The sequence below is a fragment of the Sparus aurata genome, chromosome 22 (genome assembly GCF_900880675.1).
Source record: "Sparus aurata chromosome 22, fSpaAur1.1, whole genome shotgun sequence".
NCBI lineage: Eukaryota > Metazoa > Chordata > Actinopteri > Spariformes > Sparidae > Sparus > Sparus aurata.
In genome coordinates, this window is record NC_044208.1 from 29,384,198 (window position 1) to 29,456,286 (window position 72,089).

General features: G+C 42.5%; 1 protein-coding gene, 2 long non-coding RNA genes and 1 pseudogene across 3 annotated transcripts in view; 2 read left to right on the forward strand and 2 right to left on the reverse strand.

The window, feature by feature from the left end:
* The first annotated feature begins 1,556 nt into the window (after window positions 1-1,556).
* LOC115573888 (NACHT, LRR and PYD domains-containing protein 12-like) lies at window positions 1,557-47,109 on the forward strand (annotated as a pseudogene).
* Window positions 19,371-25,150, forward strand: LOC115573889 (uncharacterized). The gene is made up of 3 exons (XR_003982369.1): window positions 19,371-19,984; window positions 24,624-24,770; window positions 25,093-25,150. It is a non-coding gene; the product is annotated as an uncharacterized LOC115573889 (long non-coding RNA).
* Window positions 47,110-55,410: 8,301 nt separating the features above from the next.
* LOC115574095 (NACHT, LRR and PYD domains-containing protein 12-like) lies at window positions 55,411-71,837 on the reverse strand. The gene is made up of 8 exons (XM_030405338.1): window positions 71,649-71,837; window positions 68,449-70,255; window positions 65,153-65,329; window positions 63,237-63,410; window positions 60,437-60,610; window positions 57,345-57,518; window positions 56,730-56,903; window positions 55,411-55,567 (listed from the first exon to the last, which is right to left on the reverse strand). Coding segments are annotated over exons 1-8 (2,691 nt in total). The 5' UTR covers window positions 71,650-71,837; the 3' UTR covers window positions 55,411-55,557.
* A 22-nt stretch (window positions 71,838-71,859) lies between these two features.
* The window catches only part of LOC115574124 (uncharacterized), a 1,234-nt gene continuing 1,004 nt past the window's right edge, over window positions 71,860-72,089 (reverse strand). Inside the window, exons 3-4 of the long non-coding RNA XR_003982417.1 lie at window positions 72,051-72,089; window positions 71,860-71,908 (exon numbers count right to left, since the gene is read on the reverse strand). The exon at window positions 72,051-72,089 is cut by the window's right edge and continues 81 nt beyond it. This is a non-coding gene — a long non-coding RNA (uncharacterized LOC115574124). The remainder of the gene's footprint in view (window positions 71,909-72,050) is intronic.

The window sequence follows — 72,089 nt, forward strand, 5'->3', positions numbered from 1 at the left end:
GCCGAGGATTTGACACAGCAGCTTCGAAGAGACATCGCAGACTGCGAGTGTTACATTACATTACTACATTACATTACATTACTCTCTCAGTATCAGTTATGCATTGTGTTATATAAAGTATACTCAGTGTATGTATACAAAAATAGATGTTTATGTTTTGTTATGCATTTCTGGATTTATTTATATATATATATCGGCTGATATATCGGAATATCAGATTTTTAAATCACCAAATATTTGTATCGGTATCGGCCTTAAACATCCTTTATCGGTCGGCTCTAGTTAAAGTTTGGTGGAGGGGGATAATGGTGTGGGGTTGTTTTTCAGGAGCTGGGCTTGGCCCCCTAGTTCCAGAGAAAGGAACTCTGAATGCTTCAGCATACCAAGAGATGTTGGGTTGGGGTTATGGTTACAATTCCATGCTCCCAACTCTGACTGTGCACCAGGGCACAAAGCAGGTCCATAAAGACATGGAGAAGAGAGTTTGGTGTGGACGAAATTGACTGTCCTGCTCAGAGTCCTGCCCTCAATCCGAGAGAACACCTTTGGGATGAAATAGAGCGCAGACTGAGAGCCAGGCCTTCCTGTCTAACATCAGTGTGTGACCTCACAAATGCACTTCTGAAAGAATGGTCAGAAATTCCCATAAACACCTTGTGGAAATCCTTCCCAGGAGAGTTGAAGCTGTTGTAGCTGCAAAGGGACCAACGTCATATTAAACCCTATGGGTTAAGAATGGGATGTCATTAAGTTCATATGCGAGTCAAAGCAGGTGAGCCAATACTTTTGGCAATATAGTGTATTATGTTAGTCAGTCAAAAGATATTTTTCGATTTGTAGTTTTGTTTTAAAGCGCTCAGTGAACTACATCGTCTCACTCAACACATGTCACCAACGACACTGTTGGCTGTGTAGTCTTTATAATGACGTATTTTCACAGTCTGATATTTCATTAGTTTGATGACAATCTGAGACTTTCTCAAGTTGAAACATCATCTTTTAAATCAAAAAACATCAAATGTGTAATTCATGGTGCAACCCAAGCAGGTCAAATAATGATTCATTCCTTCTCTAGTGTCCAAACTGTGTAGTTACCACGTCATGTGATGCACCGCAGCCCTAAAAGACTTCTTCCCATAAGCTTATGTTGTGAAAGAAGCAGATGTAAAATGGTGGAAACATGTTTCAGCTTTTCATTAGAATTAACGGGGCTCCACCTCCAAAACTGTTCCTGGTTTTAACATGAAGTCCTTGATGAACCCGCACTTCAGAGGAGAGGGGAGTGTAACATGATAACAGAAAGAGATATTTCATAGAATTTAGGGAATCTTTTGTTTGTGTGTTCATTTTATTTACTTTATTTACTCCATGATGTAAAGTATTTTCATCCATCTCTATGCTACGTACTCCGGTACAGTAGGTGGCGGTATGAACCTTAAAAGTCGTGGTTGCAACCCACAACCATAACACGAAGAAGAGCATGAGAACAGGGAGGAGCCAAGGACGTCATAAAACACACACACAGACACACACACACACACACAGACAGACACACACACACACAGACACAGGGAGGAACCCTGGAAGTGAAAGTGTTCAGTCAGACTCTATTTTGAGAGGACGGAGCAGAAGGAGAACAGCTGCAGTCTGAGACAGGGTGAGTGTTAAAAACACATTGTGATTATTTACTGTGACTTTACTTACTGTGAGTCAGTTTTCTCCCTGTGGACTGTGGAGGAAAGAAATGTTGGAGTGAAGTCAACAGTTTGATTCATCTGTGGACACAAAGTCCTGATTGGCTGAATAATACTCTTTAAACCTCCAGTAACCCAAGAAAACAAGCACAGGTGTGAAGAAACCTGAGCAGGTGGACTTCTGGCTGCTTTTATTATACTGTATAATGTGTGTGTGAAGGGGAGAGAGAGTGTGTGTTACTTGCTCTCTCCGTCTTGTGTGACCCTTGAACAAACTTGTTTCCTGATTCTTGTTAATGTTTAACTTCTCAGACTGACTTCAGCGCAGAAGATGAGTGATTGTGTGAAGGAGGAGGAGGACAGAGCAGAGTCTCCAGTATCCAGCTGTCTGTCTATGAACACTGACCAGTCCAAAGATCCTCCTCCAGCCTCTAGTGCTGAACCTGGACCATCAGACTGTGGACACTGGTTCTGCAGACAGTGCATCACATCATACTGGGACCAGTCTGCTTCACCAGGACACTCCTCCTGTCCCCAGTGTGGGAAAAGATCCAGAACAAGAGCTGGACTGCAGACAGCCAGTCTGACCAGCACTGTACAAAGTAAGACTATATATCTCTCTGCTGATGTCTTCATGTCTGAACACACTACTTGTTGTTTTAATACATTTGTTATGTCTCACATTAACCAATCAGAAAGCAGTTTGTTCTCTGTATAGATTGAACAAGAGACCAAACAAACATCCAGTGAGGAAAAGTGCACTGCATCTATTTTCAGGCTACAGCAGAAGCTAATTAGCTGCTCAGTTTCAGCACATTAAACAGCTTCAAAATCAGAATCAGAATCAGAAATCCTTTAATGTCCCACAGATGGGTAAATTTGTTTGTCATAGCAGCGACAGAAAATAAAATGAAAAATAAAATGTAGCCAAAGCAGTTCAGTTCAAGAAACAGTGCTGTGCATCGAGGTGAGCCCAACTAAATCTAGTTGGTACTGCCCCACCTCCAGCACCAGCACCTGTTCCTTCCCCCATGAGAGGAGACATTCCCTGTCCTGAAGACCAGTCTGATGTAATCAGTTCACCTTCCTTCTTTTGCATGAAACTGGCACACACCCGACCCCAACGCCTGTCCCTGCTGGTAGTCAGCCCACAGGGTGGCGTCTCCATGTAGTCAAAGACCAGCCACCAGATATTCACCAGAGACCTCCACTCCCAGGTTTAGCTCCAGAAAGGTGCCCTGATTTCTCTTTCCTGGTTCAGGTGCTGGAGCACCTTTGTGGCTGATTCATAGAGGTTCTTTGAATCCCTCTCAGTCTGGCCCCTCCTCTGGGGCTAATTAGCTTTGTGAGACCCTGCCAGGGGCTAATGCCCCCGACAACAGAGCTCCGAGGATCACAGGGACACACAAACCTCTCCACCACGTTAAGGTGGAAAGAACAGCAAAAATATTCTTATACTGATGGTTTTTAATGTGTACTGAAAAGACCATTGACTGCTGATTGTCAAATTGTATTTTTTGTCTCCCACTTTTTTCTCTTCTTTCAGTGAATGTTGGTCTGCAGGAGGTTTTCCATGAACATAAGATCAGTCTGAGGAGGAGATGTGAACATGTGACTGAAGGAAGTGATGTAACAGGAAGTGGAACCCTCCTTAACAAGATCTACACTGAGCTCTACATCACAGAGGGACAGAGTGGAGATGTTAATACCCAACATGAGATGAGGTATTTTGAGACAGATTCAGAGAAGAAGACCTTAAGTGAAACTCCAATCAGGTGCTGCGACATCTTTAAAGCCTCACCTGACCAACAGAGACGCATCAGAGTCGTTCTGACCAACGGCGTCGCTGGAGTTGGAAAAACCTTCTCGGTGCTGAAGTTCACTCTGGACTGGGCAGAGGGCTCCAAAAACCAAGATGTCAGTCTGCTGGTTCTGCTGTCGTTCAGGGAGCTGAACCTGATCAGAGATGAGCAGTACAGTCTTCTCAGGCTGCTCCATGTTTTCCATCCAACATTACAGAAGGTGACAGCAGAGAAGCTCGCTGTCTGTAAACTTCTCTTCATCTTTAACGGCCTGGATGAAAGCAGACTTTCACTGGATTTCAACAACCATGAGGTCGTGTCTGATGTCACACAGAAGTCATCAGTCAGCGTGCTGCTGACAAACCTCATCCAGGGGAAGCTGCTTCCCTCGGCTCTCGTCTGGATAACTTCCCGACCTGCGGCGGCCAATCAGATCCCTCCTTTATGTGTCGACAGGGTAACAGAAGTGCGAGGCTTCACTGACGTCCAGAAGGAGGAGTACTTCAGGAGGAGGTTCAGTGATGAAGATCTGTCCAGCAGAATCATCTCACACATCAAGACCTCCAGGAGCCTCCACATCATGTGTCTGATCCCAGTCTTCTGCTGGATCACTGCTACAGTTCTGGACCTATATGTTGACTACAGACCAGAGAGGAGAGCTGCCCAAGACCCTGACTGACATGTACTCACACTTCCTGCTGGTTCAGACAAACAGGAAGAAGCAGAAGTACGATGATGAATGTGAGACGAGTCCACAGGAGCTGACGGAGGCTGACAGGGAAGTTCTTCTGAAGCTGGGGAGGCTGTCGTTTGAACATCTGGAGACAGGAAACATCATGTTCTACCAAGAAGACCTGGAGCGCTGTGGTCTTAATGTCACAGAGGCCTCGGTGTTCTCAGGAGTTTGTACAGAGATCTTCAGAAGAGAGAGTGTGATCTTCCAGAAAACAGTCTACTGCTTTGTTCATCTGAGCGTTCAGGAGTTTCTGGCTGCAGTCTACATGTTCCACTGTTACACCAACAGGAACACAGAGGTAGTGAAGAACTTCCTCGGAGGATCGAGTCCCTCATCCCTGGATGAGTTCCTGAGGAGCGCCATGGAGGAATCCCTCAAAAGTAAAAATGGCCACCTGGACCTGTTTGTTCGCTTCCTTCATGGCCTCTCTCTGACATTCAACCAGAGACTCTTAGCAGGCCTGCTGGGTCAGACAGACAACAGTCCAGAATTCATCCAGAGAGCCATCAACAGCCTGAAGGAGATGAACAGTGATGAGATCTCTCCTGACAGAAGCATCAACATCTTCCACTGTCTGATGGAGATGAACGACCACTCAGTCCATCAGGAGATCCAAGAGTTCCTGAAGTCAGAGAACAGATCAGAGAAGAAACTCTCTGAGATCCACTGCTCAGCTCTGGCCTACATGCTGCAGATGTCAGAGGAGGTTCTGGATGAGTTGGACACAGAGAAATACAAGACATCATGGCAGGGAAAACGGAGACTGATTCCAGCTGTGAGGAACTGTAGAAAGGCTCGGTAAGTCCAGATGTGATTAACATTAAAGATCCTGGTAAAGCTGAAGCCTTCAGTGTTTAAGACAAACACTTTACACACATGCATTCTATAAAACCTCAACACCATACATGTTTTCCTGAACAAGTATGAAACCTGATTATTGGATCAATTCTCATCACCAAGCTCAGAGATTAAATGACATGTAGTCGTTTACTTTCCAACACATTTACTTCAGCCAGGTGAACTCCACCTGAGACACATTATTACCCATCAAATGATAATAACTCAATCTTTAGTACTAATCATACTATTGATGCAGTAGAAGACGTTGACTAAATTTAATTGGAGGTGAAAAACAGATGGAGTGACAGAATAAGATGCATCAAAGAACAAAATGCACACAAACACATAACTGAGGTAAACACATACGAGTGCAGTCACAACCTACAGTGAATTTACATAAAGCTCCATGAATATAAATCAACTCAAATCTGACACGTTTACGTTACAGTCACCTGGACACTTTAGTCCTGAACATCAATGTGCAGTTCATGTTGCTCAAGCCTAACCCTAACCCTCGGGGAGGTTCATTTATTTATTGATTTTCTTGATATAAGACTTTTAAAAGCAGTTACAAAGTGCTGTACACACATTAAACAGCAAAACAATGAAAGAGTCTCGAGAAAAAGCAAGTTTTACCCCAACAGTTACAAATATAAATATAAAGACGACAGAATGAATAAAACAAACCAAAATCAAACATGAAGATACAAACATCCACATCAGGGTTAAAAGCAGCTTTATTCAAGTGTGTTTTGGGGGCTGATATAAAATGGGGCCCTGATTCAGCCCCTCTGATCTCCTCAGGCAGGGAAAGTCTGGGGCCTCGTGGACAGAAGGAGCTCAAGTTTCAAACTACAAACCCTTTGATCAATGACTGACCAGCTCAGGCTGACCAGCTGACCATCTGAGCTTTGTGATGCAAAATGTATGAATCTGTTTTCACAATAAAGTGTCACATTTTATTGTTTTAATGTTCTATTATCTGTCAACACAGATTTATTGACTGTGGACTCTCAGAGAGGCACTGTGAAGTCGTGGCCTCAGCTCTGAAGTCCAACCCCTCCCATCTGACAGAGCTGGACCTGATAGACAACGAGCTGCAGGATTCAGGAGTGAAGCTTCTCTGTGCTGGACTGGAGAGTCCAAACTGCCGACTGAAGACTCTGAGGTCAGTTCATGTGTTTCTGTGTATCTATAAAATCCAGAACAGAAGTTTTAAGTTTCCTTCAGTTCACTTGTTTTCTGAATTTGTCTGAGCTCAAATCACAACAACTTTTTTAAAAGTTTGACAGTCTGAACAGTTTGTCTCCTAATTATATATCACACACACACACACACACACACACACACACACCTGAGAGATCAAAGACCTGAGACTTACCCATGTTTTGACGTTTGTTTCGGAGATGTGCTTGTATTGACACTTCGGGTTTAAGTGAATGAATAAACGTGAGTTTTGTTCATGTCGTAGTATGTTATTGCCTCGTTAATCTGTAAAACGTGTCGGCAGTGATGTGTGTTTCCCACTGTCAGGTCTGTTATCCTCACCTTGTTAAAGATACAGTGTTATTTCCTGCAGCTGTAGAGTTGTTTATGCTTAGCTGTTTGCTATTTGTGAATGTTGCTCTAGTCCTTAATTGCTCACTGAGAGCCGACATGTGCACCGTCTATGAGCTCCTGTTTCTGTATCCCTCGCTTAGCCAGCAAAGGGCAGATTCTTATCCCAGCTGCTTCACACTCGGCTCAAAACTGCCCCAGGATATGCTGGAGGCCCTGGCTCGAAGGAGCCAACAAGACAACATCATTTGCTAAAAGCAGAGATGAGATCCAGTGGCTCCCGAACCAGACCCCCTCCAGCCCGTGGCTGCACCTAGAAATTCTATCTAGAAAAAATAATGAACAGAACGGGTGACAAAGGGCAGCCCTGCTGGAGTCCAACATGCACCAGGAACAGGTCTGACTTACTGCTGGCAATGCGAGCCAAGCTCCTGCTCCGGTCGTACAGGGACCATACAGAAACTGAGCAAAGGGCCTCTGACCCCATACTCCTGAATGCGATGAGGGACACAGTAAAAAGCCTTCTCCAAGTCCACAAACCACATGTGGACTGGTTGGGTAAACTCCCATGAACCCTTGAGCACCCTGCGGAGGGTAGCGCTTGTCCAGTGTTCCACTGCCAGGACAAAAACCTGGACGAAAAACATTGTTCCTCCTGAATCCGAACTTTGACTATCGGCCGAATTCTCCTCTCCAGTGCCCTGGAATAGTCTTTCCCAGGGAGGCTGAGTAGTATGATTGCCCAATAGTTGGAACACACCCTCCGGTCCCCCTTTTCAAATAGAGGGACCACGACCCTGGTCTGCCAGTCCAGAGGCACTGTCCCCGACTGCCACGCGATGCTGTCAGCCAAGACAGCCCCACAACATCCAGAGACTTGAGATACTCAGGGCGGATCTCATCCATCCCCGGAGCTTTGCCACTGAGAAGCTTCCAAACTACCTCAGTGACTTTGGATTGAGTGATAAGGAATTAACCTTTGAGTCCCCAGCCTCTGCTTCCTCTATGGAAGGCGTGTCAGTGGGATTGAGGAGATCCTCGAAGTATTTCTTCCCCCACCCGACAATGTCCCCAGTCGAGATCAACAGCTCCCCACTGCTTCCCCTGGAGAACTGCTTCCCTTTCCTGAGGCGCCGGATGGTTTGCCAGAATTTCTTCGAGGTCGACCGGTAGTCCTCCTCCATGGCCTCCCCCAACTTTTCCCAGACCCGTGTTTTTGCTTCTGCGACTGCCGCCCGTGCTGCCAGGAGTCGCCCGAGCTAACCAGGCTCAATAGGACTCTTTCTTTAGCTTGACAGAACGGGCACCAGGGACCTTACAGCCACAGCTTCAAACAGTCGCGTCAACAATGGAAGTGGAGAACATGGTCCAGTCGGACTCAATGTCCCCAGCCTCCCTTGGGATCTGGTCAAAGCTCTCCCGGAGGTGGGAGTTGAAGACCTCCCCGACAGAGGGTTACATCAGATGTTCCCAGCATACCCTCACGATGCGTTTGGGTCTGCCAAGTCTGTCCAGCTTCCCTCTCTGCCAGCGGATCGGACTCACCACCAGGTGGTGATCAGTTGACAGCTCAGCCCTTCTCTTTACCTGAATGTGCAAGACATACAGTCGGAGGTCAGATGACATAACGACAAAGTTATAGGGTGTCCTCATGCCACGTGCACTGATGGACACCCTTATGCTTGAACATGGTGTTTGTTATGGACAAACTGTGACTAGCACAGAAATCCAGCAACAGAACACCACTCGGGTTCAGATCGGGGAGGCCATTCCGCCCAATCACCCCCCTCCAGGTAAAGCTGTCGTTGCCCGCATGAGCATTGAAGTCCCCCAGTAGAACAACTGGGACTCGGCCACCAGGCACTCGCCTGCGAGCCCCAACCCCAGGCCTGGCTCTGGGGTGAGGCCCCGGTGACACCATTCCGGGCAACGTGCACTTCCTGGTTCTCAACTCTTTCATAAGGGGCTTTGGAACTGCTCTTAGTCTGACCCATTACCTAAGACCTGTTTGCCTTGGGAGAACCTACCAAGAGCATTAAGCCCCAGACAGCATAGTTCCTACGATCATTCAGTTGATCAAACCCCTTCACCACGGTAAGGTGGCGGTTCAATGAGAGGTTCAAGCAGCATGTTGTCATTAATATTAATGAGAGCTCTGTTTCATTTTCTGTATTTGACAGTGTTGAACCTGAACAAAATATTAAACACTGATTGATTTCAAGCAGGAACATTCCCTTTTAAACTTCCATAAAAAATTTTCTTTATTCAGATTGATCGAATGTAGTTTGTCAGAGATCAGCTGTGCTTCTCTGGCATCAGCTCTGAAGTCAAACCCCTCCCATCTGACAGAGCTGGAACTGACTCACAACGAGCTGCAGGATTCAGGAGTGAAGCTTCTCTGTGCTGGACTGGAGAGTCCAAACTGTCGACTGGAGACTCTGAGGTCAGTTCATGTGTTTCTGTGTCGATCTATGAAATTTAAATCCATAACAGAAGTTCACAACAACTCAGTTTAAAGTTTGACAGTCTGAACAATTTGACCCCTAATTATATATTTATATCAGACACACACACCTGAGAGATCAAAGATCTGAGACTTACCTGTGTTTGACGTGTGTTTCGGAGGTGTGCTTGTATTGACACTCCGGGTTTAAGCGAATGAAGAAACGTGAGTTTATCGTTCATGTCGTAGTATGTTATTGCCTCGTTAACCTGTTAAAACGTGTCGGCAGTGATGTGTGTGTTTCTTGCTGTTGTGTCTGTTATCCTCACCTTGTTAAAGATACAGTGTGATTTCCTGCAGCTGTAAAGTTGTCTATGCGTAGCTATGTGCTATTTGTGAATGTTGCTCTAATCTCGATTGCTCTTTGAGCTCCTGTTTCTGTATCCATCACTTAGCCAGCAAAGGGCAGTGTAAGCCCATTCACCTCATGTTTATCTTAATATTCATGCATTTGGTCATTTGGGGATCAATTTGGATGTATACACAACAGATAATGGTGTATACATTTATGTTTATTGTTCAGTGGAAATAATATTGCTTGTTGTTCTTATTTCAGAACTGTGTACACCTGTGTGTGTGTGTGACCCTCTGAGTTTCTAAATAAAGCCCCACCACCTGAAATAGATGCCGGTTTTCTTTCCCTCTTGTGTCCTGACTGACACACCATCTTGGATGCTATTATCACATTAAAGAATCAGCCTTAGTTCAATACCTCCCTTACAGTCCCAATGAATTAACTTCAAATTATTATGGCCATAAAACATAAATGTAACCATCCACAGTAAACCCAACTCAAAATGTGGTTTTCTACTGGCCTTGTTCAAAACGAAACTTTAACAAGTCAAAACAATGAATTCAGTGCAATGTTCATTTAACCTTGTTTTGTTATTATTTACTGTCAATTTACTTTTGTTATAACACAAAAATGTAAATCCTTGGAGCTGAAGGGGTAGCGGGTGAGTTAATGGCCGACTGCAGAGAATTGCAGAAGAGGAAGAATCATCTGGAACGAGACTCGACATTCAACTATGTTAATAACATATACATTTAAATTGTCTAATCCAATGTTCAATCAGTTTCTGTGGGTTTTTATTTGGCTGCACAACATGAGTTTGTATAGATGGAGCCTCTGGTGGAGCTGCAGAGTTTAAGAGGTGACATCACTACGTTATTGAATCAGCAGCATGTTGTCATTAATATTAATGAGAGCTCTGTTTCACTTTGTGTATTTGTACATTTGTGTGTTTCTACATTCTAAACCTTCTTCAGCTCTGAACAGATTATTAAACACTGAATTATTTCAAGCAGCAACATTGTCTTTTAAACTTACATCATTTATTCTTTATTCAGACTCTGGGACTGCAGTTTGTCAGATATCAGCTGTGCTTCTCTGGCCTCAGCTCTGAAGTCCAACCCCTCCCATCTGAGAGAGCTTGAGCTGAGTCACAACAAGCTGCAGGATTCAGGAGTGAAGCTTCTCACTGCTGGACTGGAGAGTCCAAACTGTCGACTGGAGACTCTGAGGTCAGTTCATGTGTTTCTGTGTATCTACAACATTTTATTAATATACATTTTTCACTCTCTCTCTTGCTCGACCACACATTCTCTACACACAGCACACAAATGTGGTTGTTCATCACAACAAAGAAACTAGCTTTACCTGAGAAAGGCTGCAGGCAGCGAGACAGAAGACTGCTGATAAGGTAGAAAGTGAAATGTTACTTCAGAGCGTGGAGGACGAGATGACTCTGGCTGTTCCCACTGACCAATCAGTGGTCTGCAGTGTGTTAACTCCACCTTTTATTCCCTATAGACGTCTTCATCATCTATTTGCACTTTTCCTTCTAGCTTCTGAAAATAAAAACACAAATATTGTGTTTTCTTCTCTGTCAGGCAACAACAAACGTGTGTTTGTTCCAAACCTTATAAGCCAAAAAACACTTTCTGCGATTATAGCACCACCTAGTGTTAGAAATTCCCAACCACAATAGATTATAAAATGTTTTGCCAGGTGTGACCTATATTCCAAATTTGCTGAGTTTTGGGATATGTTTAGGCAGTGAAAAATGTGATAATTTGAAAAATGGGACATATGCTCAGGCCCTAATTACACTGCTGATCAGTGTTGGGAACAACGGCGTTAGAATAAATGGTGTTACTAACGGCGTTACTTTTTTCAGTAACAGGTATACTAACTAATTACTATTTCCACTGTTACAATGCAGTTACCGTTACCGACTATTAAATGTGTCGCTTTACAAACTAAGGCTGATCATTGAAGCTGTTGTCATCCGACTCAGCTCTCAGCCATCGGAGCGGCAAAGCTGTTTTTTTCCTCCGGTGAGGGCGGAGGGAGGGGCGAGACAACCGCATAAGTGATGATGATTGTCTCTCCAACTGTGAGTGAGAGTTCTAAATCCAATCAGTGGCAGTGTTCAGTTTACACACAAGCCACACATGCACACAGCAGCCACACACACACAAACTAGCAGAGGTTAACTGCAGCAATGGCGAGTTAGGAGATAAAGTTAACGTTTTCAAAGTGGAAGTACAGACACTACTTTAATCTCCTTTGTCCACGTCCATTGTAAGCAACTCTGATCTAATGAAGCATCTCTCAATGGCACACGCTTCTACAAAACTAACACTGGCCAAAAACTCTGTTGCTGATGCTGTTGATGATGATAGCAGGCCAGGTGTGGCTAACGTGAGCTCCGCTTACAGCTTCACAAGAACTTGTGACACAGACTGAACTGAATGCAATGATAGACAGGTATGTTGTTGAGAACTTGCTCCCGTTATCAACAGTTGACTCAGACTCCTTCAGAGCCTCACTGGCAAGATATCGGGGAGAGCAGGTGCTGGTCTGCCATGCAGAAAGACATTTTCTAAATACATATGTAGATGCCGAGTACGCTAAAATGCCCAGCTCAAAAGGGGGAAGAAATAAAAGTAGCGCAATAGTTACTTTTCCTGGTAACTAATTACTTCCATATTGGAGTAATTCCGTTACTAACTCAGTTACTTTTTGGGAGAAGTAACTAGTAACTATAACTAACTACTTTTTAAAAGTACCGTGCCCAGCACTGCTGCTTATGAATTGCAAGTGTGACACAATTATTTCACACACACTGTTGTTGTTCTCTCATGTTTAAATCCATTTGAATATTTATTGTAAAGCGTGGTTAATACTTTGAAAACATTATTCCAAACTGCTTAAATGTTAGTGTTCATGTCATCGTTTCTGAAGGGGATTTGACCACATAGATTCTGTCCTGATTCTTACTGAGCATCTTGTTCTTCCTCATATTTAAAACATATCTAATATAACATAAAAACTTCAAAACTGTTTTATTCTCTGTCAACATTTTCATCAGTGATTTGCATTTTTCCTTCTTGCTTCTGAAAATAAAAATTTGACAGTGTTGAACCTGCATCCTGTTGGGTTCAGGTGTTTGGAGTTTCATTTTCTTAACGTCTACATTCTAAACCTTCTTCAGCTCTCAACAGATTATTAAACACTGAATGGTTTCAAGCAGGAACATTGTCTTCTAAACTTACATAATTTATTCTTTATTCAGATTGTTTAGCTGTAGTTTGTCAGAGATCAGCTGTGCTTCTCTGGCCTCAGCTCTGAAGTCCAACTCGTCCCATATGAGAGACCTGGAGCTGAGTTACAACGACCAGCTGAAGGATTCAGGAGTGAAGCTGCTGTGTTCTCGACTGGAGAGTCCAAACTGTCGACTGGAGACTCTGAGGTCAGACATAATTGTTTCCTTCTGTGCTCAGATTAATAATATGTGAAAGTTGTGTGGACACTAAACTGCAGACATGAGGCTGATATTTTACTGATCCACACTAATCATAAAGTCTGTTTTCTTCTTCTTTGGTTTTGTCCATTTACTGTGGCAGAGCAATGTGGAGCTGCACATGTAAAACCTTCATATAACAATATGAATAATTCACTCTAAACATCCTCAACTGTTGATCTTCATCTAAGATTCCAAATCATGTTCTTTTAAAATTATTTTTTAAAGTAATAAGAAAGATACATACTACAATGAAACGTTAAATAATCTTTATTTTAACTATCAGACAATAACAAGTATATTCAGAATTGTATTTATGCAACATTTTAATGAAGCTTTGTGATGTTTATACTGACTGCATATTTACATTGTGAAGTTACAACATTTATTCTTTCTCCAGATTGGAGAGCTGCAGTTTGTCAGAGATCAGCTGTGCTTCTCTTGCCACAGCTCTGAAGTCCAACCCCTCCCATCTGAGAGAGCTGAACCTGAGTGTCAACAAGCTGCAGGATTCAGGAGTGAAGCTTCTCTGTGCTGGACTGGAGAATCCAAACTGTCGACTGGAGACTCTGAGGTCAGTTCATGTGTTTCTGTGTTGATCTATAAAATGTAATTAACTTACATTTATTGCTCTCTCTCTTGCCCGACCACAAATTCTCTACACACAGCAAACCTATTGGTTGTTCATCACAACAAGGAAACTAGCTTTACTTGAGAAAGGCTGCAGGCAAGCGAGACAGAAGACTGCTGAAAAGGTAGAAAGTGAAATGTTACTTCAAACCGTGGAGGACGAGACGACTCTGGCTGTTCCCACTGACCAATCAGTGGTCTGCAGTGTGTTAACTCCATCTTTTAGCATGGGATCAGTGTGCATCAGTGAAGCTAAAAGTGTTCATAGCTGTTTCAGACAGCCAAAGGTGGAGCGAAGAGCTGCTGGAGGCTCAACAATGGTTTAAATATGGAGGTAATTTCTCACATGTTCTCTCCTGGAAGACATTGGAAGTGTTTCACTCAGTTCATATTTTAAAGTGACAGAAATAGTTGTGTAACAAATGAAAAAAGAGCTGAGAGAGAAGTTGAAACCTGGGCTCTATCTTACCTCCACTCTGCTCACCAAACACAGAGTGAGGAAAGTGTTAATGTTTGTGTGTCAGGTTTGTAAAGTGACGCAAATTGTTGGACACAGACCCCCTAATGTGACATCAGAAAGGTGTGGCCCCCTGCAAAGATTGAAATCTCTGAGAAGAAAGTGTTGAATCTTTGGAAAAATTAGGTTGGATGATGTTTAGGTCACGTTGGACAAAAAACACATGAGTGTAATGTAATCTCTGATTGAACACACTGCACGTGTTGAATGTGTGAAACTCTGAAGACAAACTTTGATAACAATGAAAATATTACACTGCTGATGAATTATAAGTGTGACACAATTATTTCACACATACTTTTGTTGTTCTCACAAATTTAAATCCACTTCAATATTTATTTAAAACCATGCTTAACACTTTGAAAACATTATTCCAAACTGTTTAACTCTTAGTGTTCATGTCATCAGTTCTGAAGGGGATTTGACCACATAGATTCTGTCCTGATTGACACTGAGCATCTTGTTCTGCTTCATATTTAAAACATATATAAGGTCAAAACTTCAGCACTGTTTTATTCTCTATCAACCTCTTCATCACTGATTTGCACTTTTCTTTCTTGCTTCTAAAAATAAAAACACAAACGCTGTGTTTGTTCCAAACCTTTATGATGATATGTGACGTCTGTACTGAGTTAAAAAATGCAATTCAGGATGGCCCTTATGTGAAAGCTGTTGGTGAGAGAGTTGATTTTTGAGTATCTTCAAATTCTGATGCTTTGGGATGGAGGCCGACCCGACCTACAATCTCAAATTCAAATTCAACTATGTTAATAACAGGAGCTTTAAATAGTAGAATCAAATATTAAATCAGTTTCTGTGGGTTTTTATTTTGCTGCACAACATGAGTTTGTATAGACTGAGCCTCTGGTGGAGCTGCAGAGTTTAAGAGGTGACATCACTACACCGTTATTGAAGCAGCAGCACGTTGTCATTAATATTAATGAGAGCTCTGTTTCACTTTGTGTATTTGACAGTGTTGAACCTGCATCCTGTTGGGTTCTGGTGTTTGGAGTTTCATTTTCTAAACGTCTACATTCTAAACCTTCTTCAGCTCTGAACAGATTATTAAACATTGAATGATTTCAAGCAGAAACATTGTCTTTTAAACTTACATCATTTCTTCTTTATTCAGACTGATCGATTGCAGTTTGTCAGATATCAGCTGTGCTTCTCTGGCCTCAGCTCTGAAGTCCAACTGCTCCCATCTGAGAGAGCTGGACCTGAGTTACAATGATCTGCTGGATTCAGGAGTGACTCTTCTCTCTGCGGGACTGGAGAGTCCAAATTGCCGACTCGAGACTCTGGGGTCAGTTCATATGTTTCAGTGTATCTATAAAATGAAATACATTTTTAAATTAATTTAAATGTTTCGCTCTCTCTTTTGCTCGACCACACATTCTCTACACACATAACACACATGTGGTTGTTCATCAAAACAAGGAAACCGACTTTACTTAAGAAATACGGTTGTTCATCTCTTGTGTTAGGTCGACACAATACAAATCTGGACACACTGTCAACGATCCGATGCATTACAGATGCAGCAACTTCCAATGTGATATGATACGATTCACACCTCAATCATGATGCAGTGTGATTCAACACAAAGCGAGTTGATGTGACACGATGGGATTGGACAATGCAAATGAATGATGCCACGCAAGTCAATGAGTTTGATCATTCATTAATCAACTAAAATTCAGACCTTTTACAAACTGGCCTTTTTTTCACAGATCCTGTAAAGTGTTCTCTGTTTCAAGTTAACAGTACAGTGCACTTTGAATATACTCGGCTCACTGAATTAAGGATTCATTCTGTGATAAAGAATCTTAAGTTCATCAGGACCAGTTAAGTGCAAAATGGAAAACTAGAACACTTTTAAAGCAACCTGTAGGCTAACTCACCAGTAAGTATCACAAACCAATTTTTATATCATGATCAATAACAAGGAATTAAACTTTCACAAAGAGGTCTTTGTAACTGTGCACACATAGAAAATGAACTAGTATTAGCGTTCACATGCTGCTGTAAACGAACATCAGCCTCACTGTCACGATAACTGTCAGGACAGTAAGAACTATTTAAGGCTGGATATATTTACAAATAAAAAACTCTGTAGCCTCGGTTACTTGGTCGTTGAACGAGTGGAGCTGTTAGCCAGCGGGGCATGGAAAATACTTGCTATACTTTGTCCACCGCTCTTGGGGGTGGAAACGCTGGCTGTTGATGAATCTGAAGCGGGATGGGGAATGCCAGTTCACTGAAAAACATCGAACAGATTATTAAACACTGAATGATCTCAAGCAGGAGCATTGTCTTTTAAACTTCCATCATTTATTCTTTATTCAGATTGTTGAGCTGCAGGTTGTCAGAGATCAGCTGTGCTTCTCTGGCCTCAGCTCTGAAGTCCAACCCCTCCCATCTGAGAGAGCTGAACCTGACTCTCAACAAGCTGCTGGATTCAGGAGTGAAGCTTCTCTGTACTGGACTGAAGAGTCAAAACTGTCGACTGGAGACTCTGAGGTCAGACATCATTTTTTCCTTCTGTGCTCAGATTATTATGATGTGAAAGTTGTGTTGACACTAAACTGCAGACATCAGGCTGATATTATACTGATCCACACTGAGCATGTTAATGCTAAAATCTGTTTTCATCTTCTGTGGTTTAGTCCATTGCCTGTGGCAGAGCAATGTGGAGCAGCATTATAATGAAGTTTTGTGACTTTTATACTAACTGAATATTTAAATTGTGAAGTTACAACATTTATTCTTTATCCAGATTGGGGAGCTGCAGTTTGTCAGAGATCAGCTGTGCTTCTCTGGCCTCAGCTTTGAAGTCCAACCCCTCCTATCTGAGAGAGCTGGAGCTGAGCGGGAACGACCTGCAGGATTCAGGAGTGAAGCTGCTGTCTGAACGTGTGGAGAGTCCAAACTGTCGACTGGAGACTCTGAGGTCAGTTCATGTGTTTCTGTGTCTCTATAAAATGTATTTAATTTACAGTTACAGTTACAGTGCTCGACCACACATTCTCTACACACAGCACAAAGTGGTTGTTCATCACAACAAGGAATCTAGCTTTACTTGAGAAAGTCTGCAGGCAGCAAGACAGAAGATGCTGAAAAGGTAGAAAGTGAAATGTTACTTCAAAGCGTGGAGGAGAGAGAACTTGTGGAGAGTCTAAACTGTAGACTCCTCACTGTGAGGTCAGTAGAGAGTTGGAATCAGTCCGTGCTGGTTTCAGCAGTACTGTAATAAACAGTCATTATCAAAGTAAAGATCCAGCATTTCCTGCTTTCCTCAGTGAAGCTCTGAGAGGAGAACGGTGACAGGCTTGTTGTTCTGTTGGACAGAAAGAGATAGAGGGGAACAGTCCGCCAATCAGACAAGCCAGAAGCTTGTTTTGATCCTTTGTTTGAGTTGAAGTGAAGATGACTGTTGTTGTTGTGTTCATGTCTACAGGAAGTAAAGCTTGATCACAGCTGACAGCATCACAGGATGTGTAGAGACAGCGGTCCTCATCCATCAAACTGTTGTAGTATCAAATCTTTTTTCTCTCATTTCAGCACTGAACAACTGATCAGTCCGTCTGTGTCACAGCTCTCAGGTCTACGGTGGCCCTATAGGTCAAAACACAACAACATTCCACAAAACATAAAACTGTCACCAGAGACGTGGGTTCTGTCCAATAAAAAACAAGAACGCCGACCCACCTTTTCCATAATCTTAAGTGTGGTTGTGTTTCGACCTTCAGGGCCACCGTACAGATCAGCCTGGCAAACCACTGACTCTTATTTCAAGAACCATAGTTACATTTAGTAACCATCTGGTTTTCTCACAGACCAGAACCTCTGCTGAAGTCCAGTAACCACAGCTGATGATGACTGTTCAGTCTTTGTATGAACATGTAGGAGCTTTAACATCAAATATTTATCTGTCTTTTGTTTTATACACACAATTTTTAAACAGACTCTATATTTACATATTAGTAATATTTAAAAGTAGATGAAATATTCAGGTGTGACTGAGACTCTGGTTTTTAACAACAGTAAATCATCATTAAAGTGTTTCTGCAGTCATGATGCGTTCAGGGACTCTGAGCAGTTTATTTCACTGTGTACTTCAGTGAAACTTGCAAAGTAAACACACGTGATTTTTCTGCAGGTCTGTGAGCTTCACTCCAACACATTAACATGAAGCTGTAAGGAAGCTGGCTACACTACACAGCCGCTCCACTTGTGGTCTGAACAGGACTGAAGTCCTGCTGGTCTTTATATCACTGACTGACAGCTGATGGAGGGAGTCTCTGTAAACACTCATGTATCACTTCTGCTCTCTCTGATTCTCTCATCAGCTGGTGGTGGTGATCTCTGTCAGTGTGAGTGTTGAGAAAGGTGGAGGTGTTGAGAGGATCAGCTGTGTCCCGATGATCCAGAGAGGTTGAAGCAGCACCATCAGCTGGTGGGTGGAGAGGCTCTGACTGGGTGGAGAGGAGAGCTTCATCCAGCAGTGACTGACAGACCAATCACAACACGTGGAGATGACTGTCAGTGCTGCAGTGTGAACTGCTCTGAGATCAGCTCCACTGTCCAGTCCAGCATCATCCCTGTGTTCCTCTGGATGTGACAGATTGTCATCAGTGTATCTGGACTGCTCTGCTGCATCTGCCAATGAGCCGTCACGTTAGGAGCAGACAAAATAATGACTTAATTACACGTTAAGAGAGACTTGATGTTCTGTGCAGTTAGCTGGGAAAATATGTGCAGATATCAGCGTCGCCTAAAAGGCAAAAATCCAATATTGTTAATCCGTTGTGTAAATCTACAGTCATTTAAAGTGTCCACAGGTTAAACTAGTGTGAACTTGTGTAAAGTCTGTGCTCGTCTCTGTTTTCTGGGACTTTATTTTCCTCTGAGGACCAAAAGTTTGTATTATGACCTCATTAATATTGTAAATATTAAAATTCTTCTATAAAACTACTCAGTGCTCCTTTAAATTGTGTTGTTGATCTGTACAGACAAACAGTATTACATCATATTAATACTAACAGAGAATAGATGTTATAATGACATTAAAATGTCTTTATTTTTACATTAAACCCAATCATAATGATGTTCATCACTTTGTCATTGTAAAGTCAAACTAACAAAAAGTTTTTCAGTATCCAGATTTGTTCACTCTGCTCAAAGATTTTTTTGCAAACAGTTACGACACAAAACTTTCCAGAGCAGCAACATGAGAGTTATAGTTCACCTGACACAAACACCAGTGTGTCACATGATCCTCGTCTGACTGCAGATTAGTGTCTTTGTTGCGCAGTTATACACATTCACAGGAAGAGCAGCTCTCCCTTTTCCTGTTTACAACGTCCTCCGTAACAACCAGCAACTTTGATACAGCGACTGAGGGTCAGACATGTTTAATCAAACAGGAGCCCGAACACGTATCAGGTATGTTTTGCAGAGACCTGAAACCTGAACAAAGAGGCAGATCAGAGGACAGCTACGTCTTCTCTTCCCGTTTTCAACATCTGTTGTAGCTATGGCGACCACAGACGCCTTCAACTCACGGTCGCCAGTTAACATGGACCCGTGTTAATCCCAAACACCGGAAATATTCAGCACACTCCTCTGCAGAAATACAGAGTTGCAGGAGAAGACGTTCATTTGGTTACAATGGCAGAGAAAATGCAGCCAGCGTTACTTGTAACAGCTCACCCCGCTAAAAAGGCAAAGAAAAGAAAGCCTGAGGCAGGAAAGGCTGCGACGAAAAAGGCTCTGGATAAAGAAAGAAGTCGGGCCGAGTCAACATCTGTGCGGAGTTTGAGCGGTGGAGACAACTGGGGCATGTGAAGGGCTTGAACAGTGATGCAGAGGTCGCTCTCTTTCTGTTGGACAGGTAATTATTTGTTTTGTTTCAGGGAGATGTGTTATTTTCATGAAATATGTGAGGTTTGCCAACTTGGCTACGTTTGTAGCTCGTATTAGCCAAATGTTAACGTTAACGTTGTGTGTTGTTTTTAGCCATGAGAATGGCTAATGAGTCGGCCCAGTTTCCACTGGATACGGTCCGCTGCGTTGTGGCTCCGATCCGGTTTTGCTCCGCCTTCCCGCAATCCCCACCGGTTGCGGTTTGAGTCCGCAACGGCGCAGTACGGTAGACAGCTGGCCTCACGGTGTGTGCTGGTGTCAACACTGAGTGTTTTATTTTGAGAAGTAACCGGATGTAATTTGTTATTTTGTCGCTTGACTTCCTGTCTGCTCCGTGCTAAATTCAGCTGAATTGCTGCGTCATAGCTCTCCAGTATTGTAGACCCTAGCTTTAATAAGGAAGGACTAAAGGACTGGACAAATGCAAGCCACTAGGTGAAGGTTCATGAGCCAGGAGCACAATACCCACATGGCAACAAGGAAGGAGCTGAAGATCGTTTTGCAAAGCGGCTGACAATAGATAAGAGAGAGGCGGCACTCTGAGGCTGAGAGATAATGTTTGCACAATGCCTTATTTATGTTGTGTTTTTATCACTTGTTTCTTTCTTTGGTTTTTATTTGGTGTGATATTTTTGACTTAAAAGAAATAAAATCTTGAATACATACATGCAGTTTCTGTGTGAGTGTATGATTGTGAAATTGACGGCTAAGATCTTGCCTAGGGCACCAAATTACTCAGGGTGAAGCTGCCAGCTCAGGTGAAGCATCACAGGTAAAGTCAATAACGTATATATCCAATATTTATTTCATAAAATTGTATCATTTCAAATAATATACAGTTCATAGACTTACAGACTTACTGCTTTAGCTTGAAAGCTGACATAAATCTGTTCATTGTAGCCTATATGTCAGGTTTCTGTTCCTCTATAACCCTCCTCTCGGTCATGTGCATTTGTCTACAAAGAAGCCAGCCAGAAATCAATCAGTGGATCGATGATTATCATACACACATTATGACGTGTATATTGTGTAGTCTTATTTGTCATAAACAACAGATTACGGGTTACGGGGCGCATTTGTGTCGCGGTGCTGCAGAGACAAGAGCTGGGACACCGGGTCGGAGGCTCCATTCTCCATGTAACAAGTTACAAGTCGTTAATTTAACCAGCACTATTACTCTGAAGCTGTTTAATTAACACAAAAATGAACCATAAGGCAAATGTCCCGCATAGTTTATTTTTAGCCTCTTTCCATCTGTGCTCCTCTGATCAGAGCAGCGTCTATAGCAACTGTCTGTTTTATAGAAATTTACACAATTTATCATCAAAATCGTATTTTGATCAACATTATGTCTCAAATTAATTATTTGATATTTTGCAGGTCAGTAACTAGCACAAGCCAACTTGTAATGCTAGTAATAGTAGCACTAACTTCGCGTTACCGACATGTTGTTAGCTTGCAAGCTAAAGCAGTAAGTCTGTAAGTCCATGAACTGCATATTATTTTAAATAGTACAATTTTATGAATAAATACTGGACACTAGGGCTGGGCGATATATCGATATAAAACTTATATCGATATATTTTTGAAATGTGATATGGAATTAGACCATATCGCATACATCGATATAGTTCAAATTTGCGCTGTGGTCCTTGCTCCGGGCAAACCGCTGACCCGGAGCTCTCTGCACTGCTCCCCCGCCCCTCCTCCTTCATGCACAGAGAGGGGAGGGGCTGGAACAGACACTCCGGCACTCTTCAACAAACACTTTGGTGGCCGCCGTTGCCCTGCACTTTGGCCTTGATACCCCGTGAAAAAATATCATTGCACGGCCACCGGTCAGCGTAGCGAGCTTGCCTTTAATTACAGCCACCTGAGTGCACAGTAGTCACTCACAGTAACTTCAGTGAGTTCACAGTTCGCGCAGGTGGAGTCTCATCATCACGATGATCTCACGTGAAAGCCTCTCAAACAGCAGCAGCGTCTCAAAACAGAAGAACGAAGAGTCCTGCACGGGTCTTATTTTGCAAACCCGCACCTGGCTGTATCCGCCATACTTAAAACCGGATCCGGCCCGTTTTCCGACAGTATCAGAAATTACATTCCGCACCCGAGCCGACCCGCTATAAATTGATACCGACGCCCAAACCACACCCAAAGCAAAATTAGACAGACGCAATTTTTAAAAGTGTGAAAGTGTGTATGAGTGTGCGCGCGCCACATACAGCAAGGGGGGGGGGCAGAGCAGACTGACCGGGAGTGAGAGATGCTTTGCTCAGCAGCAGCATGTCACTCAAATATACAGGACATATTCTCTACCTCTCAAGCGACTTTGAAGGGATTGGAAATTCGCACAGGCCTCCAGACGTTAGTCTGGGGTGGTGGTGGTAGTAATCTCACCAAGGGCACCAAATGGGCTAGAGGCGGCCCTGGTTGTACGGTTCAGGACAAATGGTTATTAAACCATTTGTCCTGGACCGTACAATGCGTAAACTGCTGTAATCGTCAGATTCGACACGTCTCGTTTCTTATCTTCCCTCCAATTTTCTGAGGCCCCCCTAGTGCCCCCTGGCGGCGCTCACTTTGAAAACCACTGGCATAGACAGTGGCCAAACTGTGTAATTAAAACGTCTCAGAACATGAGCTTCTTACTGTTACTCATTTAAATTACATTTTACAATCTTTGCAGTTACATCTGTGTTCATCTGTGAAGATTATCTTCATGAACAAAACCTGTAATATCATAAATTTGTGTTTGACAAAGATTATTTGTTGGCAATATTTTAAAATCCAATTCACAAATCCCACAAGATGTTGATGAGGGAACCGGGACGATCCTAACTTCCGGCTTAGCCTACAAAAATACGTCATGGCTACACTGCTCTATAGAGAGTTGAAGCCCACTCCTTCCAGTTTCCATCATGGGACCTTATTTTGGAAAAAACGTTGTATTGAAGTGAATTAGAGCTGTCCCAAATGATTATTTTTCAAACGATTAATCTAGCGATTATTTTTTCGATTAGTCGACTAATCTAACGATTAATTTAACGTTACATGACCAAACAAAAGTAACGTAGTAACTGTAACTGTCGTTGGTAACTTATATGAGAAAAAAAAATACAGCAGTTGTAGGCGGAGCAGCGTCTGTCCTCCCGCCTGTCCTACCAACTCTTCGTCACATTTCTGCCCGAAAAACAGCGTCTGTCACCGGCAAAAACCTTTAACTGACTCAAGTGGTTGTGTTGATAGAAATCACTGCGATGGTCAGCCTTTCCAACCAAGACTTCAGTGAACTTTCCCCCAGAAAACAGCCTCCGTCTCCGCAAGTGACAGAGTCACGCAGCGACCTGTTTACTGATTGCGATTATGTAATAATGTAATTTAGCGCGAAAAACGTAACTTTTTCACCTTCCAGGATGTTAAGGGGGCTGGGTTCTCAATCACTACACATTATAAACGGTCTGCGGGTTTAGATTGACAGGGGGGACACCTGGGAAACACCCGGACGTCATCATCATGACGGCAGCGCAGCTTTCTGTGTGAATTACATGGCGGTTCGTCTTTATTCCAGCGGAATTTATGACATCGATTACATCGATTACATCGACTACGTCGGCGCATCGTCCCAGCCCTAAAGTGAATCGAGAAAGACGAGTCATTTTTGGATCCAGCTTGATTTGTACCATGAATCACACATATGATGTTAGTCAGTCAAAAGATGCTTTTTCAATTTGTAGTTTTGTTTTTGTTTTGTAAGTTACAGGTTTCGGTGAGCGTTTAATGAGACGACGTCACTAACGACACTGTTGACTGTGAAGTCTCTATAATGACGTATTTTCACAGTCTGATATTTCATTAGTTTGATGACAATCTGAGACTTTCACAGTTTGTAAAATCATCTTTTAAATCAACAGACGTCATATGTGTCATCAGCTTTTCATTAGAATTAACGGAGCTCCACCTCCAAAAATGTTCCAGGTTTTAACATGAAGTCCTTGATGAACCTGCACTTCAGAGGAGAGGGGAGTGTAACATGATAACAGAGAAAGAGATATTGCATAGAATTTAGGAATCTTTTGCTCGTGTGTTCATTTTATTTAATTTGTTTACTCCATGATGTAAAGTATTTTCGTCCATCTCCATTCTACATACAGTACAGTAGGTAGTGGTAGGAACCTTAAAAGTCATGGTTGCAACCCGCCAAAAAATCAGAAGAAGAACATGAGAACAGGGAGGAAGCCTTAAAGTGAAAGTATTCAGACAGACTCCATTTTAAGAGGACGGAGCAGAAGGAGAACAGCGTTTGAGTCAGTTTTCTCCCTGTGGACTGTGGAGGAAAGAAATGTTGGAGTGAAGTCAACAGTTTGATTCATCTGTGGACACAAAGTCCTGATTGGCTGAATAATACTCTTTAAACCTCCAGTAACCCAAGAAAACAAGCACAGGTGTGAAGAAACCTGAGCAGGTGGACTTCTGGCTGCTTTTATTATACTGTATAATGTGTGTGTGAAGGGGAGAGAGAGTGTGTGTTACTTCCTGCTCTCTCCTTCTTGTGTGACTCTTGAACAAACTTGTTTCCTGATTCTTGTTACTGTTTCACCTCTCAGACTGACTTCAGAGCAGAAGATGAGTGATTGTGTGAAGGAGGAGGAGGACAGAGCAGAGTCTCCAGTATCCAGCTGTCTGTCTATGAACAGTGACCGGTCCAAAGATCCTCCAGACTTCAGTACTGAACCTGGACCATCAGACTCAAAGTAAGACAACTGATACTAACTCATTTATGTTTTCTGTTCCCTCTCTCACTCTCATGCTTTGTTTTGTTAGTTCTGTATTTTTATATTCAAAATTCATCTCAAATGTATTTTCTACCTAAATCTAACAGACTTTTCACGGCTCATGTTCCTCTTAATATCTGTGTATTAATATCTGTCAGTCTCCTAAAAAACAAAACTTTGAAAGCTCCTTTTTATCAACAGTAGCAGTAGTTTGTGTGTTTAGAGCTTCTTCAATTACTTTTCCATCAGAGACTTTCTCAAAATTGATGTGATATAAATACAAACATGTTGGTGTTTGCAGAGTTCAGTCCAACAGACAGAGAGCAGAGTCTCCAGTATCCAGCTGTCTGTCTATGAAGAGTGACTGGTCCAAACAACCTCCTCTAAACTTCAGTACTGAACCTGGACCATCAGACTCAAAGTAAGACAACTGATACTAACTCATTTATGTTTTCTGTTCCCTCTCTCACTGCCATGCTTTGTTTTGTTGATTCTGTATTTTTGTATTCAAAATTAATCTCAAATGTATTTTCTTCCTAAATCTAACAGACTTTTCACGGCTCATGTTCCTCTTAATATCTGTGGCAGCTGTCAGTCTCCTAAAAAGCTGTAATCTGATCTAAGAGGACAAAGAGAAACTTTGAAAGCTCCTTTTTATCAACAGTAGCAGTAGTTTGTGTGTTTAGAGCTTCTTAAATTACTTTTTCATCAGAGAATTTCTCAAAGATTCATGTGATATAAATACAAACATGTTGGTGTTTGCAGAGTTCAGTCCAACAGACAGAGAGCAGAGTCTCCAGTATCCAGCTGTCTGTCTATGAAGAGTGACTGGTCCAAACAACCTCCTCTAAACTTCAGTACTGAACCTGGACCATCAGACTCAAAGTAAGAGACTGTTCTTACTGTAAACTGACCTGATGATGATGATGCTTTCAGGATGAAGATAAAATGTTCTCTTAAAGAACTATTCCTGCAGATCCTGTTTCAAACTGAGATGATCTTAATCTGGTTTAATAGCCACAAACTGCAGAGCAGGTCGAGCTGCAGGAGGGATAGAGCGACGGGAGATCACCCACTTGTTAAACCATTACGACTGCTGTTGTTCTCTCACACTTACAAAATGCTAAAATGGTTCATCAGATAAACTTTAGTGGTCGTTAATATACCTTGAAAGCCCGCTCAAGTAAAGTCTATGTGTGGGAAACACTGTCATGTGTACGTGAGTGAGAGAGTGGCAGCCTTTTGATATCGTGTCGGTCCACCACAAATACATGAACGTGTGGGAAACTTCATTGATATGCACCTGTTGTGCATATTGATGAGCTAGTTTGTAGATCAACTTTATTGATTGTATTTATGAAGAAAACAGCAACAAAAAAATGAATCATGAAATTCAAAACCAAATTACCACCAGACGAACCAACATCAGAATAGTTTGTTTGTTTTTCTTTGTGGAAGTTTTGAAATACATGTATGTCTTCATTTAACAGTTAAGTGATGTCATAGTCAAAAAGTGATGTCATAGTCAAAAAGTGATGCCATAGTTAAATAGTGATGACATAGTGGTCGACCACAGTTATTGAGAACACTTTTAACTCCAGGTTCAAACTGCCTAAACAGAAGAGTTGTAATAACACAAACAGACATTTTCATTCCAGACTGAATGCTGAATTCAGTCAGAAAAGTAACAACAGTTTTACTGTCCTCTGTCAGCTGATCTGAGCTTCTCAACTGTGTCGACCAAATCTGGATATTTTTAGAAACAATCTACAAATGGTTTTAATTCTAAAGAAATGTTTTCACAGAGAGAAGAAGAGGAGGCATGTTTCTGTGGAGGAGCAGCCGTCCCGCTGTTCTTTGTGTCAGGACGTCCTGAAGGATCCAGTCTCTACCAGCTGTGGACACTGGTTCTGCAGACAGTGCATCACATCATACTGGGACCAGTCTGCTTCACCAGGACACTCCTCCTGTCCCCAGTGTGGGAAAAGATCCAGAACAAGCACTGGACTGCAGACAGCCAGTCTGAGCAGCACTGTACAAAGTAAGACTATATATCTGTCTGCTGATGTCTTCATGTCTGAACACACTACTTGTTGTTTTAATACATTTGTTATGTCTCACATTAACCAATCAGAAAGCAGTTTGTTCTCTGTATGCATAGATGGAGATGGAGAAGTGTCAGACAGCAGCTTGAGACAAAACAGCACTTTAAACAACAGTCCACATTAGCTTTCCTGCTAACATCTCCTCCTCCTTAACTTACAAACACACACCTCGTCCTGCAGATCCACTTGTTGAACAAGAGACCAAACAAACATCCAGTGAGGAAAAGTGCACTGCTAACATCTATTTTCAGGCTACAGCAGAAGCTAATTAGCTGCTCAGTTTCAGCACGTTAAACAGCTTAAAAATGTAGCCTGCTTCATTACAATACGTCCATTTAGCTGACGTTTGTATCCAAAGTGACTGAAAATAACTGATGGAACCATGTGGATACAAAATGAGTAGATCAAATGTATCAATTATGTTAAAATGGTTCAAGTGCTACAATTAGAAGCAATAAGAGATCCAGAGACAGATTGTTTTTATGGATCAAGGTGCCGTCTGAACGGGAGAGTTTTCAGTCTGAACAGGAGAGTTTTCAGTCTGAACAGAGTTTTCAGTCTGAAGTTGTGTCGAGTTTCTTCTGTTCTGATGTCACTGGGGGTTTGTGTCACTATTGTGGATCCAGGACTTCAACCAGTCTGGATTTGGTTGAGCAGTAGCTGGTCCTCCCTTGTAGTGAGGGAATAACAAGCAGTTAGCAGCAGCAGAGTGTAGTGGACGGGCTGAGGTGCAGGTGCTGGTCATTTACAGGGGCCAACCTGAGATGTCGTCCCTCAAGCAAAGCAGTTCAGTTCAAGAAACAGTGCTGTGCATCGAAGTGAGCCCAACTAAATCTAGTTGGTACTGCCCCACCTCCAGCACCAGCACCTGTTCCTTCCCCCATGAGAGGAGACATTCCCTGTCCTGAGGACCAGTCTGATGCCAGGAATCAGTTCACCTTCCTTCTTTTGCATGAAACTGGCACACACCCGACCCCAACGCCTGTCCCTGCTGGTAGTCAGCCCACAGGGTGGCGTCTCCATGTAGTCAAAGACCAGCCACCAGATATTTACCAGTAGGGCTGTAACGATACTCGTATCGAAGCTGAAATTGCAACACTCAGATCCATGAACCTGTCTCGCGCTGTGAGAAGGCAGAATCTCGACACAACTTCCAGTCCAGTTCCAGCCCTATGAGCTGTAACCACCTTAACACCGCAGCGGTTGTTCGCCAATTCTCCGCCATTGTTCGTTCACACAGAGCAAAACATCGCTGTAAAGACGAACTGCTGCGTAATTCACACAAAGCCAGCACTGCGGCTCCTAAAGAGACGTGAAGGTACACGTCATGATGATGACGCGTGTGTGTTTCCAAGGGGTTTCCCGGTGTCTCCCCTGTCAATCAAAACCCGACGGAGGCTGTCTTCCGGGGTAAAGTTCACTGAAGTCTCGGTCCGGAGGGCTGACCGTCGCGGAGATTTTTTTTCATCATAAACGTTTATGTTTTTTTTTCCGGTGACAGATGCCTTTTATCGGGCAGAAATGTGACGAGTCGGTAGGAAGGGCGGGAGGAAGGACGCTTCTCCACGTACAGCTGCGGTATTTTTCCTTGTTGCCAAAGACAGTTACAGTTACTACGTTACCTTAGTTTGGTTCTGTAACGTTGTTTTGTGGGACATTTCTCTGTATTAAGTTGAGTGAGGGATCTGTGCAGTTAACAGACCATCAGATAGACACGCCCTCCACAATACTGCACCTCTGATACTATCAGACAAGTATAAGTTATTGATATGTTACATCAAGGTTTGTATCAAACCGTGGGTCAAAAATCGTGATACAAACCGAATCATGAGTTTGGTGTATCGTTACAGCCCTATTCACCAGCAACCTCCACTCCCAGGTTTAGCTCCAGAAAGGTGCCCTGATTTCTCTTTCCTGGTTCAGGTGCTGCAGCACCTTTGTGGCTGATTCATAGAGGTTCTTTGAATCCCTCTCAGTCTGGCCCCTCCTCTGGGGCTAATTAGCTTTGTGAGACCCTGCCAGGGGCTAATGCCCCCGACAACAGAGCTCCAAGGATCACAGGGACACACAAACCTCTCCACAACGTTAAGGTGGAAAGACAGAAAAAGGAAACAACAAACAACTTCTTATACTGATGGTTTTTAATTTGTAATAAAAAGATCATTGACTGCTAATTGTCAAATTGTATTTTCTCCCAGTTTTTTCTCTTCTTTCAGTGAATGTTGGTCTGCAGGAGGTTTTAGATGAACATAAGATCAGTCTGAGGAGGAGATGTGAACGTGTGACTGAAGGAAGTGATGAAACAGGAAGTGATGAAACAGGAAGTGGTACCCTCCTTAACAGGATCTACACTGAGGTCTACATCACAGAGGGACAGAGTGATGAGGTTAATACCCAACATGAGGTGAGGCAGCTTGAGACAGTTTCCAAGAAGAAGACCTTCAGTGAAACTCCAATCAGGTGCTGCGACATCTTTAAAGCCTCACCTGACCAACAGAGACGCATCAGAGTCGTTCTGACCAACGGCGTCGCTGGAGTTGGAAAAACCTTCTCGGTGCAGAAGTTCACTCTGGACTGGGCAGAGGGCTCCGAAAACCAAGATGTCAGTCTGCTGGTTCTGCTGTCGTTCAGGGAGCTGAACCTGATCAGAGATGAGCAGTACAGTCTTCTCAGGCTGCTCCATGTTTTCCATCCAACATTACAGAAGGTGACAGCAGAGAAGCTCGCTGTCTGTAAACTTCTCTTCATCTTTGACGGCCTGGATGAAAGCAGACTTTCACTGGATTTCAACAACCATGAGGTCGTGTCTGATGTCACACAGAAGTCATCAGTCAGCGTGCTGATGACAAACCTCATCCAGGGGAAGCTGCTTCCCTCGGCTCTCGTCTGGATAACTTCCAGACCTGCAGCAGCCAATCAGATCCCTGCTTTGTGTTTTGACAGGGTAACAGAAATGCGAGGCTTCACTGACGTCCAGAAGGAGGAGTACTTCAGGAGGAGGTTCAGTGATGAAGATCTGTCCAGCAGAATCATCTCACACATCAAGACCTCCAGGAGCCTCCACATCATGTGTCTGATCCCAGTCTTCTGCTGGATCACTGCTACAGTTCTGGACCACATGTTGACTACAGACCAGAGAGGAGAGCTGCCCAAGACCCTGACTGACATGTACTCACACTTTCTGCTGGTTCAAACAAAGAGGAAGAAGCAGAAGTACGATGAGGGACGTGAGACGAGTCCACAGGAGCTGACGGAGGCTGACAGGGAAGTTCTTCTGAAGCTGGGGAGGCTGTCGTTTGAACATCTGGAGACAGGAAACATCATGTTCTACCAAGAAGACCTGGAGCGCTGTGGTCTTAATGTCACAGAGGCCTCGGTGTACTCAGGAGTTTGTACAGAGATCTTCAGAAGAGAGAGTGTGATCTTCCAGAAAACAGTCTACTGCTTTGTTCATCTGAGCGTTCAGGAGTTTCTGGCTGCAGTCTACATGTTCCACTGTTTCACCAACAAGAACACAGAGGTGGTGAAGGACTTATTTGGGGACAAATATGTTGATTCAACCCTGGATAAGTTCCTGAGGAGCGCCATGGAGAAATCCCTCAAAAGTGAAACTGGTCACCTGGACCTGTTTGTTCGCTTCCTTCATGGCCTCTCTCTGCAGTCCAACCAGAGACTCTTAGCAGGCCTGCTGGGTCAGACAGACAACAGTCCAGATATCATCCAGAGAGCCATCAACAACCTGAAGAAGATGAACAGTGATGAGATCTCTCCTGACAGAAGCATCAACATCTTCCACTGTCTGACGGAGATGAACGACCACTCAGTCCATCAGGACATCCAAGAGTTCCTGAAGTCAGAGAACAGATCAAAGACGGAACTCTCTGTGATCCACTGCTCAGCTCTGGCCTACATGCTGCAGATGTCAGAGGAGGTTCTGGATGAGTTAGACCCACAGAAATACAAGACATCATGGCAGGGAAAACAGAGACTGATTCCAGCTGTGAGGAACTGTAGAAAGGCTCGGTAAGTTCAGATGTGATTAACATTAAAGATCCTGGTAAAGCTGAAGCCTTCAGTGTTAAAGACAAACACTTTACACACATGCATTATATAAAACCTCAACACCATACATGTTTTCCTGAACAAGTATGAAACCTGCTTATTGGATCAATTCTCATCACCAAGCTCAGAGATGAAATGACATGTAGTCGTTTACTTTCCAATACATTTACTTCAGCCAGGTGAACTCCACCTGAGACACATTATTACCCATCAAATGATAATAACTCAGTCTTTAGTACTAATTGTTGGACCTCATGCGACATCGCTCAAACAAACAGTAAGTTTACATGAAACTCGAGAAATAATAATTACTGGGTTAGTCTGACTATGATCGGATTTTTAATATGCATGTATACACTTTAGTCTGACAAAAATTGGACCGGGTCGGATTTCTGATAATCGTATTAAAACACCTAGATTATTCAGTTGATAGTCGCATTACTCGTGCATGTATACGTTCCATCAGATTGGATTCGGTTTTTGCGTTCTGTGCAGGCTCAAGGTTTTTTTCTCGAATTATCAGTACGCCATATACGAAATGTACAAAGATGTAGCTTCGTCTTGCTCTTCGTACGCCATCTTTCTCGAATGCCGAGGCAGAGTTTGATGTTGCTGGTGACGTAATGAGGTCAGCTCTATTACCACTAGTTGAAACGGGTACAGTGACACCTATCGTACTGGGGTATGACATGCTTTGGCCAATAATTCGATTTTCTCACTGGCATGTATACTCGGACTGTTAGCAGAGTTTTTTTTACCACAGCTTAACGTTACATCACACTGCACACGTTTGCTCTCTTTGTGTGAACAACCCGCAATCACGGCACACACAGGTTTTATTCTGTACAGCTGCAGGTAATCAACAGAACCGGTGGGTCACATGACCACATTACGTCATCAACATAAATCAGCGGTTGCCGCAAGAAAACAGAACTCATTCAAAAGGGGCACAATAATAAATTAATGAGAGCACATCTCTCAACACCCCCACTTGCTCACATTTAAGGAGGAATCTATTCTCTAATACACACTGTACTATTCATAAGAAAAACAAACATTTCATGTGCCAAACAAAAACATTTCAAACCTTGTCAGCTTCAGTTTAGTAGTAGACTTGGTTAGTATATCTGCAACCATATCATTTGTAGGACAGTATTCCAAGCTGATCTTGTCTCCATCTATCAGAGACCTAATGAAGTGGTATTTAATATCCACATGCTTACACCGTTGTCGATAGACAGGATTTCTGGCTAAGGCTATAGCGCCTTTATTGTCTTCATAGACATTACATTTGCACTTTTGACCATCAAACCATTCTAACAGCTGTTGTAAGGGTAAGCACTCTTACATAGTCGCAGCTAATGCCATATACTCGGCCTCACAGGTGGACAATGCGACTGTAAGCTGTTGTTTAGTTTTCCATGCAACCAATGGGCCGCTTCTGTTCAAGCTCATGCAGTACCCTGTCGTACTTTTTCGATCACTAGCAGCCCAATTAGCATCACTGTAAGCATGTATTAGGTTACCTTCTCTGTATTTTCTAAAACAGAGTTCTTTGTTTTGGGTCCCTTTTTAAATACCTTAAAGCATGCTTGACAGTTTTCCAGTTTGGCAAAATACTGAGACAGTTAGCTCACTACAAAGCTTAAATCTGGCCTTGTACAGGTTGCCATGTAAATTAAGCTACCAACTGCTTCCCTGTATTTTGTGACATCACTCATTTCTTCAGCATCATCACTGTAGTCAAGTTTTTGTTCACAGGGAGTAGCTCTCGGGTTAACAGTCGAGCATATGAAACCTTTCCAGTATTTTTTGTACACATTTGCATTGTGACATCTTAACACAATCACCACTTTGTTCGAAGTCAATACCCAGAAAATGAGTTAGTTTGCCAAGATCTTTCATTCTAAAATCGGACTTCAGCATTTCCTTAACACATTCCAATACATCATCATCACTGGCAGCAATAATCAAATCACCTACCCATATGATTATGTGTACTTTTTCTTTGTCAGTAATTTTGTTATAGACACAATGATCAGTTGGGTTTTGCACAAACTGCATCTCACACAAATAGTCATATCATGCAACATTTTGTTCCAGTTGTGCCTTGACTGTTTCAGTCCGTACAGAGATTTCTTCAGTTTACACACTAGTTTACCATTTCCCTTTGATTTAACTTCATAACCTTCAGGCTGTTCAATGTAGATTTCATGCTCGATTGGAGCATGTAAATAGGCAGTCTTTACATCCATCTGGTGAACAATCAGATCGTTCTGTGCTGCTTTCTGTGCAAGCACCTTAATGCTGGTCATGCTGGCTGTAGGAGAGAAAGTCTCGTCATAGTTCACACCCCTCTTTTGGCTATACCCTTTGGCAACATATCTTGCCTTGTATTTATCTGTTCCATCACTGTTCTTTTTCATTGCATAGACCCATTTACCCCCCACTACATCTTTGCCCTCAGGTAGAGTGGTCAGGGTAAAAGTGGCATTCTCCTCTAGTGACTGTATTTCCTCATCCATAGCATTAACCCATTTTTCAGCATTTACTGAAGTTACAGCTTCTTTGTATGTTTGAAGCACATTATACATAAGTCTAACAGTAGTCACCATTGGCCATGTCATCTTCAAAACCACAAATGTAATCACCATAGTAATCTGGCTTTCTCCTCTCTCTGTCAGGGTAGCGCCTTTCTATAGGTTCTCCCCCCTGTTCTTCTTCTATTCTTACTGTGTCAGTGTCACACTCCACTGTGTCATTTATTTGTGTCCACTTCTTGGCTTTCCGCCATCTGGGAGCCAAAAGGTGGGGTTTTTACAGATTGTCTTTTACTTTAGACTACAAGATCATCGTCCTCAGCATCCAGCATTTCTTAATCCATTCTAGATGTAAACTCCACAAGTCTGTGTTTTTGTATTTTCCTGTTGCTGGGGTAGGCTGGACTATTCTTATCATGGCCGACAAAAATGCCTCTCTCATCTAGAGTCTAACTTACCCTTCGGACGCTTGTAAGCATAACACACTTGTCCAAACCTCTGCATTCTGGCAATATTGGGCTGTCTGCCAGTTAACATGTAAAATAGGGTCTGTTTAGTGCAGTTGTTAAAGCACCTATTCCTCGCCACTGCAGCTGTCTGGACAGCGTAGGTCCACAATGTTTTTGGCAGTTCACTCTCTATCAGCATACACCGGGCCATCTCAAACAGGGTTCTCCAACTGCGCTCAGCAGTACCATTTTGGTGTGGAGAATATGGAGCCGAGGTCTCATTTCTAATACCACTCCTGTTCATTAATGCCTGAAACCCTCTGCCTGTGATCTCATGCATTTTATTTTGCCATAGGGAGCCACATCAGCTATAAACCTTTCAGTGCCTCAGACAGTGTCGCTTTTATTTCTCAAAAAATAGACAAACAGCACTGAAATAGTCATCTGTAAAGGATAGGGCATACCTATGTTCGCTATGAGACATTGGATCTATGGGACCAGCTAAATCTGTGTGCACCATGTCAAGTGGAGCGTTAGCCCTTATATCTGGCCCTCTGTTCCGAGTTTGAACAAACTTCCCTTGAGGGCAGACTTCACCAAATGGGATAGGGTTTTTACCCTCTTCCTTAATGTCCATCCCATCAACAACATTTCTTAGTTTCTTTATATCAGCATAATTGCAATGTCCTAGGATTTCATGATAACTCTGCAAATCAAGGCTTTTTTTTACAGTGATCATCACAGTCATTTTCTGATGTACATGTATGGGGAATTTGGTACCCTCTTTATGGAGCAGAACATTCTTCCTCTCACTGAAAATCACTGTGGCTCCGCTGGAGGTAGCAGCTTTCACCGAAAATATATCCTGGGGATACGTTGGGATGTACAGGGCGCTCCTCAGCGTTGTTCTGAAACACCGTCCTCTGCTGTCAAGTAGCCACACCTCTGCTCTTGGCCACTACATTGCACCTGGAGCCATCAGCCAGCTCCACACAATGTGTCCCAGCCTGGAAACCGCTGTCAAACTCCTTGTTTTAAAACATTGTTTTAATGTTCTGTTATCTGTAATCACAGATTTATTAGCTGTGGACTCTCAGAGAGTCACTGTGAAGTCGTGGCCTCAGCTCTGAAGTCCAACCCCTCCCATCTGACAGAGCTGGACCTGAGTCACAACATCTACCTGAAGGATTCAGGAGTGAAGCTTCTCTGTGCTGGACTGGAGAGTCCAAACTGTCGACTGGAGACTCTGAGGTCAGTTCATGTGTTTCTGTGTTGATCTATAAAATTTAAATCCATAACAGAAGATTTCAAGCAGGATCATTGTCTTTTAAACTTACATAATTTATTCTTTATTCAGATTCTGGGACTGTAGTTTGTCAGAGATCAGCTGTGCTTCTCTGGCTTCAGCTCTGAAGTCCAACTCCTCCCATCTGAGAGTGCTGGAGCTGAGTCACAACAAGCTGCAGGATTCAGGAGTGAAGCTTCTCTGTGCTGAACTGGAGAGTCCAAACTGTCGACTGGAGACTCTGAGGTCAGTTCATGTGTTTCTGTGTATCTATAAAATTGTATTAGTTTACATTTTTTGTACTCTCTCTTTTGCTTGACCACACATTCTCTACACACAGCACGTTAGATATTCATCACAACAAGAAAACTAGCTTTACTTGAGAAAGGCTGCAGGCAGCGAGACAGAAGATGCTGAAAAGGTAGAAAGTGAAATGTTACTTCAGAGCGTGGAGGACGAGACGACTCTGGCTGTTCCCACTGACCAATCAGTGGTATGCAGTGTGTTAACTCAACCTTTTATTCTCTATCAACATCTTCATCATTGATTTGCACTTTTCCTTCTTGCTTCTGAAAATAAAAACACAAACGTTGTGTTTTCTTCTCTGTCAGACAACAACAAACGTGTCTTTGTTCCAAACCTTTATGATGATATGTGACGTCTGGACTGACTGAAAAACTTCAGGATGAGTTTTATCTTAAAGCTCCTGTTGGTGAGAGAGTTGATTTTTGAGTCTTGTTCCCAACCCTGTCAAATTCTGATGCTTTGGGACAGCGGCCGACCCGACCTACAATCCCAAAGTGTCAGAATTTGACGATTTGGGAACGAGAGTCAAAATTCAACTGTCTTAATAACAGGAGCTTTAAATAGTAGAATCAAATGTTCAATCAGTTTCTGTGGGTTTTTATTTGGCTGCACAACATGAGTTTGTATAGATGGAGCATCTGGTGGAGCTGCAGAGTTTAAGAGGTGACATCACTACGACTTTATTGAAGAATAGAATCGAACAGAATAGAATGCTTTTATTCTCATTGCATTTAAGTACAACGAAATTGGAGAGCTGCTCCAGTAAGGTGCCTCATTAATCATAAAAACTCATTCCACACTTCATTCAATGCAAATACAAACACCCACACCAACACCTACACAGAGGTGTATCTCTTAGGCTACATGAATTCCTTTCATCCCTGTAAGCATTCATAAACATAAAAATAATAATAATGTAAAGTGCTGAGTGTCAGTCAGTGCAAACTGCATCATTAAAAAAGAAGTTTGGCTTCATTTAAAACAGTTATTGTGTTAGGAAAGAAGCTGTTCCTGAATCTAATTTTTAGAAATCAGTAGCGTATCCCTGAGGGCAAGAGTTCAAACAGTGAGTGACCAGGGTGAAAACAGTCCTTTATAATTTTGGTGGCTTTTGAGAGCAGTCTTGTTTTGGCGATTTCTTCAAAAGAGGGAAAACGACAGCCAACGATCTTCTGTGCTGTGTTGATGACTCTCTGTACTGACTTTTTGTCTGCTGCCGAGCATCCAGCGTACCACACAGTCACACAGTACATCAAGATGCTCTCTATAGTGGAGCGGTAGAAGAGTACCAACAGCTTCTCCGACAGGGTTTTTTTTTTTTAAGAAGTCTGAGAAAATGCAGGCGCTGTCGTGCTTTCTTCACCACCACCTTGATGTTGTCAGTCCATGTGAGCCGGTCCAAGATGAGGGTTCACAAAAATTCAAAGTTGTGAACCCTCTCAACAGAGTCCTCATTGATTTGCAGAGGGAGGGGGTCGGCCCCACGCTTCCTGAAGTCTATGATGAGCTCTTTAGTTTTTGCTGTGTTGAGAGTAAGATTGTTTTCTTTGCACCATGTGACCAGTCCGTGGACCTCTGCTCTGTAGGCCGACTCATCTCCTCCTGAGATAAGTCTGACTCGTTTGGTGTCGTTCGGCAAACTTTATTATTGTGTTGTTGGGATGGGAGGGGTTGCAATCATGGGTTTATAGTGAGTATAGCAGAGAACTCAACACACAGCCCTGAGGGGAGTCAGTGCTGAGAGTGAGGGTGGTAGAAGTGTGGGGGCGGAGTTTCACTGTTTGGGGCCTGTTGGTTAGAAAATCCATTATCCAGTGGCAGATGTGGGAGGAGAGTCCAAGGTCAGCTAGCTTCCTGTTGGGATGTCTGGAATGTGTTAAATAAGCAGCAGCACGTTGCCATTAATATTAATGAGAGCTCTGTTTCACTTTGTGTATCTGACAGTGTTGAACCTGCATCCTGTTGGGTTCAGGTGTTTGGAGTTTCATTCTCTAAACGTCTACATTCTAAACCTTCTTCAGCTCTGAACAGATTATTAAACACTGAATGATTTCAAGCAGGAACATTGTCTTTTAAACTTACATCATTTATTCTGTATTCAGATTGTTGAGCTGCAGTTTGGCAGAGATCAGCTGTGCTTCTCTGGCCTCAGCTCTGAAGTCCAACCCCTCCCATCTGAGAGAGCTGGACCTGAGTCAGAACGAGCTGCAGGATTCAGGAGTGAAGCTTCTCTCTGCTGGACTGGAGAGTCCAAACTGTCGACTGGAGACTCTGAGGTCAGACATCGTTTTTTCCTTCTGTGCTCAGATTAATATGATGTGAAAGTTGTGTTGACAATAAACTGCAGACATCAGGCTGATATTATACTGATCCACACTGAGCATCTTAATGCTAAAGTCTGTTTTCTTCTTCTGTGGTTTAGTCCATTGACTGTGGCAGAGCAATTTTGAGCTGCACATTTAAAACCTTCATATAACAACATGAATAATTCACTCGTAACATCCTCAACTATTGATTTTCATCTTAGATTCCAAATCGTGACTTTTAAAATGAATTTTTAAAGTAATAAGAAAGATACATACTACAATGAAAAGTTAAAGAATCTCTATTTCAGACAATAACAAACATATTCAGAATTGTCTTTTTACAACATTTTAATGAAGCTTTGTGATGTTTATACTGACTGAATATTTAAATTGTCAAGTTACAACATGTATCCTTTATTCAGATTGGAGAGCTGCAGTTTGGCAGAGATCAGCTGTGCTTCTCTGGCCTCAGCTCTGAAGTCCAACCCCTCCCATCTGAGAGAGCTGCAGTTGAGTCAGAACAAGCTGCAGGATTCAGGAGTGAAGCTTCTCTGTGCTGGACTGGAGAGTCCAAACTGTCGACTGGAGACTCTGAGGTCAGTTCATGTGTTTCTGTGTCGATCTATGAAATATAATTTATTTACATGTTTCGCTCCCTCTCTTTTGCTCGACCACACATTCTCTACACACAGCACACACGTGTGGTTGTTCATCACAACAAGGAAACTAGCTTTACTTGAGAAAGGCTGCAGGCAGCGAGACAGAAGATGCTGAAAAGGTAGAAAGTGAAATGTTACGTCAGAGCATGGAGGACGAGACGACTCTAGCTGTTCCCACTGACCAATCAGTGGTCTGCAGTGTGTTAACTCCACCTTTTAGCATGGGATCAGTGAGCATCAGTGAAGCTAAAAGTGTTCATAGCTGTTTCAGACAGCCAAAGGTGGAGCCAAGAGCTGCTGGAGGCTCAACAATGGTTTAAATATGGAGGTAACTTCTCACATGTTCTCTCCTGGAAGACATTGGTCGTGTTTCACTCAGTTCATATTTCAAAGTGACAGAAATAGTTGTGTAACAAATGAAAAAAGAGCTGAGAGAGAAGTTGAAACCTGGGCTCTATCTCACCTCCACTCAGCTCACCAATCACAGAGTGAGGAAGGTGTTAATGTTTGTGTGTCAGGTTTGTAAAGTGACACAAATTGTTGGACACAGACCCCCTAATGTGACATCAGAAAGGTGTGGCCCCCTGCAGAGATTTAAATCTCTGAGAAGTAAGTGTTGAATCTTTGAAAAAAGGAGGTTTGATGATGTTTAAGTCACGTTGGACAAAATACACATGAGTGTAATGTAATCTCTGATTCAACACACTGCACGTGTTGAATGTGTGAAACTCTGAAGACAAACTTTGATAACAATGAAAATATTACACTGCTGATGAATTATAAGTGTGACACAATTATTTCACACATACTGTTGTTGTTCTCACATGTTTAAATCCATTTGAATATTTATTTTAAAGCGTGGTTAATACTTTGAAAACATTATTCCAAACTGTTTAAATGTTAGTGTTGATGTCATCAGTTCTGAAGGGGATTTGACCTCATAGATTCTGTCCTGATTCACACTGAGCATCTTGTTCTGCTTCATATTTAAAACATATCTAATATAACATCAAAACTTCAACATTGTTTTATTCTCTATCAACCTCTTCATCATTGATTTGCACTTTTCCTTCGTGCTTCTGAAAATAAAAACACAAACGTTGTGTTTTCTTCTCTGTCAGACAACAACAAACATGTGTTTGTTCCAAACCTTTATGATGATAGGTGACGTCTGTACTGACTGAAAAACTTCAACTCACGATGACTTTTATCTTAAAACTCCTGTTGGTGAGAGAGTTTATTTTTCCTTCTTGTTCCCAACCCGTCAAATTCTGATGCTTTGGGATGGCGCCGACCCGACCTACAATCCCAAATTGTCAGTATATGACGAGTCGGGAACGAGACTCAAAATTCAACTGTGTTAATAACAGGATCAAATGTTCAATCAGTTTCTGTGGGTTTTTATTTGGCTGCACAACATGAGTTTGTGTAGATGGAGCCTCTGGTGGAGCTGCAGAGTTTAAGAGGTGACATCACTACGTCTTTATTGAAGCAGCAGCATGTTGTCATTAATATTAATGAGAGCTCTGTTTCACTTTGTGTATCTGACAGTGTTGAACCTGCATCCTGTTGGGTTCAGGTGTTTGGAGTTTCATTCTCTAAACGTCTACATTCTAAACCTTCTTCAGCTCTGAACACATTATTAAACACTGAATGATTTCAAGCAGGAACATTGTCTTTTAAACTTACATTCAGATTCTTTATTCAGATTGATTGACTGCAGTTTGTCAGAGATCAGCTGTGCTCCTCTGGCCTCAGCTCTGAAGTCCAACTCCTCCCATCTGAGAGAGCTGGAGCTGAGTAAGAACAAGCTGCAGGATTCAGGAGTGAAGCTTCTCTGTGATGGACTGGAGAATCCAAACTGTCGACTGGAGACTCTGGGGTCAGTTCATGTGTTTCTGTGTATCTATACACTTTTAAAAAATGTTTTGTATTATTTTAATTTTGTTCTCTCTCTTTTGCTCGACCACACATCCTCTACACACAGCACACACGTGTTGCTGTTCATCACAACAAGGAATCTAGCTTTACTTGAGAAATACAGTTGTGCATCTATGGTGTGCGGTCGACACAATACACATCTGGATACACTGTCAACGATTCGATGCATTACAGATACAGATGCAGCAACTTCCAATGTGATATACGATTCACACCTCAATGACGATGCAGTGTGATTCAACACATTGTGAATCAACACAATGTGATTCAACACAATGTGAATCAACACAGTGTGATTCAAGACAGAGCAATTTGATGTGACACGATGGGATTGGACAATGCAAACAAATGACGCTACGCAATTCAATGAGTTTGATTATTTATTTATGGACTAAAATTAAGATAGTTAACAAACTGGCCATTTTTCACAAATCCTGTAAAGTGTTCTCTGTTTCAAGTTTACAGTACAGTGCACTTTGAATATACCTGGCTCACTGAATTAAGGATTAAAACATTTAAAGCAACCTGTAAGCTAACTCACCAGTGAGTAGCACAGACCAATTTTTATATCATGATCAATAACAATAAATGAACCTTTCGCAAAGAGGTCTTCTGTAACTGCTCATACATAGAAAATAAACTAGTATTAGCGGTCACATGCTGCTGTAAACAAACATCAACCTCACTGTCACAATAACAGTCAGGACAGTAAGAACTATGTAAGGCTTGATATCTTTACAAATAAAAAATGCTGTAGCCTTAGTTACTGTCGTTGAACGAGTGGAGCTGTCAGCTAGCGGGGCATGGCGGGTTAGGGCTAGGGTTACTTTGCTCACCACTCTTGGGGGTAGTAACACTGGCTGTTGATGAATCTGAAGCCGAGACGGGGGATGCCAGTTCACTGACAGACGTTGAACAGATTATTAATCACTGAATCATTTCAAGCAGGAACATTGTCTTTTAAACTTAGATAATTTATTCTTTATTCAGATTAATGAGATGCAGTTTGGCAGAGATCAGCTGTGCTTCTCTGGCCTCAGCTCTGAAGTCGAACTCCTCCCATCTGAGAGAGCTGGAGCTGAGTCACAACAAGCTGCAGGATTCAGGAGTGAAGCTTCTCTCTGCTGGACTGGAGAGTCCAAACTGTCAACTGGAGACTCTGGGGTCAGACACCTTTTTTTCCTTCTGTGCTCAGATTAATATGATGTGAAAGTTGTGTTGACACTAACCTGCAGACATCAGGCTGATATTATACTGATCCACACTGAGTATCTTAATGCTAAAGTCTGTTTTCTTCTTCTGTGGTTTAGTCCATTGACTGTGGCAGAGCAATTTTGAGCTGCACATTTAAAACCTTCATATAACAATATGAATAATTCACTCTGAACTTCCTCAACTTTTGATCTTCATCTTAGATTCCAAATCATGTTTTTTAAATGTTTTTTAAAGTGAGGAGAAAAATACATACTACAATGAGAAGTTAAATAATCTCTATTTTAACTATCAGACAATAATAAATATATTCAGAATTCTGTTTTTACATCATTTTAATGAAGCTTTGTGACGTTTATACTAACTGAATATTTAAGTTGTGAAGTTACATCATTTATTCTTTATTCAGATTGGAGAGATGCAGTTTGTCAGAGATCAGCTGTGCTTCTCTGGCCTCAGCTCTGAAGTCCAACCCCTCCCATCTGATAGAGCTGGACCTGAGTTACAACAATCTGCAGGATTCAGGAGTGAAGCTGCTGTCTGAACTTGTGGAGAGTCCAAACTATCGACTGGAGACTCTGAGGTCAGTAAAGAGTTGGAGTCAGTCTGTGCTGGTTTCAGCAGTATTGTAATGAACACAGTCAGTATCAAAGTAAAGATCCAGCATTTCCTGCTTTCCTCAGTGAAGCTGTGAGAGGAGAAGGGTGACAGGCTTCAGGATTGGACAGTCAGCCAACCAGATGAGCCAGGAGCTTGTTGTGATCGTGTGTTTGAGTTTGTTCATGTCTACAGGAAGTAAAACTGGATCACAGCTGACAGCATCACAGGATGTGTAGAGGCAGTGGTCCTCATCCATCAACCTGTTGTAGCATCAAATCTTTGTTCTCTCATTTCAACACTAAACAGCTGATCAGTCCATCTGTGTCACAGCTCTCAGGTCTACGGTGGCCCTGAAGGTCAAAACACAACAACATTCCGCAAAACATCAAACTGTCCAAAAACAAACAATACGCCGTCCCACCTTTTCCATAATCTGAAGTCTTGTTGTGTTTGGACCTTTAGGGCCACCGTACAGATCAGTCTGACCGAAGCCTGCACATCACTGACTCTTTTTTCAGACAACCATGGTTACATTTAGTAACCATGTGGTCTTCTCACAGACCAGAACCTCTGCTGAAGTCCAGTAGGGCTGCAACTAACAATTTTTTTGGTTGTCGTCTAATCTCTCGATTATTTTTTCGATTACTCACAATTATTAATACTTATACTAATTATTACAGTTTTTCATTAATTACATGTCTTACAAATGGCGGTGAGGCGAGGCGAGGCAATGCACCTGTCTCTTTAAGGCGCGTGCCCCTTATCTTACCTTACAGATAGTACCTTACAGATAATATTAGCATATTATGTCACATAATATGCTAATATTATCTGTCAATATGATGTAACCGACCTGTATAAAGCATGTAAAGCAGAGGAATTAAGACATTCTATAATGAGGGGTACATTTCAACCAAAAAGTCAAAATAACAGTATGATTTTTTGATAAATAAACTAGATGTTTCCATAATATACACAATTGGCAAGCTTAAATTAACTTAATGAAGCATATTTAAAAATGTAACTTAAGCTCATTGATTGGATACACATTTCACTGCTCTTTTACAGAAGCAAGGTATGTAGTCTATTGTATTTATAGGTGTTTTATACACTGTATAACTACACTATATGAAAATGGTGTTTGGAAACAATTTATGCTGTGAAATTGACCAAGAGAATGTAATGTATTTACAGAAACTCTTTGAAAATGTGAAAATGAACTACATAAACCTGAGAAGAGGTAAAAAGATATGCATTGTGCTTATGTGACTGTTGTTATACATACATATACATATACAATGTTAAACAAATCATACAGAGAGGCAATCTGGAAAGGAAACAAGACAAACTGTGTCCTCATTCCCCTGCTTTACCTGCTTATATCGGTCACATTATTGTTACCGTGGCCTCCCAGTCCTGGGATCTTTTTGTGCTCCATCTTCTTGATGTTACTGTCAGCTAGGATTGGCAAATCTATCTCAACTCTTCTCTTCTGCTCCTAGTCAACCAGTCAATGTCTGCTGGCAGATGGTCAGCTGAATTCTCAAGTTGTATCCATGGCCATATATGCTTGGGATGTTATGACTGTAAAGAGACCTACTCATGAATCCAAGTTTCAGAATTACACAGTGTTGGAGGAAATACTGATCTTTTACTTAACAAAAAGGGCGAACTATCCTTATTATGCTTGTACTCTGTTAAGGATTTTGACACAGGATTACTCAAACAGTACACAGTAAAAGTACTTTATATCATGCATGCATGTAGTCTAGGAAGTACTAAGTTCAGTGGTATATGAATCATGGACTACTTACGGAAAATAAGCGTTTTATTCCACGTCAAAGTTGGGTGAAATGTACTTAATCTTTTCCTCTGTTAAGGATTTTGACACAGGATTACTCAAAAAGTACACCGTAAAAGTACCTCATATTGTGCATGCAAGTAGTCTAGGAAGTACTAAGTTCAGCAGTATATGAATCATAGACTACTTATGGAAAATAAGCTTTTCATTCCACGTCAAAGTTGGGTGAAATATCCTTAAAGGTCCCATATCATAAAAAACACGTTTTGATTCTGGGTCAAACTGGTTTGTTTGAACGAAAAAATCTCTGCGAACCATAGTGTTACATCCACCGTCAACATTAGCGCATGCTACCCTAAGCATAAGGGGCTTCCTCTCCCTGAGAGTGACGTAGCAGGCAAGGCTCCCCAAGTAGGCGTTGACAGACGCAGCTCATTAGCATTTAAAGGTGCAGGCACAGAAACAGAGTGCTCTGAATACAGCTCAGCAGAGCGACTTTTAGACAGCTGGAATTCAGGACCACAGATGTGTTTGGGGCAATACATATCAAATACAGAGTTGTTGGACCTCTGACAGCTGTGTAAAATTGATGAAAAACAGTATAATATGGGACCTTTAAGTTTTTTCTGTCGTCCTTTACTTTAAAATCCGGACGCATACCTTCGTGATACCTTCAGTTTATTACCGGGAATAATTACTGTAAAAGTATCGTAATTTTCACGGGTCTGACTGTGAGACTGCAGTCTGCCCCACTGTCACTACCAGCAGCTCTTCAGAGCGGTTTCATTATGATTACCGTAAATGTTAGTAGATTCGCGCACTAGAAAACAACGTGCGGCTGATTTGACCAAGCAAACGCGAACCACGGCTGGCTTGACCGCAGTAATCCACTGGGCTGTGTGAGAAGATAGACTCAGGATCTGCATGACCGCTGCGGGCAACAGTTGGCCTGTGGACTGTTGTTTGACCACTAACGACGTTACTTATTATAACATAACATAGCACTAGCACATAGCAAGCCTCTGTACTTAGGTGAAATAAACAATTCATTCAGTGTGCAGGGCCATCGGCTAACGTTATCAGCTAGCCTGCCTGACAATATGACGGCGTTAGATATCTAACAACATCACACAAATTAGTCAACGTGAACTAAGTTGGAGAGCTTTATGTTTAATCGAAATATCAAACAGAGTAGGCTAATAACATGACACCAATCATTTTAATGCTGTAGTTAACAACAACTCCACCACTGCTCCCTGGCTTCCTGGCGGCCATGACTTGCTTGTCAGAAAGATGTCGTTGGTGTAGACACTTGTCACTCAAACATGTCTGACCAATGGGGAAGCACCCGCCCATTGCAGGATGTTTGTGTCAAAATAATTCATAAAAAAAAATAATCACTTCAAATCGAAAAAAAATTAAATCTAATGATTTTTTTTTTTTTCTTAGGGGGGGATTCAATTTTATCTTTGCATTTCAACAGTTTTTTCTTTGATTGAAAATATAAATATGCAATTTTTTGAGTCTCAAATATTTTTTTGCATTCAAACACTTTTTTTCTTTGACTGAAAAGGTTTTTTTTATTGAAAATATATATTTTGATTGAAGCAAACTTTTTTTTGATTGAATGATAAAAACACAAATCTACCTTCATACTAAAGTGATTTGCTACAGCTCAAATCTTAAAAAAAAAAAATTATAAAAATTAACAACAATAATAAATATGACGCGTCAACGCAAAACATTTGCATCGACACATTTTTATTGTCCATGTAATCGATTACGTCGATGAATCGTTGCAGCCCTAGTCTGAACAGGACTGAAGTCCTGCTGGTCTTTATATCTTTATATCACTGACTGACAGCTGATGGAGGGAGTCTCTGTAAACACTGATGTATCACTTCTGCTGTCTCTCTGCTTCTCTCATCAGGTGGGACTGATCTCTGTCAGAGTGATGAAAGGTGGAGGTGTTGAGAGGATCAGCTGTGTCCTGATGATCCAGAGAGGTTGAAGCAGCACCATCAGCTGCTGGCTGGAGAGGCTCTGACTGGGCGGAGAGGAGAGCTTCATCCAGCAGTGACTGACAGACCAATCACAACACATGGAGATTACTGTCAGTGCTGCAGTGTGAACTGCTCTGAAATCAGCTCCACTGTCCAGTCCAGCATCATCCCTGTGTTCCTCTGGATGTGACAGAGTGTCATCAGTGTATCTGGACTGCTCTGCTGCATCTGCCAAGGAGCCGTCACATTAGGAGCAGACAAAATAATGACTTAATTACACGTTAAGAGAGACTTGATGTTCTCTGCAGTTATGGCGAAAAATATGTGCAGATATCAGCGTCGCCTAAAAGGCAAAAATCCAATATTGTTCATCCGTTGTGTAAATCTACAGTCATTTAAAGTGTCCACAGGTTAAACTAGTGTGAACTAGAGTAAAGTCTCTGCTTTCCTCTGGGACCTTATTTTCCTCTGAGGACCAAAAGTTTGTATTATGACCTCATTAATATTATAAATAATATAATTCTTCTATAAAACTACTTAAATTGTGTTGTTGTACTGTACAGACAAACAGTATTACATCATATTAATTCTGTGTCATAATAACAGAGAATAAATGTTATAATGACATTAAAATGTCTTTATTTTTACATTAAACCCAATTATAATGATGTATCATCACTTTGTCATTTTAAAGTCAAATTAACAGTTAACAATGACAATATGTCATGTTAACATAAAACATGTTATATTCTAACATTATTTTTAGTTCATTAAAATATCAAAACATACGATAAGTGCACATGTTTTTAATTGGCCTTAAACTAATTAAGCTGTGTACAAACTTTAGTGACAGAAACTCAAAAATCAAAAAGTTGTTGACTTATAAATATAAAAAGAGGATACAAGGATCGACTGTACATGTCATCTTGACAGTTTTAATCTTTTTGTGGATGGTAGAAAGTTTGTGTCATGATGGGTTTGGGTTTACAGTGTGGTACTGATCCAGTAAAGGCGACTGTGCTCACAATAAAACTGCACCTTATGTTCCACTTGCCTTGACTCCTCCATACCTCAGCATTTTATTATTATTCTTTATTCTTACACCTGAACAAAACAAACACACACTCACGCGCTGCCTTCATTCAAACCTTCGGACTCAAAGCTTTTCTAACAATCTGTTCAGATTAGAAAGAATAAAGCTGTGAGAAGCTCTTTAACAGCCCCCCTCCTGTCCTCTGTGAGCCCTCGTGTGACTTTAGCTGGATGTTAAACTCCATTAATAAAAGGCTTACAGGTCCCTCAACCTAAAAACACACACAGGAACACAAACATCCATTAGGACGTTCATGAAAGTTGTGGATGCTGACTTTATGTCTCTTTGATGGAAGTAAGAAGTGGGGTGATCAGTGTGGAAAGTATCTTAAAGGTTCTTAAATGTTACTCTAGTCAGCTAAATGAAACTGACCCTTAGGGTTTACAAAAAGCCCCTCAAACACATCATAGCACCAGGCCAAGTACTCAGATCATTGAGAGGAGAGCTGCTGTTAATGGCGTGCGGGTGACTGTATCTGACTTGAGGGCTGTTTAAGTCAGGTGCTACACCAGAGGACCCAGGTAGACGTTCAGACGTAGGCAGTGGGAAGCTAGGAGAGTCTCCTCGCTACCAGCTGAAGCAGTCCCTATTTAAATCCATACTGAAGCAGCACCTTGTAGGTTTAGGGACCTGAGCCTTTAGACGGAGAGCTGGTCCAGTACCTCCTGAACAGGGTCAACTCGAGATCTAACAGTAGGTCTGTTCTGTTGATGACGACAGAACTGTGACAATGACAGCGGCGTGTCATTGCTGTGGGCCGATAAAGGCTTTAATGTTCAGCGTGGCTCCAAAATGAACATTCCTGCTAATATGACAGGCTGATAAGATGACGCTTTAATTTCTACACAGCCAACCCGCTGACTAAAGGCTCATTTCTGCTCTACGTTAGATCTGCATACAGAAGGAGTCTTCTGACGAACAGCGCAGTACCTCCTGTAGTCGTTAGCGGGCAGTGTAGCAGTGCAGCCAATAGTTTGAACAAGACACGAGCACAGGACCAGAGGAAGAAGGCTTAAAAGCTGGTGAGAAGTTTAGCTTCTCTGGTTTGAACACTGGTTTGCAGGTTAAACTAGTGTGAACTAGTGTAAAGTCTGTGCTCGTCTCTGTCTTTGTGTCTCACCTGCTCACTGCTGAATGACACAACTGTTGTTCATTTTCACTTTTTGAGCTGTTTTTCTGCTCTCATGTTGTCTTTGGCCCGTTCTCCAGTGTTCAGGTTTCCCTCCTTCAGGTGTGTTTCCATTCCTTTCCCTCACCTGTCCTTTCCCCACCTCCCTCTAGCTGCAGCTCATCCCCTCGTTAGTGTGTGTGTGTATCAAGTCTTTGTGCTGCTCTTGTCTTTGTCAGATGGTTCTGGTTCCTCCTGTGTTTCACCTGAGCCTGTTTCCTCCAGTGTCTCCATGTTTCTCCTCGTGGTGTTTTCTGCTTGTTGTTCCCGCTGTTAGTTTCCTGCTTTGTTCCTCGTGTTTTTCCTGAGTTATACTTTGCTTTGTCTTAGTTTCTATTTTGTATTTTTGGAATTTCCTCTGGTTGGTTTTTTGTGTTTCTGTGGTTTTTGGATTGTTCAGCTTTGGTTTAATGACGCTTGCTATTTTTCCTGATCCTCCCGGCCTCCCTTGTGTTTCTGTGTTTGGGTCCTCACCTTTTCTCAAACTGTGACACTGAGTCTCACTGACATAAATGTGCTGGATCAGATATTCAAATGTAACAGGCCTTTCAGACAGAACAGGTCAACGGCACCGCTGTGTTCCCAAACACATTATTTCATGTGATGAAAGAAGAACACATGTGTTGTCAGGCTGGAGACTACTACATGTTTTTAAAGGAGTTTCTGATCTGAAGTAAATAGAACAAATGTTTCCACATTATTAGAAGCAAATAATCCATCAAATCACATGTAAACATAAAAGTCCTCCAAGTCAGAAATAAGTGGTGTGCACTGGACAGTGATGACATTCAAATGACCTCATTACAGGCACAATCAGAAGGTGGTGGTTAAATATTTCATTGGTATGAATCCGATTTAATGAGAAAAAGTGTGAGGTGTTAAAAGCAGCTGATCGAGGTTTCAGGAAGGAGGAAATCAGCAGGATAGATGAGGCAACAGCGTCCTCTTGTGTTCATACAATAAGATGAGAGGTGACTCGTGTCTACCAGTTGCCTCTTTAAATGGAGAGTCACAATAACAACTAATACACATCCACATATTCATACACAGGATAACAATAAGACTTCATTTCAGAAAGCAGAGCAGGACGTGTCACGTTTCTTTAATTATCGTTCGGCTCCTGATTTGTTCCTGACAGCAGCTGAGCAGCATTTTGTCCACCTTGTGTTGTTCTTCATTTGTGACAGCAGTACAGTAATATTAGGGCTGTGACGTCATCCAATCAAAACCTCTAGAAACCCTGATGATGTCACTTTGTTGGCTCTGCACCAAACCAACATGTTTTAGTTTTGTACATGTGGAGGACAAGATGTGTAGGTCAGGACGTCTCTGCAGCACTACAGCACTTCATTAGAATGATGTCTGTCACACATTTGACCTTTATGGAAACACTGCAGCCTCTGTGATTTTGATACTTGGTCATATTGTGACTTTAATAGTATTTTGATGAAGTGTGCAGCCCTTAGTAACAGTTTGTTCTCCCCCTGAAGGCAAACACAGGACAAGATATCAGAGAATACACCTGAACTGGATCTTAAAACAAGTCCAGCTAAAATCTATCAGGAAGAAATGAAACAGGAGAATAAAGTTGCAGTGCAGTGCCAGATATGAAGAGTACACATGTGAACTGGATAAAACACAGTGGCAAACACATTTTGAATCCCTGATTTAAAAGAACTGAGAGTTGGACTGTGAGAGTTTAAACAGAGAAAGATCTGAGGCAGCCTTCTGACAAACAGTGAACGAGCCTTTATTCAGATGAAGGTGAAATTCTTACAAACATGGTGGATGCATGTGAAGAACAAGATGAGGAGAAAGCGGACACACGAACACAGTTTCCTCTTTGTGGAGATACAAGATAATTCCAGAGACAGAAGCAGAAGATGAGCACTAGATGGCGCTGTGACGTGTTTAGAACCAGAACAGGAAACAGTGGTTTCATAGGAAATGATTTGTGTCCACATGATTTGAAAGCTAGTTTCAGATGTGTGGAGCATAAAAGCTGAATGCCGTTTCTCCAGGTGTGCTCTGGACTCTGGGGACAGTAGAAACCCTCCAGTGCTGTAAACCAGCTGCACTGCTTTAAAATCAATAGTTTGACACACAGGAAGATGGGATGAAGATGTGAGAACTGGACCTCCTCCTCACTCTAGCTGCAGCCGTCTGATCCACTTTTTACAGAGCTGTGAAGAAGAAGAGCAGACTGAGAAACACATGCAAGTTTTTCTTAATCCTGCTGAGACACGAGTCCTTTAATTCTTCATGTGTTCTGACAGAAAGTGAAGACAGCTGATGGTACAAAGTTGAGGCCAGATGAGCTCCTGTCCTTCTTAAACTGTCCTGTCCTTAAAGGAGCAGTCTGTAGTTTAGGTAAAGAAATGTTAATGAGCAGAGAAAGATCCTCATTGGCTCATTTTTGTTTTCTTTCTGCCTAAACAAACTGACCTTGAAGGACAACACACTTTATACTGTTTCACTGTGTTTACATGTGGGAGACCCTGCCACCCGTCCAGCTTCAAACAGTGTTCTGGGACTACACAGTACCCACAATGCAACTGAGCTCCTGAGTGACATCACTGGAGGCAGTTTATCAAATGACATGCAGCTTACCATCAGAACTACTGATACCGCCCAGCCCAAGGAGCCTGTGCTACTGCTTTCATCGTCACTGTGAGACAAAATGAGAATGAATCGATTTCTGATGGATCATCTGGTCTTCTCCTAACAGGATCGATGCTACTAGAGACGGATGTCGGCAGAGTTCCTGCTGTGAATCTGGACTCAGGAACAAACAGGCTGCTGTGTAACACTGATGTGATCTGTGTGTGTGTCTGATGGAAAGTATGGATTTATTTAAATATGACTTTAATAGATGTGTAATGTTGTTATGTTGCTGTGAATCAGATTGTTAAAATAAAATCATTTTTAAAACTTAACAAGTTCTCTGACGTGTTTTAATCCACATATCCTGAAAGTCAAATATCAATATGGCCACATTTTGTAATTCAAATTTTTTTTGGGAAAATGACAAACAACGGCTCATATGGTACAGCTTACAGAGATCAAATAAAAAGAATAATAAAAAGAAAATAAGAAGAGAAGGTCAGAGAGTAAAGCAGTTAAAGTACGAGTTATCCTGGTCACAGGAAATGTGAAAATTTAAAAATGTACAAGCTAAGCAAACAAAAAGTACAGAAGTTTATTGTAACAGTTAGTTATAATAATTCAACAAATAAATAAAATAAATAAACAAATATGGTATGAAAATCTGATTACAATCTCATATGGCTACTAGAAGTCAGATGGGCCATTAATTAATCCCAAATAACCTCATATGATGCCGTCTCACTCATTAGAAGTTTCCACTCCTGCATTGTAGGGTGATTTCCAGTGTCTTAGAATAATTATGGCAGCAGAGGCTTTCCCAACCATTAGAAGTGAATATGCACTTTTTGTCAGGTTACGTGATTCTGTTTTATCTCTTAAAGACAATGTCTTATTAAGATATTGGCAGAAATTAAAGTCACGCCCTATAAGAATGATTTGCCGTCCTCCTGACACCTTCAAGAATATGTCTTGAACAAGTGAATCATCGTCATAGTTGGGTGCATAAAAATTCATAAGAGTCCAGGGTTCTGAGTAAATCTGACAATTCATATCTCCCCAAAGTACCAACAACGGTTTCTACACCTGTTACAGGGGTGTTCTTATTTATCAAGACAGCCACTCCCCTGGCTTTAGAGTTAAAGGATGATGACATTACATCACCCTATCCAATCCCTTCAATTTCCTATGCTCCAGTGGTGTCTGATGTGTTTCCTGTTTAAAGGCAATGTCTATTTTCAGTTTTTTCAAATGCGTTGGGATTCTCTTCCGTTTAATCCATTCACATTAAAGCTCACACATTTCATTACTCTGTTCATCAATAGTAAATAGTTTTACAGAGATATTGCCCCTTCCATAACACAGATGTGTCCCATACAACCAAGTGGTATAAAGTAAAGCACTGACTGTATGAAAAAACAGTTAACAACAAAGAGGAAAAAGTAACAACAACCACATCCCTCCTCTCCCACCCCACTTTGTGCCTGCCCGAACCTGGCACTTAGCATCCCGTATTCATCTCAAAAAGAGCTGCTTGGCAAATAACTAGACTGTCTATGTATCCACTAGCCCCCTCCCCACGACATTATAATAACATGAACTATATGATACCACAAAATAAAGCTATTAAAGCAAGGAAAATGTAAACAGTATCAGCACCTCTGGCTGTTTGGACATGGTAGCAGTTCGAAATGGGCCATTGTAATAACAGGTGTATATAAAACAATTTATGCAGAGAGGTCCCAGTGCTGCAAGCACCTGTTCAGCTGCTTTGAACAAATAGTTGCCCCACCTCGGCGCGGCCATGAGTTAAATGAAGAATGTCAGTGTCTGGAACTATTCCCCTTCTCGTACGTTATTCCTTCCCAGGGAGCTTGCCGCCTCCTTTGGGTCTGCGAAGATCCTGGGCGCTCCTCCGTCTTGGGGGTAAACATAAAGCTTGGCCGAGTACCGCAGAGTGCGTTTTGTTCCTTCGTGGCGCAGAGCCTGTAGCACTTCTCTAAAGACGCGGCGCTGAGCCATGACCTCGCCAGTGTCATCTGGGAAGATAAGGACCTTGTACTCCATGGACTGTTGTCTGCCTAGGCGAAGAATCCACTCCTTGTCCTGAAAGTGGTGGATGCGCGCCAGGATGGTACGTGGTTTGGCGCCGATGGCCGGCTTTGGCTGGAGGGAGCGGTGCGCCCAGTCGACTTTGACTGGATGCAGAAAGTGTTCGACACCAAACAGTTTTGGGATTAGTCTGGAGACGAATTCAGTGGGTCTACCTTCCTCCTCACCCTCTCGTATCCCCATGATCTTAATGTTGTTGTTTATACGGAGGCATGTCCGACTTGGTGGGAGAATCGCTAGCAGGGCTACAGCTACTGATGGTACTAGCTCTAGCTCCGGTAGCTTGGCTGTCGGTGGATTTGGCTTTGCTGGAGATACTTGGCTTTGGCATGTTGGATTCTAAGTTCGATAAAGTTCTTAGGGAGATATGTAAACACAAACTTGTGGTCTATGAGCAAAAAAAGACGCGGTATAGAGATGATCTTGTAAGTCACGGAGAGGAGCACTGACTAAACATGTCTACATCCATTTGCATTCCTTGTATCATTCCCGTGTTTGGATATCACATTTAGAGGGTGAAATGGCGCCGCAATAGTCTTCTCTTCTCCAATGGTTGGCAATCTTAGCCATTTCAAATGACAGACTATACAGTCAAACATCAGGTAGGCCGAGCCCTCCTTCATCTTTGGGCACATAAATTTTACTAATTTTAAATCTGGGCTTCCTCCCGGCCCAGAGAAAGTCTCTAATGAGATTCTCATACTGTTTAAAAATGTGATCAGGTATGCAACATCATAGATATGTAGTTAAATTGTGGGGCTATTACAATTTTAACAACATTTACTTTACCCCGCAGGCTACGATTTAACTTTTCCCATTTTCCTAGATCTGTTTAGATTTTTTGGAGAAGTGGGTCAAAGTTTAGAGTTGCCATCTTGCTGAGATCTGGGCTCAATTTGATGCCCATACATATCACGCCTTTTGGAACCCATCTGAAATTGTATTGTGTTACGACTTGGTGACAGTGTTTAGATATTGGCATTGCTTCAGTCCAGCTGATTTTATAACCTGATAACTCAGAGTATTTACCAATGGTATTCATTAGTGACGGCAAAGAATTTTGAGGATCATTAGTCAGAAAGAGAATATCATCTGCAAAAAAGCATTACTTTACGCTCTGTCCCACCACCATCTACTCATTTAATGTCAGGGTTTTCTCTTATGGCCACTGTCAGAGGTTCCAGTGCAATTGTAAATAGAAGAGTTGAGAGGGGACATCCCTGCTGCGTTCCTCTAGAGAGATCAAAGAATGATGAAATGAAATCATTTGTCATGACTGTGGATGGTTGTACATTACTTTTATCCACTTATCAAAATATTGCACAAATATTCTTGAGCTTGCTGGAAAGTTGTTCAGTTCAGCTTCATTAGCCTCCTGTTCTGTAAGACCTGATGTGGTTCTGTAGGACCTGATATGGTTCTGTAAGACCTGATGTGGTTCGGACATGTGACAAGACCACATGTCATCTCTGAGCTGCTCCTCCACCTTGACCCTCCACTCAGAGTACAACATAGGGACTGATAGTGTACATCCATGACAGCTTCTTGAAGCCATGTATTTAAACTGTGCTTATAGACATATCTTTAGAAGTTCAGTGGGTAATTGCGTTGGTTATGTCTTTCTATCGCTTCGGCTGACGCTAGCATGATAGCACAAATTCATGCTTTCGGAGTCCTGTTTGGGTCGGTACCTGTTGAAATGATGAAAGAGGGTGGTGGCTGACACATTTTGCACCTAATGCTGGTCATTCATTTGTCAGACCTCAGGTAGGAGAACTATTTCCAAATAACTGAAGTGGTGTGACCTTTCTTTGTCTTTGGCAGTTTCCTCACGCTTGTTTTCGCTAGTCGGACTGCTCATGTTCTTGTGTTGGATCGACACCATCATTCTGAGTTGTTGTGAGTGGGAGGGGCCAGAAACATGCATCCGCCAAATGCATTTGTTTCTCTGCTGTGTGATTGGCTGTTGGTGTAGTGTTTTCTAGCTGGAGGAAAACAGACTCAAAAAAACAAAACAAAAAAACAACTTTATCTAAAATAAATGTCATAGATTTGTCATCGATATCGTGGAAAGTTTTATCGTGAAAATGATCGAGATTGTTTTATTGCCCAACCCAAGTCTTTCCCTTCCTGCTGAAAGTACAAATCTTCTTGGTAAATCAAGAACCCAGAAGGAGTGGAGGAGTGTCAGTGTGTCTGCACAGACTGTGTAGAATGACAGAGCAGCAGCAGAGCAGTCCAGATACACTGATGACACTCTGTCACATCCAGAGGAACACAGGGATGATGCTGGACTGGACAGTGGAGCTGATCTCAGAGCAGTTCACACTGCAGCACTGACAGTCATCTCCACGTGTTGTGATTGGTCTGTCAGTCACTGCTGGATGAAGCTCTTCTCTCCGCCCAGTCAGAGCCTCTCCACCCACCAGCTGATGGTGCTGCTTCAACCTCTCTGGATCATCAGGACACAGCTGATCCTCTCAACACCTCCACCTTTCTCATCACTCACTCTGACAGAGATCAGTCCCACCTGATGAGAGAATCAGAGACAGCAGAAGTGATACATGAGTGTTTACAGAGACTCCCTCCATCAGCTGTCAGTCAGTGATATAAAGACCAGCAGGACTTCAGTCCTGTTCAGACCACAAGTGGAGCGGCTGTGTAGCGTAGCCAGCTTCCTTTCAGCTTCATGCTAATGTGTTGAAGTGAATCTCACAGACCTGCAGACACATCAAGTGTGTTTACTCTGCAGGTTTCACTCAAGTACACAGTGAAATAAACTGCTCAGAGTCCCTGAACGCATCATGACTGCAGAAACACTTCAATGATAATTCACTGCTGTTAAAAACCAGAGTCTCAGTCACACCTGAATATTTCATCTACTTTGAAATATTACTAATATGTAACTATGGAGTCTATTTTAAACATATCTGGATATAACAAAAGACAGATGGACAGATAAATATTTGATATTAATGCTCCTACATGTTCATACAAAGACTGAATAGTCAACATCAGCTGTGGTGACTGGACTTCAGCAGAGGTTCTGGTCTGTGAGAAGACCACATGGTTACTAAATGTAACCATGGTTGTCTGAAATAAGAATCAGTGATTTGCAGGCTTCGGTCAGGCTGATCTGTACGGTGGCCTTGAAGGTCCAAACACAACCACACTTCAGATTATGGAAAAGGTGGGATGGCATTCTTGTTTGTTATTGGACAGAACCCAAGTCTCTGGTGACAGTTTGATGTTTTGTGGAATGTTGTTGTGTTTTGACCTATAGGGCCACCGTAGACCTGAGAGCTGTGACACAGATGGACTGATCAGTTGTTTAGTGTTGAAATGAGAGAACAAAGATTTGATGCTACAACAGTTTGATGGATGAGGACAGCTGTCTCTACACATCCTGTGATGCTGTCAGCTGTGATCCAGCTTTACTTCCTGTAGACATGAACACAACAACAGTCGTCTTCACATAAACTCAAACACACGATCAGAACAAGCTTCTGGCTCATCTGATTGGCTGACTGTTTCCCCTCTATCTCTTTCTGTCCAATCCTGAAGCCTGTCAAAGGCTCCTCTCACAGCTTCACTGAGGAAAGCAGGAAATGCTGGATCATTACTTTGATACTGACTGTGTTTATCACAATACTGCTGAAACCAGCATGGACTAACTCCAACTCTCTACTGACCTCAGAGTCTCCAGTCGACAGTTTGGACTCTCCACAAGTTCAGACAGCAGCTTCACTCCTGAATCCTGCAGCTTATTGTAACTCAGCTCCAGCTCTCTCAGATGGGAGGGGTTGGACTTCAGAGCTGAGGCCAAAGAAGCACAGCTGATCTCTGACAAACTGCAGTACTCCAATCTGAATAAAGAAAAATGATGTAAGTTTAAAATACAACGTTCCTGTTTGAAATCATTCAGTGTTTCAAATGTGCAGCTCAACATTGCTCTGCCACAGTCAATGGACTAAACCACAGAAGAAGAAAACAGACTTTAGCATTAAGATACTAGGTGTGGATCAGTACAATATCAGCCTGATATCTGCAGTTTAGTGTCAACACAACTTTCACATGATAGCATCTGAGCACAGAAGTTAAAAATGGTGTCTGGGGGCGCCGTTTAGGTCAGTTGGTAGAGCAGGCGTCCCATGTACAGAGGCTTTGTCCTCGCTGCGGCGGCCTTGGGCCCTTTGCCGCGTGTCACTTCCCCTCTCTCTCATTCTGTTTCCTGTTGTACCTTCAGCTGTTCTATTAATAAAGGCCAAAAAAATATACTCTAAAAAAAAAAAGAAAGGGCGTCTGACCTCAGAGTCTCCAGTCGACAGTTTGGACTCTCCAGTTCAGCAGAGAGAAGCTTCACTCCTGAATCCTCCAGCTCGTTGTGACTCAGGTCCAGCTCTCTCAGGTGGGAGGGGTTGGACTTCAGAGCTGAGGCCAGAGAAGCACAGCTGATCCCTGACAAACTGCACTGCTCCAAACTGAATAAAGAATAAACAATGAAAGTTTAAAACAATGTTCCTGCTTGAAATCATTCAGTGTTTAATAATCTGTTCAGAGCTGAAGAAGGTTTAGAATGTAGACATTTAGGGAATGAAACTCCAAACACCTGAACCCAGGATGCAGGTTCAACACTGTCAAATACACAAAGTCAAACAGAGCTCTCATTGATATTAATGACAACGTGCTGCTGCTTCAATAAAGATGTAGTGATGTCACCTCTTAAACTCTGCAGCTCCACCAGAGACTCCATACATACAAACTAATTTTGTGCAGCCAAATTAAAACCCACAGAAACTGATTGAACAAGTGATTCTACTATTTAAAGCTCCTGTTTTTAACATAATTGAATTTCGAGCCACATTCCCATCCATCCATCCATCCATCCAAAGACAAAGACACTAAAAGCAACAAACACTCGCAGATACTTTCAAAAGGACAAAGAAATATCCTTGAGACAGCGACATGGCCAAAAATATTGCAAAGAAGGTAATTAAATTAATCGCTCTGGATAACCAGCTCATCTCGGTGGTAGAGGATCAGGGTTTTCTTCGTCACCTGGAGTTTTTGAATCCTCGGTATGCCCTGCCATCTCTGCATTACATTACATTACTCCACTTTTGAGTTACAAAGTGCCGGTATGTGCACCAGTTTGGTGGGTCTCACACAGCAGAGCTTGTAAAACAGGCAATCGAGGAGATGCTGAACGCGTGTGAAATAGACACGCAACGCGTCCACGTCATTTTACATGACAACGTAAGGAATATGAAAAAAGCAGTGGATGATATGGAGGTACCTACAAAATAAAAAAAAAACTATTAAGGAATGCGGGTACTTTTTTTCTTAATACAACTGTATTATCCAGGAAAATATTAGTTAAGGCTGAGTATCGGATCGGGACTCGGTATCGGCAGATCCCAAATATTAAAGGACTCGGATTGGATCAGGGTAAAAAAAAAAACCCGATCAGGACATCCCTAGAACAAGCACATATTTGTTGTTGTCTGACAGAGAAGAAAACACAACGTTTGTGTTTTTATTTTCAGAAGCGAGAAGGAAAAGTGCAGATCACTGCTGAAGAGGTTGATAGAGATTAAAACAGTGTTGAAGTTTTGATGTTATATTAGATACGTTTTAAATATGAAGCAGAACAAGAAGCTCAGTGTAATTCAGGACAGAATCTATGAGGTCAAATCCCCTTCAGAACTGATGACATGAACACTAAGATTTGAACAGTTTGGAATCATGTTTTCAAAGTATTAACAACAGTTTAAAATAAATATTCAAATGGATTAAACATGTGAGAACAACAACTGTATGTGTGAAATAATTGTGTCACACTTCAGCAGTGTAATAATTTCATTGTTATTAAAGTTCGTCTTCAGAGTTTCACACATTCAACACGTGCAGTGTGTTGAATCAGAGATTACATTACTTGTGTCTTTTGTCCAACGTGACTTAAACATCATCAAACCTCCTTTTTTCAAAAATTCAACAATTTCTTCTCAGAGATTTAAATCTCTGCGGGGTCCACACCTTTCTGATGTCACATTAGGGCAGTGGTTCTCAATTATTTTTTTGTCATGCCCCCCTAGAGGACATACATTTTTTCGCGCCCCCCCAAATTGAAATACTATTGAGAACCTGATGATATTTATTCATTTATCTGTATAAACCACTGTATGAGTTGCAGCATTCTGCATACAATCACCTGATTATCAAAATGGTTTCATGCTGTCCTGCCAGAGTTTTTAGGCATAAAACACAAACAGGTCTTTCCTCATTTCCAACCGTCTTCATGGTAAACCCAAGGTCTATGTAGGCATCGTCATATTTCCTGCTGCATAGTTCCCGACCGAGAGATTAGCAGAGGAGCTTGTGTTTGTCTCTTTTTAGAGGTGTCAACACGGAGTGTTTTATATTGAAAAGTAACCGGATGTTATATTGTTATTTCAACGCTTTATTTCCTGTCTGCTCGGTGCAAAATTCAGCTGAATTGCTGCGTCGTGCTCCGGCATCCGCCGGATAAAAGTCCTGCGTAGCTGTTCTGGAGGGCTCCGGACTGCCGGAGCTGGAGGGAGCAGACATGCAGCGCAGCGTACCTGGTGGAAGTTAACACATAGGTTAAAGTGAAAGTGAAACCTATCAGCTCCGCTGGCGTGACGGAGACGTAATGCAGCGGACAAGTATCCAGTGGAAATAGACCTTCACGTCCCCTCTGACACCTCAATGTGCCCCCCCAGGGGGGGGTGCGCCCTACCATTTGAGAACCTCTGCATTAGGGGGTCTGTGTCCAACAATTTGAGTCACTTTACAGACCTGACACACAAAGATTAACACCTTCCTCAGTCTGTGATTGGTGAGCTGAGTGGAGGTGAGATAGAGCCCAGGTTTCAACTTCTCTCTCAGCTCTTTTTTCATTTGTTACACAACTATTTCTGTCACTTTGAAATATGAACTGAGTGAAACACTTCCAATGTCTTCCAGGAGAGAACATGTGAGGAGTTACCTCCATATTTAAACCACTGTTAAGCCTCCTGCAGCTCTTGGCTCCACCTTTGGCTGTCTGAAACAGCTATGAACACTTTTAGCTTCACTGATGCTCACTGATCCCATGCTAAAAGGTGGAGTTAACATGCTGCAGACCACTGATTGGTGACTGGGAACAGCCAGAGTCGTCTCGTCCTCCACGCTCTGAAGTAACATTTCACTTTCTACCTTTTCAGCAGTCTTCTGTCTCGCTGCCTGCAGCCTTTCTCAAGTAAAGCTAGTTTCCTTGTTGTGATGAACAACCACACGTGTGTGCTGTGTGTAGAGAATGTGTGGTCGAGCAAAAGAGAGAAAGCAACAAATGTAAGTTAATTACATTTTATAGATACACAGAAACACATGAACTGACCTCAGAGTCTCCAGTCGACAGTTTGGACTCTCCAGTCCAGCACAGAGAAGCTTCACTCCTGAATCCTGCAGCTCGTTGTAACTCAGGTCCAGCTCTCTCAGATGGGAGGGGTTGGACTTCAGAGCTGAGGCCAGAGAAGCACAGCTGATCTCTGACAAACTGCACTCCTCCAATCTGAATAAGAATAAATGATGTAAGTTTAAAAGACAATGTTCCTGTTTGAAATCATTTAGTGTTTAATAATTTGTTCAGGTTGAAAACGGTTTAGAATGTAGACGTTTAGAAAATGAAACTCCAAACACCTGAACCCAACAGGATGCAGGTTCAACACTGTCAAATACACAAAGTGAAACAGAGCTCTCATTAATATTAATGACAACGTGCTGCTGCTTCAATAAAGACGTAGTGATGTCACCTCTTAAACTCTGCAGCTCCACCAGAGGCTCCATCTATATAAACTCATGTTGTGCAGCCAAGGGTCTTTTGACGGACGCCTTCCACCCAAGCATCTGACGGAGCTTTGCCAAAATTCGCCACCTCTTTTTTTGTTGCAGACTCCTCTTCTTCACGCTTGCTTTTCCTCATCAGTGGGCTTTTCACTCTCCGATTCTTTCTCCATGCCAGTTGAGGATTTGCTGTCTGTTTTTTGCTCACCTTTTAGTGGGCAGGTTACTTCATTTTGGTTGAGGTTTCAGTCTCTTTGTGAGCATGTTTCTTCTTTGTTTCATTCATTTTTGAGGTTTTATCCTTTTTACTTAATTTGTGATGTTGCTCTGTTGTCTTGATATTTGTCGTCAGGTAACACCATTTTGCCACATCCTCCTGATGTGAAATATTCAACTTTGAGACTGGCATTATCTTTTGCGTCAAAACATTGGGCAGCTCAATAAAGTCATTAGTGTCAAGACCAGACACTTCCAAACCAGACAATACAGTGGTGCTAACTAGGGGTGCGACGGATCAAAAAACTCACGGTTCGGATTGTTTCACGGATCAGAGTCACGGATCGGATCATTTTTGGATCAGCAAAAAAAAGAAACAAACAAAAAGACAAATAAACATAACTTTGTAAATGCCGCGGTGATAAGCGCTTGTATAGCATCCTACATTTTCACTCCTGTCAGTGAAACACCGGGGTGATGTCTCTTCAAATCTGTGGCCATTCTTGATGTGTTTCCACTGTCACATGGCTTTCTTGTGCCACAGTGCCTACACATAGTCACGGTTTTATCCACTAACCTCTTTCCCTCATCATTATATTTGACAGGGAAGCCAAAATGCTCCAATACTGGGGATTTAAATAACGCGGGGCATTCAAGCTCCTCCGTTCCTCCGCTCGCCATGACCACGCTCAACAAGTGTGTGGATTGAACATGCGTTTCACATGAACATGCTGTTTTTTTTTTTCATAAATCAATCCGCGGATCGCGTGTGTGCCGAACCGAAGATATTGAGCCGAACGGTTCACGGATCAATGATGGTTAGGGTTCTCAATAAGATGCTGGCTGGTTTGCCCTTTAAACCCAGTCTCCTTGCCAAATTCACAGTACAGAAAGTTTCTTAATTTCCAGGATCCATATGTTTGCACAACTTTATGACTTATTTGACTTCTAACCTGTTCTTATGTCCTTTCGCTCGATGTGAAGGACTGATGGATGCTTCTGGTGACACACATTACAATCCAAGCGACTCCTACAGTCTTTGCTTGTGTGGCTAACCTTTAAGCAGCCAAAACAAATTCCATTTTCCTTTATGAAACTTATCCTGTTGCATCCTCAACTTAAAGTGATAGCATGTATCCAAAGAGTGATTATTTTCTCGGCAAAATAAACAGCATGTGAGTTTGCTTTGGGCAGAAGAGGACTTGATCCTATTATCAGTGTTGCTTTTATTTCCTTCTTCAATGGCAGTGACACTGGTGGCAAAAGTGCTATCCTTTGTATTTGCTAATAATAATGCCCCCTTGTCCAATAAAAACATTATCACCAAATCAAAAGGCCACTGTACATATATACACACATATATATAGAATAATAGGATACATATAGAATAGAATATTAATATAGATATATATATATATATAGATATATATATATATATATATATTATAGTAATCTATAAAGATATACAATATATATAATATATAGGACAGATAGGGAACATATAGAGATATGATATACAAATAGTATATATCTAATACAATATATACATATACATATACTAGTATATAATATAATCAGTATATATATTAATCATATATATAGATTATAACATATAAGATTATAAAGATCTATATATATATTATATATATATATAATATATATATATAGATATATTATCTATATATATCATATACTACTATATATTATATACATACATACATTATATATATACATACATACATAGATATATTAATATTATATATATATATATATATACATATATACATATATATAATACATATATATATATATATATATATATATATAATATATATATATATATATATATATATTATATATATATATATATATATATATATATATATATATATATATATATATATATAATGTACAGTGCCTTTAAAACAAAAGCCTAATCAAATATTAAAAATCACATAAACAATGCTACTAATATTGTAATCAAACTAATTAACTAACTTGTGCTCATCAAAACATTAACAAAATAAATAAATGTTGAAATTATATTACAAGACAATGAATAGCTGAAACAAACACCTTCCTCACTCTGTGATTGGTGAGCTGAGTGGAGGTGAGATAGAGCCCAGTTTTCAACTGACCTCAGAGTCTCCAGTAGACAGGTTGGACTCTCCAGTTCAGCACAGAGAAGCTTCACTCCTGAATCCTGCAGCTTGTTTCCACCCAGCTCCAGCTCTCTCAGATGGGAGGGGTTGGACTTCAGAGCTGAGGCCAGAGAAGCACAGCTGATCTCTGACAACCAGCATTTCTCCAATCTGGAAAAAGAATAAATGATGTAAGTTTAAAAGACAACATTATTGCTTGAAATCATTTAGTAGCCCCATTCACACAGGAGAAGATGCATAAACGCCGGAGCGGTGGTTTGCCAATTCTCCGACGATGGTGATTCACACAGAGTGAAGCATCTCCGCCTTAAAGACAAACTGCCGTGAATTCACACAGGAAGCCGGCGCTGCGGCTCCTCAAGAGGCGTGATGTACACGTCATGATGATGGCGTTGGTGTGTTTTCAAGATGTTTCCCCGTTGTCCCCCCTGTCAATCTGACTCCCTCACTCGCGGGATGGAGGCTGTTTTCTGGGGGAAAGTTCACTGAAGTCTCGGTCGGGAGGGCTGACCCTCTCAGTGATTTTTTTTCATCATAAACACTCGGTGAGTTAAAGTTTTTTGCCGGTGACAGACGCTATTTTTCGGGCAGAAATGTGACGAAGAGTCGGTAGGACAGGCGGGAAGACGGACGCTTCTCCATGTATATCTGCGATATTTTTTTCCTCATATAAGTTGCCAAAGACAGTTACAGTTACTAGGTTACTTTTGTTTGGTCATTTAACATTGCTTTGTGGGACATTTCTTTTTAGTTGAGTTAAGGATCTGTGTAGTTAACTGACCGTCAGATTGACTCCGCGCTGCCGCCTTTTTCATTCATACTGGTTCGGTTCTCCAATTATACGGCCCTGATGCTACCTCCAGAGGCGGATCAGCGCCGGCGCAAAATTTCAACCCTCGCCGCCTCCGAGAGATTCACACTGAGATGGAGGCGGGGAATTGGCATATTAAAGCCGCATCCAAATGCCTGAAGAAGCTGAAGAAGGTTTAGAATGTAGACATTTAGAAAATGAAAAACCAAACACCTGAACCCAACAGGATGCAGGTTCACACTGTCAAAGTGAAATTGAGACTGCTATCTGGATTTGGTGACTGTTTGTGAGAGTGAGAGCAGCTGAGCTCTGAGACCACCAAGTGAGAAAGAAGCTCTACTACGGTGAGAACTCACCTGTTATTTCGCTCCCCAGCTTCCACCAGGCCTGCAGCATGACGTTTGTTTTATTTCTCTTTGTTGTGTTCCCTGGTTGCAGCTTGTTTGGGTGTGTGTGGGCCCACAAAGTAATTAAGTATCAACTAAAGCTTCTATAAGAGTTCTTTTGCTGTGTTTAATATTAATGAAGGTCTTTTCTGGTAAAGTTCATTAGCAGTGATCAATAGCAGAGCATGGTTAAAAGAACATTTTTGTGTTTGAACAAAAGTGTATTGACAGTGAATAATAACAAAACAAGGATAAAGGAACATTGCACTGAATTCATTGGTTTGACTTGTTAAAGTTTAATTTTGAACAAGGTCAGTAGAAAACCACATTTTGTGTTTACTGTGGATGCTTACATTTATTTTTTCTGGCTATTATAATTTTAAGTTCATTTATTGGTACATAGTTGTCATGTAACTCATTTTAAGTGCACTTAACTACAGTAAGAACACATTAACAAGGTACGTAATAATCATTTAACTCTGAAATAAAAAGAGACTGTTATCCAATTAAGAGCTCATAAACACATGTGATATAATATATAATTAGGAGTTAAACTGTTCAGACTGTCAAACTTTAAACTGAGTTGTTGTGATTTGAGCTCAGACAAACCCAGAAAACAAGTGAACTGAAGGAAACTTAAAACTTCTGTTATGGATTTAAATTTTATAGATCGACACAGAAACACATGAACTGACCCCAGAGTCTCCAGTCGACAGTTTGGACTCTCCAGTCCAGAACACAGCAGCTTCACTCCTGAATCCTTCAGGTAGTTGTTGTGAGTCAGGTCCAGCTCTGTCAGATGGGAGGGGTTGGACTTCAGAGCTGAGGCCACGACTTCACAGTGAATCTCTAAGAGTCCACAGTTGATAAATCTGTGATGACAGATAATAGAACATTAAAACAATAAAATGTGACACTTTATTGTGAAAACAGATTCATATATTTTGCATCTCTACTACTATTACTTCTCCTCTGAACTGCCACCTTACCATGGTGGAGGGGTTTGAGTACCTGAATGATCCTAGGAGCTATGTTGTCCGGGGCTAAATGCCCCTGGTAGGGTCTCCCAAGGCAAACAGGTCCTAGGTGAGGGGTCAGACTAAGAGCGGTTTCTAATGCCCCTAATGATAGAGATTAAAACAAGGACGTGCACGTTGCCCGGAATGGCGTTACAGGGGCCCCACCCTGGAGCCAGGACTAGGGTTGGGGCTCGCAGGCAAGCGCCTGGTGGCTGGGTCTTTGCCTACGGGACCCGGCCGGGCACAGCCCGAAAGAGCTACATGGGCCCGCCCTCCAGTAGGTTCACCACCCGCAGGAGGGTCTAGAAGGGGCTGGCGCCATGCGATTTGGGTGGTGGTCGTAGGCAGGGGCCTTGACGACCCAATCCCTGGATGGTGACCCTGGCCATGGGGACATGGAATGTCACCTCGCGGGGGGAAAAAGGAGCCTGAGCTAATACGGGCGGTTGAGCGGTACTGGCTAGAGATAGTTGGGCTTTCCTCCACGTACAGTCTGGGCTCTGGAACCTAACTTCTTGAGAGAGGCTTGACTCTCTTCTACTCTGGAGTTGCCTGCGGTGAGAGGCGACGAGCTGGTGTGGGCTTGGACACTCAGGTGAAGAGAGGGGCTGAGCTGTCAACTGATCATCTAGTGGTGAGTTGGATCCGCTAGCAGGGGAGGAAGCTGGACATACTCGGCAGACCCAAACATATTGTGAGGGTCTGCTGGGAACGCCTGGTGGAACCCTCTGTCGGGGAGGTCTTCAACTCCCACCTCCGGGAGAGCTTTGACCAGATCCTGAGGGAGGCTGGGGACATTGAGACCGAATGGACCATGTTCTTCACTTCCATTGTTGACGCGGCTGTTCAAAGCTGTGGCCATAAGGTCTCCAGTGCCTGTCGTGGCGGCAATCCCCGAACCCGGTGGTGGACTCTGGAAGTAAGGGATGCTGTCAAGCTGAAGAAGGAGTCCTATCGAGCCTGGTTGGCTCTGGGGACTCCTGGGGCAGCTGACGGGTACCGGCAGGCTAAGCGTGCGGCAGCGTGGTCGGTCACGGAAGCAAAAGCTTGGGTCTGGGAAGTTCAGGAAGGCCAGGGAGGAGGACTACCGGTTGGCCTCGAGGAAATTCTGGCGAACCATCCGGCGCATTAGGAAGGGGAAGCAGTCCTCCACCAACACTGTTTACGTGGAGGTGGGGAGCTATTGAACTCAACTGGGGATATCATTGGGCGGTGGAAGGAGTACTTCGAGGCTGGGGACACAGAGGTTGATTCATTCATCACTCAAGCTGAAGTCACTGAGGTAGTTCGGAGTGGCAAAGTGCCAGGGGTGGATGAGATCCGCCCTGAGTACCTCAAGTCTCTGGATGTTGTGGGGCTGTCTTGGCTGACACGTTTTTGCAGCATCGCGTGGTAGTCGGCGACAGTGCTTCTGGACTGGCAGACCGGGATGGTGGTCCCTCTATTCAAAAAGGGGGACCGGAGGGTGTGTTCCAACTATCGGGGGATCACACTCCTCAGCCTCCCTGGGAAAGTCTATTCCAGGGTACTGTAGAGGAGAATTTGGCCGATAGTCGAACCTCGGATTCAGGAGGAACAATGCGTTTTTTGTCCTGGCCGTGGAACACTGGACCAGCTCTATACCCTCCGCAGAGTGCTTGAGGGTTCATGGGAGTTTGCCCAACCAGTCCACATGTGTTTTGTGGACTTGGAGAAGGCATTCGACTGTGTCCCTCGTGGCATTCTGTGGGAGGTGCTCCAGGAGTACGGGGTCGGATGCCCTTTGCTGCTCCTCCACATCGAGAGGAGATAGCTGAGGTGGCTCGGGCATCTGTATCCGATGCCCCCTAGACGCCTTCCTCAGGAGGTGTTCCTGGCATGCCCCACAAGGAGGAGACCCCGAGGAAGACCCAGGACATGCTGGAGTGACAATGTCACTCGGCTTGCCCTGGAACACCTTGGGATACTCCTGGAAGAGCTAGAGGAAGTGGCCGGGGAGAGGGAAGTCTGGGTGTCCCCGACTGTCATCGGGTAAGCAGAAGAAAATGGATGGATAAATGGACATTTTGCATCACAAAGGTCAGGTGGTCAGTTGGTCAGCCTGAGCTGGTCAGTCATTGATCACAAGGTTTGTAGTTTGAAACTTCAGCTCCTTCTGTCGACAAGGCCCGGGACTTTCCCTGCCTGCGGAGATCAGAGGGGCTGAATCGGGGCCCCATTTTATATCACCCCCCAAAATACACTTGAATAAAGCTGCTTTTAACCCTGATGTGGATGTTTTTATCTTCATGTTTGATTTTGGTTTGTTTTATTCATTCTGTCGTCTTTATATTTATATTTGTTACTGTCAGGGAAAAACTTGCTTTTTCTTGAGACTCTTTCATTGTTTTGCTGTTTCTTTGTAACTGCTTTTAAACGTCTTACATCAAGAAAATAAATAAATAAATGAACCTCCCCGAGTGCCCTTGAGCAACATGAACCGCACATTGATGTTCAGGACAAAAGTGTGCAGTTAACTGTAATGTAAACGTGTGAGATTTGAGTTGATTTATATTCATGAAGCTTTATGTTAATTCGAGGTAGGTTGTAACTGCACTCGTATGTGTTTACCTCAGTTATGTGTTTGTGTGCATTTTGTTCTTTAATGCATTTTATTCTGTCACTCCATCTGCTTTTCACCTCCCATTAGATTAATTCAACGCCTTCAACTACATCAATAGAGATTGAGTTATTATCATTTGATGGGTAAAACTTTGTCTCAAGTGGAGTTCACCTGGCAAGTAAATAATAAAGTAAACAAGTAGACGACTACATGTCATTTCATCTCTGAGCTTGGTGATGAGAATTGATCCAATAAGCAGGTTTCATACTTGTTCAGGAAAACATGTATCGTGTTGAGGTTTTATATAATGCATGTGTGTAAAGTGTTTGTCCTTAATACTGAAGGCATCAGCTTTACCATGATTTTTAATGTTAATCACATCTGGACTTACCGAGCCCTTCTACAGTTCCTCACAGCTGGAATCAGTCTCTGTTTTCCCTGGTCTGATGTGTCATAGTTATCTGTGTCCAACTCATCCAGAACCTCCTCTGACATCTGCAGCATGTAGGCCAGAGCTGAGCAGTGGATCTCAGACAGTTCCTGCTCTGATCTGTTCTCTGACTTCAGGAACTCTTGGATCTCCTGATGGACTGAGTGGTCATTCATCTCAATCAGACAGTGGAAGATGTTGATGCTTCTGTCAGGAGAGATATAGTCACTGTTCATCTCCTTCAGGCTGTTGATGGCTCTCTGGATGACTTCTGGACTGTTGTCTGTCTGACCCAGCAGGCCTGTCAAGAGTCTCTGGTTGGACTGCAGAGAGAGGCCATGAAGGAAGCGAACAAACAGGTCCAGGTGGCCATTTTTACTTTCAAGGGATTTCTCCATGGTGCTCCTCAGGAACTCATCCAGGGTTGAATGAATATATTCGTCCCCAAAGAAGTCCTCCAGGACCTTTGTGTTCCTGTTAGTGTAACAGTGGAACATGTAGACTGCAGCCAGAAACTCCTGAACGCTCAGATGAACAAAGCAGTAGACTGTTTTCTGGAAGATCACACTCTCTCTTCTGAAGATCTCTGTACAAACTCCTGAGAACACCGAGGCCTCTGTGACATTAAGACCACAGCGCTCCAGGTCTTCTTGGTAGAACATGATGTTTCCTGTCTCCAGATGTTCAAACGCCAGCCTCCCCAGCTTCAGAAGAACTTCCCTGTCAGCCTCCGTCAGCTCCTGTGGACTCGTCTCACATTCATCATCGTACTTCTGCTTCTTTCTCTTTGTCTGAACCAGCAGGAAGTGTGAGTACATGTCAGTCAGGGTCTTGGGCAGCTCTCCTCTCTGGTCTGTAGTCAACATGTGGTCCAGAACTGTAGCAGTGATCCAGCAGAAGACTGGGATCAGACACATGATGTGGAGGCTCCCGGAGGTCTTGATGTGTGAGATGATTCTGCCGGACAGATCTTCATCACTGAACCTCCTCCTGAAGTACTCCTCCTTCTGGACGTCAGTGAAGCCTCGTACTTCTGTTACCCTGTCAACACATGAAGGAGGGATCTGATTGGCCGCTGCAGGTCGGGAAGTTATCCAGACGAGAGCCGAGGGAAGCAGCTTCCCCTTGATGAGGTTTGTCAGCAGCACGCTGACTGATGACTTCTGTGTGACATCAGACACGACCTCATGGTTGTTGAAATCCAGTGAAAGTCTGCTTTCATCCAGGCCGTCAAAGATGAAGAGAAGTTTACAGACAGCGAGCTTCTCTGCTGTCACCTTCTGTAATGTTGGATGGAAAACATGGAGCAGCCTGAGAAGACTGTACTGCTCATCTCTGATCAGGTTCAGCTCCCTGAACGACAGCAGAACCAGCAGACTGACATCTTGGTTTTCGGAGCCCTCTGCCCAGTCCAGAGTGAACTTCTGCACCGAGAAAGTTTTTCCAACTCCAGCGACGCCGTTGGTCAGAACGACTCTGATGCGTCTCTGTTGGTCAGGTGAGGCTTTAAAGATGTCGCAGCACCTGATTGGAGTTTCACTGAAGGTCTTCTTCTTGGAAGCTGTCTCAAGCTGCCTCACCTCATGTTGGGTATTAACCTCTTCACTCTGTCCCTCTGTGATGTAGAGCTCAGTGTAGATCTTGTTAAGGAGGGTTGTACTTCTTGTTTCATCACTTCCTGTTTCATCACTTCCTTCCGTAACACATTCACATCTCCTCCTCAGAATGTTCTTATGTTCATGGAAAACCTCCTGCAGACCAACATTCACTGAAAGTAGAGAAAAAAGTGGGAGACAAAAAGAAAATTTGACAATCAGCAGTCAATGTTCTTTTCATTACAAATTAAAAACCATCAGTATAAACATATGTTTGTTGTTTTGTTTTCCTTTCTTTCCACCTGAACGTGGTGGAGAGGTTTGTGTGTCCCTGTGATCCTCAGAGCTCTGTTGTCGGGGGCATTAGCCCCTGGCAGGGTCTCACAAAGCTAATGAGCCCCAGAGGAGGGGCCAGACTGAGAGTGATTCAAAGAACCTCTATGAATCAGCCACAAAGGTGCTGCAGCACCTGAACCAGGAAAGAGAAATCAGGGCACCTTTCTGGAGCTAAACCTGGGAGTGGAGGTCGTTGGTGAATATCTGGTGGCTGGTCTTTGACTACATGGAGACGCCACCCTGTGGGCTGACTACCAGCAGGGACAGGCGTTGGGGTCGGGTGTGTGCCAGCTTCATGCAAAAGAAGGAAGGTGAACTGATTCCTGGCATCAGACTGGTCCTCAGGACAGGGAATGTCTCCTCTCATGGGGGAAGGAACAGGTGCTGGCCCCTGTAAATGACCAGCACCTGCACCTCAGCCCGTCCACTACACTCTGCTGTTGCTAACTGCTTGTTATTCCCTCACTACAAGGGAGGACCAGCTACTGCTCAACCAAATCCAGACTGGTTGATGTCCTGGATCCACAATAGTGACACAAACCCCCAGTGACATCAGAACAGCAGAAACTCGACACAACTTCAGACTGAAAACGGTGCTGTTCAGACTGAAAACTCTCCTGTTCAGACTGAAAACTCTCCTGTTCAGATTGAAAACTCTCCTGTTCAGACGGCACCTTGGTCCATAAAAACAATCTCTCTCTGGATCTCTTATTGCTTCTAATTGTAGCACTTGAACCATTTTAACATAATTGATACATTTGATCTACTCATTTTGTATCCACATGGTTCCATCAGTTATTTTCAGTCACTTTGGATACAAACGTCAGCTAAATGAACGTATTGTAATGAAGCAGCTACATTTCTAAGCTGTTTAATGTGCTTAAACTGAGCAGCTAATTAGCTTCTGCTGTAGCCTGAAAATAGATGTTAGCAGTGCACTTTTCCTCACTGGATGTTTGTTTGGTCTCTTGTTCAACAAGTGGATCTGCAGGACGAGGTGTGTGTTTGTCAGTTAGAGGAGGAGGAGATGTTAGCAGGAAAGCTAATGTGGACTGTTGTTTAAAGTGCTGTTTTGTCTCAAGCTGCTGTCTGACACTTCTCCATCTCCATCTATGCATACAGAGAACAAACTGCTTTCTGATTGGTTAATGTGTGACATAACAAATGTATTAAAACAACAAGTAGTGTGTTCAGACATGAAGACATCAGCAGACAGATATATAGTCTTACTTTGTACAGTGCTGCTCAGACTGGCTGTCTGCAGTCCAGTGCTTGTTCTGGATCTTTCTCCACACTGGGGACAGGAGGAGTGTCCTGGTGAAGCAGACTGGTCCCAGTATGATGTGATGCACTGTCTGCAGAACCAGTGTCCACAGTCTGATGGTCCAGGTTCAGTACTGAAGTTTAGAGGAGGATCTTTGGACCGGTCACTCTTCATAGACAGACAGCTGGATACTGGAGACTCTGCTCTCTGTCTGTTGGACTGAACTCTGCAAACACCAACATGGTTTGTTAAAGTTAGTTAGCAAATACATTGTTGTTGAAATATACAAACACAACATAAACTAAACATGTCGTTGTGAGAGGGATCTGAAAAAAGTCACATGAATGAGTTAGTATCAGCTGTCTTACTTCAAGTCTGATGGTCCAGGTTCATAACTGAAGTTTATA

What these genes read in the sequence shown, in the direction of transcription:
- LOC115574095 (XM_030405338.1), bottom strand. An exon ending in AGGAACTGTAGAAGGGCTCG is followed by an intron (nt 65,330 to 68,448) that starts GTAAGTCCAGAT and finishes CTGTCATCACAG; the next exon opens with ATTTATCAACTGTGGACTCT. An exon ending in TGTCGACTGGAGACTCTGAG is followed by an intron (nt 56,904 to 57,344) that starts GTCAGACGCCCT and finishes TTCTTTATTCAG; the next exon opens with ATTGGAGTACTGCAGTTTGT.